The sequence below is a fragment of the Glycine soja genome, chromosome 14 (genome assembly GCF_004193775.1).
Source record: "Glycine soja cultivar W05 chromosome 14, ASM419377v2, whole genome shotgun sequence".
NCBI lineage: Eukaryota > Viridiplantae > Streptophyta > Magnoliopsida > Fabales > Fabaceae > Glycine > Glycine soja.
The window spans coordinates 38245180-38317268 of NC_041015.1; positions in this window are offsets into that span (position 1 = coordinate 38245180).

Genomic DNA, 72089 nt, shown 5'->3' on the forward strand with positions numbered 1-72089 from the left:
TTCACCTTCTCGCTAAGCCAATCAACTGGCTTATCGAGCTTCCGCTAAGCGCAACACTCATGGGCTAAGCGCGAGGAAGACTCTGGAAGAAGATGAGTTGTATAGGTTCGCTAAGCGCACCACTTCATCTCACTAAGCGCACCGCCTCAGTTCATCCGTTAAGCGAGAAAGGCACGCGCTAAGCCGAAATTCACTAATGTGCGCTAAGCGGTCCATAATTGCGCTAAGCGCACAAGCACGAACAAGGTCACCTATTTAAGCCTGAAATCAGATTTTAGAGGGAGAGTTTGGATTGGGATTCAGAGCTTTGCATGCCTAGAGTTTCTAGAGAGAGAAAGGTCCAAGATCCATAGAGTTTTGAGAGATTTTGTTGTGTGAAGATATGCAGAGACCAGAGCTTGAAGCAGGAGCTGGTTTGAGAGCTTGAGATGATTTTGGGAGTGATTGTGAGATCCTAGAGGTGAAGGAGACATCCTCACCACTTGTATTTTTGAAATCTTTCATCTTGTTCTTCTCTTTGTTGTAAAGAAGGCTTCCTGATATGGAAAGCTAAATCCTCTGTTGGATTTTCCCTATTGGTACCTGATGTAAATATATTTTTATCTATTTAATGATGTTTTGTGTGTTCACTGTGCTATCTGCTTTTCACTCCAGTATGCCTTTACCTTGATCACGTAAGACCAACCAATTTGGGTGTGGCCGTGTCCTCCAGAGTTTGAATTGGGGAATTGGCAAGTCATTAAACAACCCGGGATTTCCATGACAAATTCAATGTAATTCAATAGTTCCAACCTTATTGCGGGGCCTAGGCTTTATGGTTTGCTTCCTGTTAGGCATATATTTTTCTTTGATGTTCCCACAATTATAAATAAACAACCCTTTTTCATTTGATGCGTTCCCTCTTGCACTTTTGTCTATTTTCATTCTTTTGCATATTTATTTTTGTTGCAATTAAATGATTTGACGCAAATCCAACAATGAGTCCTGTGAAAGTAGTGATACTGAGGACCCGGATGTTGATTTTGAGCAACTAATGAATCAAGCCAAGAAAGGAGGAGATGAGTATTGAGGGCTTCTTCTAGATTTGAAAAGAATGGTGGAGCGAGAAGAAAGGGAAGTGAAGCCACACCGAGAGGAAACAGAAGTTGTGAACTTAGGTGTTGGTGAAGAAAGAAAGGAAGTCAAGGTCGGCACTTGCATGTCCGCAAACGTCCGAGATGAATTGGTAACTCTGTTGTGAGGCTACCAAGACATCTTTGTTTGGTCCTACCAAGATATGCCCGATTTGAGCTCGGACATCGTACAACACAGACTACCTCTAAATCACAAGTGTTCTTCGGTAAAGCAAAAACTGAGCAGAATGAAGCCCAAGATGTCCCTAAAAATAAAAGAAGTGAAGAAGCAATTCGACGCTGGCTTCTTGGCCATTGCTCGGTACCCGGAATGGGTTGCCAACATCATGCCAGTCCCTAAAAAGGATGGAAAGGTGCGAATATGCGTGAACTATCGAGATCTTAACCTACCCAGTTCAAAGGATAACTTTCCTTTGCTGCACATCAACATCCTTGTAGATAACACAACCAATTTTTCCCTGTTTTCTTTCATGGATGGGTTCTCATGCTATAATCAGATAAAGATGGCACCGGAGGATATGTAAATGATAACCTTCATCACCCTATAGGGAACTTTCTGCTACAAGGTGATGTCCTTTGGGCTCAAGAACGCTGGGGCAACTTACCAGTGGGCTATGGTGGCGTTATTCCATGACATGAGGCATAAAGAGATCGAGGTCTATGTGGATTACATGATCGCCAAATCAAGCACCAAGGAGGAACACCTTGTCAATTTGTGGAAATTATTCAAGTGGCTGCATAAATACTGATTCAGGCTAAATCCCGCAAAGTATACTTTCAAGGTCAAATCCAGAAAGTTGCTCAATTTTGTCATGAGTCCAAAAGGAATAGAGGTAGACCCAGACAAGGGAAAGGCCATCCTCGAAATGCCTGAGCCACGCACCAAGAAGCAGGTCCGAGGTTTCCTGGGAAGATTGAACTACATAGCAAGGCTCATATCACGGCTAACCGCCACTTATGATCCTCTTTTCAAGTTATTACGTAAGAATCAGTCTGTCCAATGGGACGATGATTGTCAAGTGGTGTTCAAAAGGATTAAACGATGCCTCATGAATCCTTCTATGCTTGTGCCATTAGTGCCCAAAAGACCCCTTGTCTTGTACATGATTGTGTTAGATGAGTTAATAGGGTATATGTTGGGACAACACGATGAGTTTGAAAAAAGGGAACAGGCTGTCTATTACTTGAGCAAGAAGTTCACGGCATGCGAGATGAACTACTGTTTGCTAGAGACGACGTGTTGTGCCTTGTCATGGGCAGCTCACCATCTAAGGCAGTACATGCTAAATTACACTACTTGGTTGGTATCCAAAATGGACCACGTTAAGTACATCTTTGAAAAGCCCGTTCTCACTAGACGGATTGCTCGGTGGTAGGTTCTGTTGTCAGAGTTTGATATTGTTTATGCCACTCAAAAGGAAATAAAGAGGAGAGCTTGGCAGATTACCTAGCTCAACAGCCCATAAATGATTAACAACCTATGCGTCCAGAATTCCCTGATGAGGACATCATGACCTTGTTTGAGGTGAAAGTAGAGGATGAAGATAGGGACAAATGGATCGTGTGGTTTGACGGCGCGTCTAATGCACTAGGCCATAGAGTTGGGGCAGTATTGGTTTCTTTGGACGAACAATATATACCTTTCATGGCTTGGTTGGGTTTTGACTGCATAAACAACATAGCTGAGTATGAGGTGTGTGCCCTTGGGATCCAAGCGGTGATCGACTTCAAGGTCAAGTTGCTCAAGGTATACGGGGACTCAGCATTGGTAATTCACCAGTTGAAGGGTGAATGAGAGACCAGAGACCATAAATTGGTGCCTTACTTGGCTTACATCAGGAAGTTGATAGGATTCTTTGATGACATATCTTTTCATCAAATTCCTAGAGAGGAAAATCAGATGGTCAACACCCTTGCCACTCTAGCGTCCATGTTCCAACTAAGCCCGCACAGAGATTTGCTGTACATCGAATTCAGATGTCATGGTAGGCCTGCACATTGTTGTGTAATAGAAGAAGAGAAGGATGGTAAGCCTACACATTGTTGTGTAATAGAAGAAGAGAAGGATGATAAGCCTTGGTACTTCGATATCAAACGATACATTGAAGACAAGGAATACCCGCTTGAGGCCTCTAACAACGACAAAAGGATGTTACAAAGGTTTGCACCCAGTTTCTTCTTGAGTGGGAATATCTTATACAAGAGGAACCATGACATGGTACTACTTCGATGTGTGGATGCAAGAGAGGCTGAGCAAATACTGGTAGAGGTGCATGAGGGATCCTTTGAAACACATGCTAATGGACATGCCATGGCCCGAAAAATTCTAAGAATGGGGTATTATTGGCTCACTATGTGATGTAGCTCCATGTGGAGCTTGTAGGCCTTGGATCTTCTTCATGAATGGAGTCCTTTGCTTCTTGAAGATCATGCCAGCGGAATGGAGAAGGAAGAAAGATGATTGGAGATGCCACTTCAAGGAGAAGATGAGTCAAGAAGAAGCTCACCACCATAGGAAGCCATGGATAAGAGCTTGAAGGTAGGAGAAGATAAGTGGAGAGAGAGGGAGAGAAAGAGCACAAAATTTTGTGCCTCAAAAGAGGTCTGAACTTTGAAGTGTAATTCTCATATGATCAAAGTTGAAAAAATGCACATACATGGCCTCTATTTATAGCCTAAGCGTCACACGAAATTTGAATTTCTATTCAACTTTCACTTGAATTTGAAATTGAATTTGTGGAGCCAAATTTTGGAGCCAAAATTTCACTGATTATGATTAGTGAATTTTAGCTATGGTTCAGCCCACTAATCCAAGATCAAGTCCAAGATTCTCCACTAAGTGTGTTTAGGTGTCATGAGGCATGTAAAGCATGAAGGACATGCACAAAGTGTGACTACATAATGTGGCAATGGGGTGTATCAAGCAAATGCTCACATCCCCCTCTAAAATTTAATTGGATTGGACTTCTCCCAATTCAATTAAATTTATTTTCCAACACGCACATCAAATATTCACTTAATGCATATGAAATTACAAAACTACCCCTAATACAAAAAATAGTCTGGGTGCCCTAAAATCCTACATTTCTAGGGTACCCTACCTACATTGTGGAGCCGTAAATACAAGGCCCAAAAATAATGAAGCCTTAATCTAATATGTACAAAGATAAGTGGGCTCATACTTAGCCCATGGACCCGAAATCTACCGTAAGGCTCATGAGAACCCTAGGGCCTTCTCTTGCATCTCTGGCCCAATCTTCTTGGAGTCTTCTATGCAATGTCCTTGGGGGGTAGGATTGTATCACTATGGAGAGCGATTGTTGCATTCATGTGAGTGTCAGGCCTTTGCTAATAATGTTAATGCTCCACCCATATCGTAAACGTCTTGGCAGCACCTTGGCCATTCTCCATGTGGAGCATAGACGTGATCGGAGTTGTTGAGCCTAAGGCTTCAAACGAACATCGCTTCACCTTAGTCGCCATTGACTTCTTCACCAAATGGGTCGAAGCAGCTTCATACGCTAGCGTGACTAGGAATGTGGTGATTAGATTCATCAAAAAGGAGATAATTTGCCGATATGGGTTGCCTAGGAAAATCATCATCGGTAATGCCACCAATCTGAACAACAAGATGATGAAGGAAATGTGTGAGGATTTCAAAATCCAACACCATAATTCCATGCCTTATAGGCCTAAAATGAATAGGGCAGTTGAGGTTGCCACTAAAAATATCAAGAAGATAGTTTAGAAGATGACCATGTCATACAAGGATTGGCACGAGATGTTCCCCTTTACATTGCATGGTTATCGAACTTTTGTGCGCACATCTACTGGGGCAACCCCTTTCTCTTTAGTGTACGAGATGGAGGTTGTGCTCCCGTTCGAGGTGGAGGTTCCTTATTTGAGAATACTAGCAGAGTTGGGGTTGGAAGAATCAGACTGGGCCTAAGCACACATTGATCAGTTGAATCTTATTAAGGGTAAGAGATTGGCCGCCATGAGCCATGGGCAACTGTATCAAAGCAGAGTGAAGAATGCTTTTGACAAGAGGGTGTGCCCACACAAGTTCAGCGAGGGGGATCTTGTTCTAAAGAAAGTGCCGTAGGCTCAAAAGGACCACAGAGGGAAATGGTCCCGAATTATGAAGGGCCATTTGTCATAAAGAAGGCTTTCTCAAGAGGGGCATTGTTGCTTACAAACATCAATGATGAAGAGTTTCCTTCGCATGTGAACTCCGATATCTTCAAGCGGTATTACGCATGATGCCTGGGGTAGTTAGAAGGCTCAACGTCTGGCTGTCCTCAAGGACTCATTTGAATCTCCAAGTCTTGAAATCTTTTGTAAACCATAATTGCAGCATTAATAAATATGATTAATGATTTGCATCTCTTCGGCCAGTGTTGTGTCCTTTACATTTTATTGTCTTTAAAAACGTACACTCTCATTCTTGCTCACTAATTCCGGAGCCATCTGGCTCGTTCAACAAGGGTGCCATAAGCGTTTAAGTAAAATTGAACTCGATAACACCTGTTTAATTATTACATTTAACATTCGATCATACACATGCATGCATTTGCATCTTATCATCTAGGGACCCTACGAATCGCAAAAAATGAACGAAGAGTCATTTTGGGTGATGGTCAACACCACACCGACTTGGGTAAGCACTAGGGGCCAATGAAAGGTAATACCAGCATCTTGTAGTATTGTTTCACATTTTTTGCATGATGACACTTTCTTTGTCCAAAGCTTAGGGGCAGGTACGAACAGGTGCTAGCCCCATGATCGATTGATCACCACCCCGCGTCCGACTAAAGATGTTAAAGAAGTGCTCCTAGGAGGCAGCCTAGTATCTCTAACTTTGCTATTTAATTTCATGTTTAATACTTGTTCATTTTCTTGAACTATATCCTGAATTCGCCTAAGTTTTTATGCAATTATAGGATTTTAAGAGAGAAAATATAACAATGAATAACACAACTTTGCAAAGAAAAAAAAAAATTATTAGCTCGCTTGGGCGAGCATGTCTGTCGTAAAAACATAAAAAGGGGAGGGGTGAAACCATTTTCACCCTATTCTTCCCCAAAATCAAAGCCTCCACAAAAGCTTAGGGGAACCACCATTAGTAGCAGCCTCAAGCTTCCTTTGTGCTCCTTTTGTGTCATTTTTTTGCATTCCTTTCATCTCACATAAGCAATGGCTCCAAAAAAGCTTCTCTCTAAGAGGGCAAGAAAGGACGCTGCGGGAGAAGGATCCAGTGTGGCTCCACAAGCAGACATAGAATTTGACGGACACCGTTTCCGAAGTGAGGAACATCAACACTGCTTTGAAGCGATCAAGGGTTGGTCTTTCCTCAAAGAGAGACGGGTCCAACTGAGAGAGGGGGAATACACAAAGTTCCATGAAGAAGTTGCTGTAGAAGCAAGCTTCATGATGAATCAAGATTGATTCAAAGAGTTTTGATAATAACAAAGATGATGACAAAAGGCAAAGCTCAGAAGTCAAGAACACTTCATGATAACAAAGATGATGATCTCAAGAATCAAAGAATGAGTTCAAGATTGAATCAAGAACACTTCAAGGTTCAAGAGGAAATTTGATTTCAAGAATCAAGAGTCAAGTTTCAAGATTCAAGTTCCAAGAATCAAGATCAAGATTCGAGACTAAAGATTCAAGAATCAAGAGAAGACTCAATCAAGATAAGTATTAAAAAGTTTTTTCAAAAACTGAGTAGCACATGAATTTTTCTCAAAAACCTTTTACCAAAGAGTTTTTACTCTTTGGTAATCGATTACTAGATTATTGTAATCGATTACCAGTAGCAAAATGTTTTTCAAAAAGCTTTCAACTGAATTTACAACGTTCCAATTGATTTCAAAATGTTGTAATCGATTACAATGATTTGGTAATCGATTACCAGTATGTTTGAACGTTGGAATTCAAATTTAATTATGAAGAGTCACATCCTTTCACAAAAAAGCTTTGTGTAATCGATTACATTGATTTGGTAATCGATTACCAGTAATAGTTTCTGAACAAAATCAAAAGATGTTACTCTTCCAATAGTTTTCAAGTTTTTCTAAAAGTCATAACTTTTCCAAATGGTTTTTAAGTTTTTCTAAAGGTTATAACTCTTCTAATGGTCTCTTGACTAGACTTGAAGAGTCTATAAAAGCAAGGCTTTGATTTGCATAATTGATTCATTCTTTAGACAACAAACTTTTGCCAATTGATTTATGAATCTCTTTGAACTCATTCTTCTTCTTCCTTTGCCAAACGCTTTCTAAAGTTTTATGGTATTCCAAACGTTGAAAACAAAACTTGTGCTATTCATCTTTTTCATTCCATTCTCCCTTTTCCAAAAAGAATTCACCAAGGACTAACCGCCTGAATTCTTTTTTGTCTCTCTTCTCCCTTTTCCAAAAGAGCGAAGGACTAACCACCATAATTCTTTTGTGTCTCCCTTCTCCCTTGTCAAAGAATTCAAAACAACACAGTCTGAGAATTCTTTTGATTCTTCCCTTTCCCATATACAAAAGATTTCAAAGGACTAACCGCATGAGAATTCTTTTGTATCCCCATTCACAAAGTTTCAAAGGTTTAACCGCCTGAGAACTTTGTCTTAACACATTGGAGGGTACATCCTTTGTGGTACAAGTAGAGGGTACATCTACTTGGGTTGTTGACTGAGAACAAGTGAGGGTACATCTCTTATGGATCAGTTCTAGTGGTGGGTACATCCACTAGGTTGTTCAAAGAGAACAAGGGAGGGTACATCCCTTGTGGATCTTTGCTTGAAAAAGGATTTTTACAAGGTTGAAAAGAAGTCTCAAGGACTGCAGGTTGCTTGGGGACTGGATGTAGGCATGGGTTGTTGCCGAACCAGTATAAAAACTCTTGTGCGTTTGTCTCCTTCTTCTATACTCTTTTAATTTCCACTGTGCATTTTAATTCCCGCTTTTACTCTTGGTTAAGTTTCTTTTCTGTTCTTCATTTACTTAACAACATAGTAAAAGCCTTAGAAGAGTAAATTTTTAATTAGTAAAGGTTTAGGAATAATTAATTCAACCCCCCCTTCTTAATTATTCTGAGGCCACTTGATCCAACAGTTGCCAGGAGGCAGTGGACTCAACTCATAGGGCCCATGGCAAAGTATGACCCAGAAGTAGTCATGGAATTCTATGCAAATGCATGGCCCACCGAGGAAGGAGTCAGGGATAAGTGCTCCTGGGTGTGGGGCCAATGGGTCCCCTATGATGAAGATGCCATCAACCAATTCTTGGGGCATCCGTTGGTCCTAGAGGAGGAGCAGGATTGCGAGTTCAGTGAAAGGAGGGTCCAGGCTTCAGGATTTGATCAGGAGGCCATAGGCCAGCTGCTGTGCATTTCGGGATAGGACTTTGCAAGAAGCATGACAGGAAGGCGGGTGCAGATCATGCACACTAGCATGACCACCTTGACACAGATCTAGATGACGCTGCTCCTCAGCAACATCCTTCCAGCGATCATAATTCTGATCTTCCCCTGCCAAAATGTTAGCTGGTCTACGCCATCTTGACCCAGGTCAGTATTCATGTGGCCTAGCTAATCTCAGATACCATTTACCAATTTGTAGGGATCACACCTCCAAGACACCCAGTGGACCCAGAAAAGTCCAACAAAGCACTGGGATTTCCGCCCTTGATCACAGGTCTCTACCAATTCTATGGGGTGTCGGTTACGCCCACAAAGCCCATCCGGCCTCCCATTAACAGGTCCTTCATTGAAAAGTACTGCATGCCAAGGCAGGCACAACAGCCGGGGCAGGACCAGCAGCAGCAGCTAGCCGCAGATGCACCACTGCCACCTCTACAACAGCCACTATCTCTAGAGTCCATCTCTTCTCACATTTAGAGGATGGAACTCTACATGCAACATTTGGGTGATTAGCAGGTGTCGCAACCTACCCTTCGGCGGGAGGGCAAGGCGAGATAGAAAAGCATGTCTTATCATGAAGAAAACACGTGGAGTCGCCACCAACATTTATTCGAGGAAAACGTTAGAAAAGCCAAAAAGATGAAGGTCTGCGAATTTTGAAAATGAGGGTTTGGGAGTTGTGCAAAACATGACTTCAAAATTGTGTATTTTCCCTTTTTGTATGTTTATTATTTTGTTGGGGTCGACAAGGGTGTTGCCCTTGCTCCTACGTATCCTCAGGTGCAATGAGGAATTCAAACCTACGTAGTTCTCTAAGTCTAAAAGTTTGTGTGTTACATTGATTTTATATTTTTTTGAAATATTGATTTTAATTGCGAATAAAAGTCGTTTAAGGCGTTGGACCTTGAAACGACCTCAAGTGATGTTTGATGAAAAATAGAGAGAATCGTTAAGGCATTGGACCTTGAAACGATCTCAACCGATATTTGATGAAATGAAGAAGTTTATAAGTTGGTTTTGTTAGATACGTGGTCTCAATAATTTAAGAGGGGGGTGAATTAAGTTTAAATAATTTCCCCTAACAAATTTTAATTTTCTCTTTAAAAGGAATATGCAGACTTAATATGCAAAAAGAAGTAATGAACAATTTACTTGATGCTTCTTTAAATATGCAAAGTAAAATTAAATTGCAATGGAGTTAAAGAGTTTAGGGAAGAAAGAATTGCAAACTCAGTTTTATACTGGTTTAGCCACACCTTATGCCTACGTCCAGTCCTCCACTTGAGATTTCCACTAACTTGTAAATCCTTTTACAACTTCTGAACCACCCAGGGATACCCTTCCCTTGTGTTCAGAAAACTTTACAAATCAAGAGACTCACTACCTCTTGATTAACCATAGTTTGCTTTGAAGTACAGAAGAGTGTTTTTCTCTCTTTTAGAGAAGAATGATACAATTTGAAGAACTTATAAGAATCCATAATGATTTTGCAAGTGTTTGGCCAAAGGTTTTCTTGTGAGAGGATAAGACAATGAATGTTCTGAAAAACTGAAGAATTTCGAATACAAGTCACATATTTATAGGTCTTTGGCGACCTTTCAAAAAACTTGTAAAGAGTTGTGACTTTTTAGAATTATATTTGAAATTTCCTCCCTGGTAATTGATTACAGATATGTGATAATCGATTACACAGTTAATTTTGAGGAGTTATGCCTTTTCAGTTTGAATTTCAAAATTTTCCGTTACTGGTATAGTGGTAATCGATTACAGCTTTTAAATTTCAAATTCAAACTTTTCTGAAAGCTATTAAAACCATTTTTTCTTCTGGTAATCGATCACAGCCTCTGGTAATCGATTACCAGAGAGAAATACATATTTTTCAAAATGTAATATTTACTTAAAAACTTTATAAGATATTTGAAAGCTTAAGTCTTTTAAGGCCAAACCTTTGCAACCTTTTTAAGAGATTCTTTTAACATATAAAGGTCTATTGTAAATTGTTTCTCTTGATTTCTTAATCTGGACTTGAATCAACGTTGAATAGCTTTAATCTTTTGGCATCATCAAAATCTTCATACAACATAAGCACTTAAATCTCTCCCTTTTTGATGATGACAACAATCTGAAAACAAGATAAACGATATACAATTTGCAATGCGTGCACTCACCCTTACTCCCCCTTAAAATTTCAATTTATTGCCTGGTTTTAGATAAGATCTACCCTTAGTTTCTCTCCCCCTTTGGCAACATCAAAAAGCCAAAAAAGACCAGAGGTAAATAAAAAACCACAAAATAGCTAGAGCAAGCATCACAATCAATAACAATAACTAATCATCCATTGCAAAACAAAATCTAAAATATCCAAAGCCAAACATAAACCAACCAAATGCTAAATATCCAAAGCAAAGCATAAACCAAATGCTAAATATCCAAAGCAAAACACAAAATTAACCAAAGTGCTAAATAACTAAAGCCAAATGCAAGGAAAAAATAGTAAAATGTCTAGAAAATTAGGAACTTATAATAGAAGAAAACGTCTAAGAATCCGTAGGAGGATCAAAACAACGTCGGATGAAGATCATGTCGTCTTTAAGACGCATGATACGGGTGTCCATTGCATTGAAGCGATAGCCGACAAAAGCTTGAAGTGACGACGTTATTTAATAAGGAGGAAGAGGTATCTCGTTGTGGAGGTGGAAAGGGTGTGTGTTCTGTAGAAGCAAATGCCCTTGATGTTTTGATGATGATCATGATGATTTGATGCAAATGATGCAAATGGGCTTTTCAAGTTTAAATTCAAGACAATGATTCAAGATTACAAGCCACAACATGAAGATGATCACTAGTATTTTAGGAAGAGAATTCCTAATTGATATAGCAAAAGGTTTGGCCAAGTAATTTAAGTTAAAAAGTGTTTTTCAAGAGATTTACTCTCTGGTAATCGATTACCAGTGGCCAAAACTGCTTTACAACAGCTACTAAATATTTGAATTCAAATTTTAGACTGTGTAATCGATTACACAATATTGGTAATCGATTACCAGCAGTTAATAAATGTTTTAATTCAAATTTTAAAAGCTGTAATCGATTACACAAATCCTGTAATCGATTACCAGACAAGATTTTCAGAAAAATGTTTCTAAGAGTCACAACTTCTCAAAAGGTTTTTACATGACCACCAATGGTCTATATATATGTGACTTAGAACACGAATTTGCTTAGAGTTTTTCAGAACAACAAGTGTTTATTCTCTCAAAGAGCAAAATCGTTTTATCCTCTTAAGAATTCCTTGGCCAATCTACTTGCAATTCATTAAGGAATCATTTGAGTGTTCAGATTGTAAAATCTATCTCTTTCAAGAGAGATTCATTCTTCTTCTCTTTCTAATTCTCTAAGGGATTAAGAGACTGAGGGTCTCTTGTTCTAAAAGAATTCTAAACACAAAGGAAGGATTGTCCTTGTGTGTTTAGAACTTGTAAAACGATTTTACAAGATAGTGAAACTCTCAAGCGGGTTGCTTGGGGACTGGACGTAGGCACAAGGGTGTGGCCGAACCAGTATAAATCTGAGTTTGCACTTTCTCTTCCCTTAAACTCTTTTATTTATTATTGTTTTATATTTATATTCAGATTGTTCTATTTGAATTAATATTTAAGAAGTTCATTATTAAGGGAATTTGTAACTTGAATAGAAAGTGAAATAGATTTTTAATTGGGGAAATAGTTTGTAATATCTTAATTCAACCCCCCCCCCCCTTCTTAAGATATCTGAGGCTACTTGTCCAACAAGTGGTATCAGAGCCTCATTCTTGTATAAAGTTTAGAAGCTTCAAGAAAAATGGCCTCAGCAAACTCCTTATTTCCAGAAGGAAATTCTATCAATAGACCTCCAATCTTTAATGGAGAGGGTTACCACTACTAGAAAACCCAAATGCAAATTTTTATTGAGGCAATAGACTTAAGTATTTGGGAAGCCATAGAAATAGGGCCATATATACCCACCACAGTAGAAAGAATTACAATAGATGGTAGCACATCAAGTGAAAGCATAACAATAGAAAAACCTAGAGATAGATGGTCTGAAGAGGATAGAAGACGAGTACAATACAATTTAAAAGCCAAAAACATAATAACATCTGCCCTGGGAATGGATGAATATTTCAGGGTTTCAAATTGTAAGAGTGCTAAGGAAATGTGGGACACTCTATAATTAACACATGAAGGAACTACAGATGTTAAAAGATCTAGGATAAACACACTAACCCATGAGTATGAACTGTTTAGGATGAATGCAAATGAAAGCATTCAAGACATGCAAAAGAGATTTACACATATAGTAAATCATCTTGCAGCCTTAGGTAAAGAATTTCAAAATGAGGATCTCATAAACAAAGTGTTAAGATGTTTAAGTAGAGAATGGGAACCTAAAGTAACAACCATTACTGAATCAAGAGATTTATCTAACATGTATCTTGCCACTCTATTTGGAAAGTTACAGGAACACGAGATGGAATTATTGAGATTACGCCAACATGAAGAAAATGACAAGAAAAAGAAAGGAATTGATCTTAAAGCCTCATCTTCAATCCAAGAAGAAAGTGATAAGGAAAATGATCTAGATGAAGATGATGATCTAAGCCTTTTTGTAAAAAGATTCAACAAGTTTCTTAAAGTAAGAGGAAATCAAAGGCGACCCTATTTTAAATCTAAAAGAAGGACATAAACTTCATCCTCTACTCTAAAGTGCTTTGAGTGCAATTAACCTAGACATCTGAGGGTTGATTGTCCCATCTTCAAGAAAAAGATGGAGAAGTCTGAAAAGAAAAATCTTAGTGAAAAGAAATTGAAGAAAGCATACATCACATGGGATGAAAACGATATGGAATCTTCTGAAGATTCAGAAAATGAAGAGATAAACCTCTGCCTTATGGCTAAAAGTTATGAAATTGATGAAGAGGTAACATCTTCAAATAACTTATCTATTTCTTTTGATGAATTGCAAGATGCATTTGCTGATCTGCATAAAGAGTCAATTAAACTTGCAAAGTTAGTTTCATCTTCTAAGAAAACAATTTCAAATTTAGAAAATGAAATTTCAAAATTAAACAAAGAATTAGATCATCTTAGAAATGAAGTCTCAATTTCTAAATCAAATGAAAAAGTTCATATCTCTACTATTTCTGACAAGAAAATGTCAGATTCTTGTAGTTGTTGTTAAAAATATGAAAAAGAAATTAAAGAGTTGAAAAACTCACTTGCAAAATTTTCTTATAGTAAAAATAATTTAGATTTCATATTAGGAAAACAAAGATATGTCTCCAATAAGGCTGGACTAGGATATAAATCTGAAAAACAACAAAAATTTCATAAAAACTTCTCTACTTCCACACAAAAATATAATTCTAGTTCTATCACATGTTTTTACTGTGGAAGAAAAGGACATGACATATCTACTTGCTACTTTAAAAAAAATACAGTAACATTAAAATGATATGGGTCCCAAAAGGATCCTCAGTTTACACTAACACACAAGGACCCAATAAAGTTTGGGTACCTAAGTCAAAAACTTGATTATGTAGGTGTCTTTGAGGAAGGAGTGGTAGATAGATAGCGGATGCTCAAAACATATGACTGGAGATGCATCAAAGTTTACACATATCTCTCCAAAGAAAAGCGGGCATGTAACATATGGTGACAACAACAAAGGTAGAATCCTTGGAGTTGGTAAAATAGGTACAAATTCTTCAAACTCCATTGAAAATGTTCTACTTGTTGAAGGTCTTAAGCACAACCTGCTTAGTGTTAGTCAATTATGTGACAAAGGCTATCTAGTATCATTTGATTCTCAAAAATGTCTTATAGAACATAAGCATGACATTAATATAAAGCATGTAGGACATAGAGTCAACAATGTATACATGATAGACTTAAGCCTAAAACTAGATAACAATCATTGTTTTCTTAGCAAAGATGATGATCCATGGTTATGGCATAAAAGAATTGCTCACATAAACATGGATCACTTAAACAAATTAATTTCAAAAGATTTAGTAGTTGGTTTGCCTAAATTGAAATTTGAAAAAGATAAACTATGTGATGCATGTCAAAAGGGCAAACAAACTAGAGTCTCATTCAAACCTAAAAATATTGTTTCAACCACTCAACCCTTACAATTATTGCATATGGATTTATTTGGTCCTTCTAGAACCATGAGTTTTGGAGGAAATTACTATGCCCTTGTTATAGTTGATGATTTCTCTAGATATACTTGGACATTATTTATTACTCATAAAAGTGATGCATTCCAAGCATTTAGAAAACTTGCTAAAGTTATACAAAACAAGAAAAATCTTAAGATTGCATCCATTAGAAGTGATCATGGGGGTGAGTTTGAAAACAAAGATTTTGAATCATTCTATGAAGAACATGGTATTGAGCACAATTTTTCTGCACCTAGAACCCCTCAACAAAATGGAGTTGTTGAGAGGAAAAATAGGTCATTGGAAGAAATTGCTAGAACTTTATTAAATGATACTTTTCTTCCAAAATATTTTTGGGCTGAAGCGGTTAATACTGCATGTTACATCATGAATAGGAAAACCCCATATGAGTTATATATTGGTAGAAAACCCAACATTTCACATCTACATGTTTTTGGTTGCAAATGCTTTGTGCTTAATAATGGTAAAGATAATCTAGGAAAATTTGATGCAAAATCTTATGAAGTCATCTTTCTTGGATATTCATTACAAAGCAAAGCATATAGGATATATAATAAAAGAACTATGAATATTGAGGAATCCATTCATGTTACCTTTGATGAATCTAATGCTATCTTGTCAAGAAAGAATATGCTAGATGATATTGCAGAATCTTTAGAACAAATCCATATTCATGGACAAGATTCTAAAGGAAAAGGTAAAGGAAGCAATGAAGATCCTCTAGAAGAAGTCAAATCCAATGATGAACTTCCAAAAGAATGGAAAGCTTCAAAAGATCATCCCCTTGACAACATTATTGGTGATATCTCAAAAGGGGTAACAACTAGACATTCTCTTAAAGATTTATGCAATAATATGGCTTTTGTATCTATGATTGAACCTAAAAATATAAAAGAAGCCATAGTAGATGATAACTGGATTATTGCCATGCAAGAAGAACTGAATCAATTTGAAAGAAACAATGTGTGGGAACTTGTAGAGAAACCTAAAAATTATCCCATCATAGTAACAAAATGGGTATTTAGAAATAAGTTAGATGAACATGGAATAATCATTAGAAATAAGGCTAGATTAGTTGCAAAAGGATATAATCAAGAAGAAGGTATATATTATGAGGAAACATATGTTCTAGTTGCTAGATTAGAAGCCATTAGAATGCTCTTAGCATATGCATCCATAATGAATTTTAAGCTTTATCAAATGGATGTTAAAAGTGCTTTTCTGAATGGCTTAATTCAAGAAGAAGTATATGTTGAACAACCACCAGGTTTTGAAATATTAGATAAGCCAAATCATGTTTATAAATTGAAAAAGGCTTTATATGGCTTGAAACAAGCCCCTAGGGCTTGGTACGAGCGTCTAAGTAAGTTCCTTTTAGAAAAGGACTTTTCTAGAGGAAAAGTGGATACTACTCTTTTTATAAAGAGAAAATCACATGATATTTTATTAGTTCAAATTTATGTTGATGACATTATTTTTGGATCCACTAACGAATTGTTGTGCAAGGAATTCTCCCATGACATGCAAAGTGAGTTTGAAATGTCAATGATGGGAGAACTTAACTTCTTTCTTGGATTACAAATTAAACAAACTAAGGATGGTATCTTTGTCAATCAATCCAAGTATTGCAAAGAGTTAATCCACAAATTCGACATGGAAAATGCTAAGCACATGGCTAGACCAATGAGCACTACTTGCTATCTAGATAAAGATGAAACCGGTCAGTCAATAGATGTTAAGCAATATTGAGGTATGATCGGATCACTTCTTTATTTATCTGCTAGTAGGCCTGATATAATGTTTAGTGTGTGTATGTGTGCTAGATTTCAATCAAATCCTAAACAATCACATCTTCATGCTGTTAAAAGAATCATTAGATATTTGGTAGGCACTACAAACATAGGTTTATGGTATCCTAGAAATTCCACATGCACCTTAATTGGATATTCTGATTCAGACTTTGCCGGTTCTAAAACAGATAGAAAGAGCACTAGTGGAACTTGTCAATTCATTGGATCTACTCTAGTTTCTTGGCACAGTAAGAAACAAAATAGTGTTGCTTTATCCACTGCAGAAGCGGAATATATTTCTGCCGGCAGTTGTTGTGCACAAATCTTATGGATGAAGCAACAACTTTCTGATTATGGAATTCTTCTTGACCATATACCTATTAGATGTGATAATACAAGTGCAATTAATCTCTCCAAGAATCCAGTTCAACACTCTAGAACTAAACATATAGAAATTAGACACCATTTTCTTAGAGATCATGTCCTAAAGGGAGATTGTGTATTAGAGTTTGTTGATACTAAGAATCAACTTGCTGATATTTTCACAAAACCTCTCCCCAAAGAAGCATTCTTCTCTATTAGAAGGGAATTAGGCCTCTTAGATGTTAGTGATTTAGAAAAATAAGGATTGATTGATTAATTTACTCTTATGATTGATTGTTTATATGTTACTTTGATTGATTTTGTTTAAATTCTTGTTATTATGATAGAATTTATGTATTCTTGTGTGTTTTATAGTTGAATGATTGAATTAAGTGCATTAGTAGTGATGATTAATCATATTAGATGTATTTAGCATAGACATAGGTATTGTTTTTAAGAAACTAGCCTAGTTTATGCTCTGGTAATCGATTACCATCTAGTGTAATCGATTACACAAGAACAGGCAGCCTATAATCGATTACAACATCATGTAATCGATTACCAGAAGGCTTATTACTCCTATAATCGATTACCAATCCTTGTAATCGATTACAACTCGTCCTTGTCTATAAATACTCACGAAATCAGAGTTGTAGCGCAGCCAAGGCCTCCCTTCACGCCTCCTCCATCTCTAAATCTTCCAACCTTCGTATCTTACTCAAATCTTCACCAAATCACGTCCCGTAAAGCCCAATCTTCCTCTTTTTCACTCCTCTTTCATTTCCACCGATTGAAATCCACTAAAACTTCATCAAATGGCAGAATCATCGAAGAAGAGAAAGGGATCATCCTCCACCGCCGCTGCTGCTGCCCATCGCCGCCACGGACCATCCGAAGCACCCACAGCACCTATTCATCCCTCTTTGTCATCTCCAAGATCATCCACTTTGTTTTCATCCGATGATTAGTGTCTACGGTACCTTTCTCAATTTTCTTCTAGGATCATCTTAGACCCTAAGTACCTAGACATAGATTTCTTGAATGATGAAATGTTTGATTGCTATCAAGTGTTTCAAAATTCTGGCCTTGTTGATTTCATGTCATTAAAATTGCCACATTATCCTGAACTTGTAAAGGTCTTCTACTGCAATTTGAAAATTCAAGATGGCATTATTTCCTCTGAGGTGCATGGTATTCCTATGATCATTGATCAGTCATTGTTCTTTTCTTTAACTCATTTACCCAGTCAAGGTGCACCTTTTGAGGGCACCATTGTTGATGACTGGCAATTTGATTATTCTAGTCATGATGCTCGCCGTATGGTCTGCAATGTATAATTAACTCATTTACCGGTAGATTGCTGGCCGGATCATTAACTTTTGATAATCGCATCATGCACTATATAATTGTTAGAATTTTGCTTCCCCAGTCTTAAAATTTAGCACAAGCCTCTGAGGAGGATTTGATTCTGATGTGGGCTTTCCTTACCGGTCATCAGATCGACTGGGCCCACTTGGTTTGGTACCGAATGCATAAGGCATTATGGGCCAATGCACCTCTCCCTTACCCACAATTGATAACTTTGTTTCTGCGTCATTTTCAAATTCCGCTTGATGATGAACCATTTGTTCAAGTCAAGCTTTCCTTTGCAATTGGTGCTGGTGCAGTGACTTCCTTTGGTTACCGTAAGGATCGGAATGGTCAATGGCTGAAGAAAGATGCACTCCCTCCTCAAGATGAGCATACTCCTTCACCTCCTCCTCAGCGAGATGATTCAGCATTCATGAATGAAGTCCTTACCGAATTACGAGGTCTTCGTTCTTATGTTGGTGAAAGTTTCGACTCATTAGATACACGTTTTGCCGGCATGGATATTCACCTCACACAACTTGAAGAGGATATAGGTTACATTCGTCAGAGTTTCAATCTTCCACCACCACCTCCACCCTCTTAGAATTTAGTTTCTAATTTTATGTCTCTTATAAGACGTGTATTTTGGCTATGCTACTTAGATCATTTTGTTCATTACTTTATTTATCTTGTAGTATTTGGATTTCAGACTTTTGTGCTTTGATATTATGTGGTTTTGGATTTTAAATTGTTTGGATTCTGGTTTGGTCATGTCTTATTTGTGAGTTTGATTGGTTATGCCTTATACTTTGATATTGATCTGTTTCCACTTCATTTTATATCTGGTTTGATTCCCAACTTCTTTGGCTTTTTGATGATGCCAAAGGGGGAGAAAAATGGGGTGTAGAAAGGCTTAGAAAAAGCTTAGAAATCAAGTGATCATCAATTCCAAAACATAGGGGGAGTGAACGCAAATTATATATATATACATTGCTTGCTTGAATCTTGATTTCAGGACCTGTATTGTCATCATCAAAAAGGGGGAGATTGTAGAAGCAAATGCCCTTGATGTTTTGATGATGATTTGATGCAAATGATGCAAATGGGCTTTTCAAGTTTAAATTCAAGACAATGATTCAAGATTACAAGCCACAACATGAAGATGATCACTAGTATTTTAGGAAGAGAATTCCTAATTGATATAGCAAAAGGTTTGGCCAAGTAATTTAAGTTAAAAGTGTTTTTCAAGAGATTTACTCTCTGGTAATCGATTACCAGAGGATGTAATCGATTACCAGTGGCCAAAACTGCTTTACAACAACTACTAAATATTTGAATTCAAATTTTAGACTGTGTAATCGATTACCAGTGGCCAAAACTGCTTTACAACAACTACTAAATATTTGAATTCAAATTTTAGACTGTGTAATCGATTACACAATATTGGTAATCGATTACCAGCAGTTAATAAACGTTTTAATTCAAATTTTAAAAGTTGTAATCGATTAGACAAATCCTGTAATCGATTACCAGACAAGATTTTCAGAAAAATGTTTCTAAGAGTCACAACTTCTCAAAAGGTTTTTACATGACCACCAATGGTCTATATATATGTGACTTAGAACACGAATTTGCTTAGAGTTTTTCAGAACAACAAGTGTTTATTCTCTCAAAGGGAAAAATCGTTTTATCCCCTTAAGAATTCCTTGGCCAATCTACTTGCAATTCATTAAGGAATCATTTGAGTGCTCAGATTGTAAAATCTATCTCTTTCAAGAGAGATTCCTTCTTCTTCTCTTTCTAATTCTCTAAGGGATTAGGAGATCGAGGGTCTCTTGTTGTAAAAGAATTCTAAACACAAAGGAAGGATTGTCCTTGTGTGTTTAGAACTTGTAAAAGGATTTTACAAGATAGTGAAACTCTCAAGCGGGTTGCTTGGGGACTGGACGTAGGCACAAGGGTGTGGCCGAACCAGTATAAATTTGAGTTTGCACTTTCTCTTCCCTTAAACTCTTTTATTTATTATTGTTTTATATTTATATGCAGATTGTTCTATTTGAATTAATATTTAAGAAGTTCATTATTAAGGGAATTTGTAACTTGAATAGAAAGTGAAATAGAATTTTAATTGGGGAAATAGTTTGTAATATCTTAATTCAACCCCCCCCCCCTTCTTAAGATATCTGAGGCCACTTGTCCAACACGTTCATCAGGAATGGGAGGTGGCAGGTCTTGCTTACGCACCCATTGGCCATCCATATCTTTCTGATATCCGAAAGAAGTAACAGCACCAGCACCAATAGCAAAAGATCTTTTAACCTTAACAAAAGGTTCATCCTCTAAAGGAACATTGAAATGGTGAAGAAACAAGGTAACAAGATGGGGATACGAAAGAGGTGCATTGGCTCGTAATGCCTTATGCATTCGGTACCTAACAAGATGGGCCCAATCAATTTGATGACTAGTTTGAAGAGCCTATAACAAGATTAAATCCTCCTCAAAGGCCTGAGCAAGATTGGTGGACCTGGGAAGCAAAACTTGACAAAGGACATAATGCATGATGCGACACTCAAAGGTGAATGACCCTGCAAGCAATCTGTCGGTCATGTGAGCATGGTCATTGCAGACCATTTTATGGGCATCATTCCTAGAATAGACATGCTTCCAGTCATCAACTAGAGTGCCCTCAAAAGGAACACCCTGACTGCTCAGTTTAGTCAGAGAATAAACTAGAGATTTATTAATAACAATAGGGATTTGATGCACCTCAAAAAAAATGACTCCATCCTGAATTTTCAGATTATTGTAAAAGACTCTAACTAATTCAGGATAATATGGAAATTTTAGAGACATAAACTCAACTAATTCAGAAATTTGAAACACTTGATAGCAATCAAAGATTTCATCATCAAAGAATTCGACATCTAAATACATAGGATCGAGAATGACACGATTGGAAAATTAGGAATAATACCTTTGACATTGGTCATCGAAAGAAAACAAAGTTAATGACCTGGGAGATGAAAAGGAAGGAGGATTTGGTCCTGGTGGATCATCAGATGTTCTGTGGCGGCGTTGGCCTGCAGCGGTGGTGGTGGAGGAGGATCCCTTTCTCTTCTTTGAGGATTCGGCCATTTGAGCTTGTTTCTGCAAATTTGGATTGGTGGGATTTGTAGAGAATTCAAAAAGAATAAATTTGAGCTTTGTTTGAAGTGATTTGGACAAGAAATGAGAAAGTTATGGAGATTTGAAGTTTGGAGAGGGAGGGGTGCAGTCAAGGAGAGCGAGGGAGAAAAGGGTTGTGCAAGGAGAGAGAAAAACAAAGTATTTATAGATAGGGATGAGCTGTAATTGATTACAGGAGTATCCTGCAGCTGACCAAGCCCTCTGGTAATTGATTACAGGGAGTGGTAATCGATTACAAGGGTGGTAATCAGTTAGAGAGAGTGGTAAACGATTACCAGACCCTAAAAACAGAATTTTTATAAAATCTAACTATTTTTCACTCACAAGACATACACATTCAGTATAACAATCATCAATAACAATCAACAATCAAAACAAGCACCAAAAAATTCAAACATATACATCAAAGACAATCAAAATTCAAACAAAAACAATCATTAAGGACAATCAAAAGTTTAACATTTATAAGAAAAGAAAATAATAAACAAACAAATTAAATATTTATCTAAGTCATTGATATCTAAGAGTCCTAATTCTCTTCTAATAGCAAAGAAGGTTTCTTCGGGGAGAGGTTTTCTAAAGATATCAGCTAACTGATTCTTTGTGTCAACGAATTCTAGTACACAATCCCCATTTTGAACATGATCTCTCAAGAAATGATGCCTAATCTCAATATGCTTGGTTCTTGAGTGCAGAACAGGATTTTTGGATAGGTTTATTACACTCGTGTTATCACATCGAATGGGAATATGATTAAGAATTAATCCATAGTCAAAAATTTGTTGTTTCATCCAAAGTATCTGTGCACAACATCTACCAACAGAAATATATTCCGCCTCAGCAGTGGATAAAGCAACAATATTTTGTTTCTTACTATGCCATGAAACTAGAACAGAGCCAATATAATGACAGGTTCCACTAGTGCTCTTTCTATCAGTTTTGAAACCGAAAAAATTAGAATCAGAGTATCCTATTAGATTACAAGTGGAATTTTTAGGATACCATAATCCTAGATTAATAGTGCCTAATAGATATCTCACGATTCTCTTAACTGCACTAAGATGAGATTCTTTGGGATTTGCTTGAAATCTTGCACACATACAAACACTAAACATTATATCAGGTCTACTTGCAGATAAATAAAGAAGAGATCCGATCATTCCTCTATGTTTATTAATGTCTATTGATTGACCGGTTTCATCTTTTTCCAGATAGCAAGATGTACTAATTGGAGTAGCCATGTGTTTAGCATTTTCCATCCCAAATCTGTGAATCAGGTCTTCGCAATATTTTGATTGACTGGTAAATATTTGATTCTTTGTTTGCTTGATTTGCAGTCCAAGAGAAAAGTTTAACTCACCCATCATTGACATTTCAAATTCATTTTGCATATTGTTCACATCCTGGTACTACTACTTATTTTTTTTGTGGATGTGAAATCTAACCGGCAAGTGCATCGGGGTTCAAGTAAATAATTAAAACGGAATGAATCGAGTATCAAACTCAGGGAACTTGTTTTAGTTGGAAAAGTGTCATTCAAAATGCAAGTGCTTGTAAAAAGAATTAAGTGTCATGAATTGAAAACAAAGGTATTTTCTATTCTAATCAAAGAAACAGTAAACGTAAGCAATTGAGTGTGAAAGCAAATAAGTAAAAGTGTTGGGTCCTTCTACCGAGATACTTGATGCAATTAGAGTTTTTCTCTATTTAAAATTATTTTTGTGTTCTATACTGAGGACAAAAATACCAAACACCGATGTCTCGTGAGTTTGGACTAATTTAAACTAAACTTCGTTCGCAGATGTCTCTTATTGAACTTAGCTTAATTTAAACAACATTATAATAACAACATAATAAAAACCAAAACCTTGCACTTCCTAGCAATGCAGTTATCTAGCCTTGCTCTATCAAGTTCTAAGGAAAAAGTACATTTTCCAATGCCAAAGTTCCTAACAGCACACACCAATGGGTGATCAAACCACAAGCATGCATACAATAAGCGTAGATAGAAACATTGAACACATGAAAATAACTTCAAATAGCTAATAATAATATTTACATCAAGTATTCAGTAGAGATTCCCAACAAAGGATTTTAGCCCTCCATTACAAGGGAGCAACTTTCACAAATAGGAGAAGGGTTTCAGAGAAAATACCAGATTACAAAGCAATAGGGATTCCTCCTCCACCTCTAAAAACCTAGGACTTACTCTTTAACCTACAATCTACCTAAAAGTTAGGGCCTTTGCTTCCTTGCTCACCTTTTCCTCTGTTCTCTACACACAATTCGCCGTCTATTCAGACCTCCCCACATTCTTCGCAAGTCAGGCTTAAAAAAGGGCTTTCTATCCACGAAGGCACGGCTAGCGCCATTCTTACGCTAAGTGCGAGTAAGTGAGATTTGGCTTAGCGCCAATCTCGCGCTTAGCGCAGAAGAGACAATCATCTCGCTTAGCGAGCTGCATACACACTGGGCGCGTGATGGCGTGGAAGAACTCTCTCTGGCTTATCCTCAATCGCTAAGCCACTGCTATCTCGCTTAGTGGTTTGGTCTCGCTAAGCTCATGGTTCAAGCTTAGCAAGACAACAACTTTTGCACCTTCATAATTTTCTCCTTTTTACCTGAAATTGAGGTGAAATTTACATTAAATTCATTAGGAAGGCTTCTAATGAGCACATATGAAAACTAAGATAGAAATATTTACAATCCTACCAAAAATAACCATAAATTGGGAGATCTATATACATTTTGGAAAACTTTTCTATACAAAAGTTAGTCATAAAAGACGACTAACACATATCTTGAGAGAATTCTTTGCAAAGAGAATCATTAGTTGACCCAAAAATGATATCATCAACAAAGATATGTACTAAGAGTATATCATTCAATTTTATTTTAATAAAAAGGGTAGTATCAACCTTACCTCTTGAAAAACCCTTTTCTAAAAGGAATTTACTCAAACGTTCATACCAAGCCCTAGGGGCTTGTTTTAAACCATATAAAGCCTTTTTTAGTTTAAAAACATGATTAGGCTTTTCTGAGTTTTCAAAGCCAGGAGGTTGATCCACATATACTTCTTGGACAAAACCATTTAAAAAGGCACTTTTCACATCCATTTGGTAAAGTTTAAAGTCCATTATGGATGCAAAGGCTAATAACATTCTAATGGCTTCTAATCTGGCTACTGAAGCATATGTTTCCTCATAATCTATACCTTTTTTCTTGATTATATCCTTTGGCTACTAGTCTAGCCTTATTTCTAATTACTAGTCCATGTTCATCTAATTTGTTTCTGAATACCCATTTTGTTCCTATAATTGGATGATTGCCAGGTTTCTCAACTAATTCCCAAACTTTATTTCTTTCAAACTAATTTAACTCTTCTTGCATAGCTATAATCTAGTGTTCATAAATTATGGCTTCTTTTAAATTTTTGGGTTCAATCAAAGAAACAAAAGCCATATTATTGCAAACATCTTTGAGAGAGTGTCTAGTTGTTACCCCTTTAGATATGTCACTGATGATGTTATCAAGAGGATGGTATATAGAAGTTATTCACTCTCTTGGAAGATCTGCACTTATTTTTGTTTCATCAATTTGAAAGTCTTCATTATTTCCCTTTCCTTTTCCTTCGTGCTCTTCACCATGAATATGCATACCTTCTAACGAATATGAAATATCATCTAGAGCATCCTTTCTTGGCAAAATTAGGTTAGTTTCATCAAAAGCAACATGGGTAGATTCTTCAATAATCATATCTCTTTTGTTATAAATTCTAAATGCTTTACTGTGCAAGGAATAGCCAAGGAATATACCTTCATCAGATTTTGCATCAAACTTACCTAAATGGTCTTTGTTGTTGTTTAGCACAAAACATTTACATCCAAACACATGAAGATGAGAAATGTTTGGTTTTCTTCCGTTATATAATTGATATGGAGTTTTCATTAAGATTGGTCTAATTAAAGCTCTATTCATAATATAGCATGCAGTATTTACAGCTTCAACCCATAAATATTTAGGAAGGATTGTATGATTAAGCAAAGTTCTAGCTATCACTTCTAAAGATCTATTTTTCCTCTCAACTACTCCATTTTGTCGAGGGGTTCTAGGTGCAGAAAAATTATGTTCAATGCCATTTTCATCACAAAATGATTAAAAATCCTTATTTTCAAATCCTCCTCCATGATCACTCCTAATAGATGCATTTTTGAGATTTTTCTTATTTTGAATAATTTTGGAAATTTCTTGAAATCATGTAAAACATCTCTTTTATGAGTAAGAAATAATGTCCATGTAAATCTGGAGAAATCATCAACTCTAACAAGAGTGATCGAGGTCGTACCCGAATCAAATAAACATTAAAAATGCAGTATCTAGGAAGTGATCCTAGGTCATCTCCCAACGAGCAATGGTCAACCAAACGTTCATAACAGATAGTAATAAAATAGTAACGAATTGGGGGGGGGGGGTTGTTTGTTTTTGTAATTTAAACAGCAAGCAAATTTTAATTAGAAAATAACAGAATTAAAACATGTTGTTTCCCCTTGATTCACAAGCAAGTCTCTTATCCTAGGTTACGAGGATTTATCCCTAACCAATTCAACCACTTAATCCAACCCTACATTAAATTACTAAGCGAAAATTAATATAAGGTTGTCATTATGTGATTAAGCAACACATACACCAATTAATCATGAATGAAACTGGTCATTAAGCATGAACATAAATTAAGCGCAGAGGCAATTAATCAAGCACTAAGCATGCATGGATTAATAGCAACAAATACAGAGTAATTGGTGAAGAGGAAAAATTGATCAGTATTTAATAGTAATAACAAAATCTCAAAGAGAGTTGTGCTTGATCCTCAAGAGAAAACAACGCTGGAGACTTAGCCTTCCATTAATCAGCACAAAACGAAATTGTAGATTGAAGCAGAAACGAAATTGTAGAAAACGAATTTTATTCTACGTGAACAGTGTGCATGAACAGTAATAAAAACTAGAATTGCAAAACCCTAAAATTATTCTCCTCTCCAAAAACTCCCTAAACTAAAACCCTGGTGCTGTTATATAGGTCCTCAGCCCCAAAGCTTACAAATCTATTTTCAGTCGAAGCCAACAAACGAAATAAAATAAAATCTGGACAAGATAAGATAAGATTGGATGAAATAAAATCTAAACGAAATAAAATCTAGATGAAATAAAATCTAGATAAGATAAGATTTGATAAAATAAAATTGTCTGCTCTCTTCAAGTCCAAGCCCAATTCCGGATTCAAGCCCAATTGCTTATAATTCTCTTGAAATTAAATTAAAAACACAAAATTAGTCAAGTAGGCCCAAATGATAAAACTGCATAATTAATTTGACAATTAAGGCTAATCAGTAATTAAAATGGTGAATAAAGGGTTAAGAAATAGGAGAAAATAATGACACATCAAATCCCCCCACACTTAGCCTTTTGCACTCCTGGGCAAAATCAAAAAGCAAAGCAAGGAACAAATCCAGAGACATTAAAGAGAAACGAACAAATACAAAAACAATTACATATTTCTCAATGAATCTCAAGGAATGGGCAACATCCAACATGTAGAGAGTTAATGAATCAAGACAGTCATGAAAATCATCCAAGCATCTCAAACATGGCAATATAGTCAATCAGCCCAAGAATGAAAAGTGATAAAGCCTCATAAGATATGCACTCAATCTCTCAAGTGTCTAGGCTACTGTTTACTCTTAGAGCACTCATGAAAACAAACACCACATAGACTTGGCAAGACTCTAAAATTGACAACCACACCACAAACACATGCATATGAGGATCAAAAGGTCTTTTAAGGTTAAGGTTGTAATGGGGCCAAGGACAAGGTAGAGGAAAGTATGGGATAAGTAGCTAAAACCCAAAGGAATAGAGGAACAATGGGGAATAAGTGAGAACTAAGAAAAAGTAGTAAACCCCAAAACCAAAATTAAAAATTAAGCATAAAAGTAAACCCAAAACAAAGTCAACCAAGTCCTCAAACCAATCCAAGTCTTCAAACCAAGACCTCATGTACTCAACTTCATTCTTTTTTTTTCATTTTTTTTTAACATGGACAGTAGCAATTAAAAATAAAGCAACAATTAGGCAATATATGTATATACATGAAGCATGGCAAAAATACATCATCAAGCATGACCAACAAAAACATATCATCCAATGAAACATACCCCCCCTCACTTATTCCCAAAACAATTCCAAAACTCCAAAATTCCTTAAGGGTAGGGTGAGATCATGGTTTTTCACTTAAGGCTTGTAATGAGCTTCAAAACAAACAAAGGGGAACATAGGCTCAAAGGAGCTATCAAAGGAATTAATTCAAGCTAGGCTCATTTGGCTAGAGGCTTATAAGAACAAAATGCCTAAATCATCTCCCAATATGCATGTGAAGCAAGAAGTATCAACAAGAGTCTAGCCAAGGCTATTGTGCAAGCAATCAATGGGGCAAAACACACTGAATAAAATAGATGATGATGGCTCAAATTCTCACCAAGGGTAAATCTATCACTTCCAATTCGAACTTTCAAAACTAACTTGACATGCAGAGAAAAACAAGGATTTCAATTCACATAATGGCAAGAAACTCCTATTTCAAAAACAATTACCCATTATCTGTACATAACCTATAATTCAAAGAGAAACATGCAATGTTGTACATAAAAAATAAAACCAAAATAACAAAATTAACCTAGAAAACCTAAAAAAATTAAACTAGAAAACCCAACAAAATTAATCTAGAATACCCAACAAAATCTACAAAATTAAAGAACAATTTCCTCCCCCCCCCCCCCTTCCACACTTAAACAACACATTGTCCTTAATGTAGCACAATCACAAGATCAAGAGCAATCAAAACAATCAATAAAATTGGACAAGTGCAATTAAAGTATAGAAGGAGACAGAAAAAAAAAAAAAAAACTCCTTAAGTCATGGCGGAAGAGAAGTAGGGTGAAGTAAGGAGGTCTCCTCCACCACTACATCCACCAAGGAGGGATTTGTGAGGAATGGTTTCAACTGGTGTCCATTGACCTTGAAGCTCTTATCTGTGGATTCACTTTTGATCTCAATTGTACCATAAGGAAAAACATTAGTCACCACAAAAGGACCAATCCACTTTGGCATCAACTTATCACTCATGAGTCTGAGCCTAGAGTTATACAATAAAACTTTCTGTCCAACCACGAAGTCCTTCTTAGCTATCAAGCTGTCATGGAACTTCTTGGTCTTCTCCTTGTAGAATTTGGAATTCTCATAGGCTTCTAAACGGATCTCATCTAGCTCATTTAGTTGCAACTTCCTTTCCTCTCCAGCCTGATCAATAGAGAAGTTGCAGGTCTTTACAGCCCAGAGGCTTTGTGCTCTATCTCTACAGGAAGATGGCATGCCTTGCCAAAGATAACCCGATACAGAGACATTCCTATGGGTGCTTTGTAGGTAGTCCTATGCTCCCAAAGAGCATCATCCAGCCTGGTGCTCCAATCCTTTCTGTTCGGCTGCACAATCTTCTCTAAGATCCTTTTTATCTCCCTGTTTGAAATCTCAGCCATCCCATTAGTTTGGGGGTGGTAAGGTGTGAAAATTCTGTGCACGACCCCATACTTTTTGAGCAAGGCATACATGGATCTGTTACAAAAATGGGTGCCTTGATCACTAACGATAGCTCTAGGGACTCCAAACCTACAAAACATATTAGATCTAACAAAATCCACAACAACCTTAGCATCATTAGTTCTGATGGGTTTGGCTTCCACCCATTTTGAAACATAATCAATAGCAAGGAGAATATAAACAAAACCAAAAGAGACAGGGAAAGGCCCCATAGAATCTATACCCCAGACATCAAACACCTCACAGAATAACATGGGTTGTTGAAGCATTTTTTGTCTCCATGAAAGTGACCCGCCTGCTTTCTGACAAGGCTCACAAGTGCTACAGATTCTCCACGCATCCTTGAAGATGGTGGGCCAATAGAAACCGTAGTCAAGCACCTTGCGAGCTGTCCTCTGTATGCCAAGATGACCACCTGGTGCGGAAGAATGATAGAATTGTAGGACTGAGTCAATCTCATGGTCTAGAATGCATCTCCTAATAACCTGGTCATTGCACAACTTGCACAAATAGGGGCCATCCCAAATATAATGCTTAGCATCGCTCTTAATTTTATCATTTTGAGCTTTAGATGCTAAAGGAGGAAAAACAGAAGCAACCAAATAATTCACAATATTAGCAAACCAAGGAGTTGGGAAGGAATTAGAAATGCTATATAGAATGTACAAATGGTCATCCAGAAAATCATCCCGAATGGGTGAGTCCTTAGAGGCACGCTCAATCCTACTCAGGTGGTTAGCCACGAGGTTTTGTGCACCACTCTGATCACGGATTTCCAAATCAAACTCTTGGAGCCAAAGCATCCACCTGATCAATCTAGGCTTTGATTCAGCCTTCTTCAACAGGTACTTCAGAGCTGCATGGTCAATATAAGCAATAACATGAGTACCAAGTAAATATGAATGAAATTTCTCAAGAGCAAAAACTATCGCTAATAGCTCCTTCTCTGTGGTAGTGTAATTTGCTTGAGCAGCATCCAAAGTTCTGGAAGCGTAGTAGATCACCCGAGGCAGCTTATCAATCTTTTGAGCAAGGACAACCCCCAATGCGTAATTGGATGCATCGCACATTAGCTCAAATGGGCTGTCCAATCAGGTGCCTGAATGATAGGGGTGGTAGTCACCGCACGCTTGAGGCAATCAAAAGCCTCTTTGCATCGGTCATCAAAATCAAACTTCACCTCCCTTTGCAGCAGATTGGATAGTGGAAGGGCCACTTTGTTAAAATCCTTGATAAAACGCCTATAAAACCCTGCATGACCAAGAAAAGAACGAACCTCTCGCATGCAAGAGGGGTAAGGCAATTGTGAAATAACATCTATTTTTGTAGGGTCTACCTCTATGCCCCTACTAGAAATGATATGCCCTAAAACTATACCTTCTTCTACCATGAAGTGACATTTTTCAAAATTCAGCACAGGGTTAGTTTCAATGCATCTACTAAGAACTCTATCCAGACTATCTAAACATGTATCAAAAGAGGATCCATAAACAGTAAAATCATCGATAAACACCTCTATGCAACTCTCTAAAAAGTCACTGAAAATGCTAAGCATACACCGCTGGAAGGTGCCAGGGGCGTTGTATAGGCCAAAGGGCATACTCCTATAGGCAAAAGTGCCAAAGGGACAAGTAAATATGGTCTTTTCTTGATCCTTAGGAGCAATATGAATTTGTAAATAACCAAAAAAACCATCAAGAAAATAGTAATGAGACTTACCTGCCAAGCGCTCAAGCATTTGATCAAGGAATGGTAGGGGAAAATTATCTTTTCTGGTTACCTGGTTCAGCCTCCTATAATCAATGCAGACTCGACAGTTGTTTTGCACTCTTGTGGGGATAAACTCATCCCTTTCATTCTTATCTACTGTGAGGCATGTCTTCTTAGGAACCACTTGGACTGGACTCACCCACTGGCTATTAGAATTGGGGTAGATGATTCCAGCTTGTAAGAGTTTGGTCACTTCCTTTTTCACCACATCTAGAATGACGGGGTTAAGTCGTCGCTGTGGCTACCTCACTGGCTTAGCTCCATCCTCTAAAAGTATCCTATGCATGCAAGTAGATGGGCTAATACCAGGAATGTCTGCTAAAGTCCATCCAATGGCCTTCTTGTGCTTCTTGAGCACTAGCAATAACTTCTCCTCTTGCTCAGTATCAAGGGAGGCAGAGATGATCACTGGAAATTTTCCCTTGTCCTCCAAGTAAGCATACTTGAGGGTTGCTGGTAAGGGCTTCAACTGTGGTGTGGGTGGTGGCTGAACAGTGGGAGGAACCAGGGTAGGAGAAGAAGAAGGTTCCTCAGCCTGTACCTCTAAAAAATCAACATCAAGAGGTACAACACCCAGAAAATTAGAACCAGACTCAAATTCAAATTCACTCTCGGCATAAAAATCAGATACATGATCAAATTCAAACTCAAATTCAGATTCAATGCATAAGGAATGACAAGTATGCAGATCAGATAAAAATGGATGTTTCCTACCATGAAGAACAGAATCAAAATCAAACATATAATCATCAACAATCTGATCAATTATCTCAGCACGAAAAATAGAATGATCCTCAGATGGATGTTTCATGGCATCAAGAATGTTAAAATGATCAACAATATCACCAAATTCCATAGACAATGTGCCAGCATAAACATCTATCTTGGTTTGGGTTGTTTTCATAAATGGCCTGCCTAAAATAATTGGAACTGAACCGTGGGAAAATCCCTCTTCCATATTAAGAACGTTAAAATCAACAGGAAAAATAAGTTCACCAACCCGAACCAGCACATCCTCTATGAAACTTGCGGGGTAAGCAACACTTCTATTTGCCAAATGAATCACCACATCTGTAGATTGCAAAGGTCCAAGTGATAAAGAATTGAAAATGGACAGAGGCATGACACTAACTGATGCTCCAAGATCTAGCATGGCATTCTCAAATTTACTGTTCCCAATAATGCAAGGTATACAGAAAGTACCTAGGTCCTTACATTTCTTAGGAATGTGAGGAACAGATTTACCTATCAATGTTGACACATTTCTGCCCATGCTAATCCTTTCATTGCCTTTGAGCTTCCTTTTGTGGGGGCACAACTCCTTTAGAAACTTGGCATATCTTGGAATCTGCTTGATGGCATCTAGCAGAGGTATGTTCACCTCTACTTTCCTGAAGGTCTCCAAAATCTCCTTTTTTGCTTCTTTCTTTTTTTTGTTTGGAATTGCTCTAGGTGGGAATGGAAGAGGGATAAGAGGCTACGGTAAGTCAGAATTACTAGAAAAAGGTCCACCTGCATGAAAATTTTTGTTAGGAAGCTTTCTCTTTTGTGCAACTATCTCATCCTCTTTTTTAGGTGTAGAATGAAGCTTGACAGGTTCAGGTGCAGGTGCTGCTACTGGTGGAGGCACTTGAATTTGGTTGCCAGACCTCAAGGTGATGGCACTCACATTTTTCGGATTCTGCACAGTTTGTGAAGACAATTTGTCAAAATTTTGGGACTGAGTAACCATCTTCCCCATCTGATTTGTCAAACTCTGAATGGAGGCTCTTATCTCTTGCTGAAATTGCATATTCTGGATGGTCATTTGCCTTACTAACTCTTCTAAGGAATGCTGAGGAGGAGCCTCAGTTGCTTGTTGTCTTTGTTGTGACTGCTACTGTTCCTGCTGCTGTATTGGAGGAGGAACATATGGCTTGCTTGGACTAGCAGCATTCTGGAAAGGAGGGACAGGTTGTTGTTGTTGTGGAGGACTTGCCTATCTCAAATTTGGATGATTTCTCCAACCTGGATTGTATCTGTTGCTTGAAAGATCATAATTATTTTGCTGTTGTTGGTTTTGTTGCTGAGGGGGTCTATTATAAATGTTTGCAGCATAAGCTTCAGGTTGCTCATTGACTCCAGATTGCTGCAAAGAAGGACAAAGATCTGTATGGTGATCTGCAGAAGAACATAGACCACAGACTCTTGCAACAGGTGCAGATTTCTGATTCATGGCAAGCTGAGTTACTAGGTTGACCAAGGCATCAAGTTTTCCCTCAAGCTTTTTATTTTGACTAGATGAAGATGAATCTGTGGCCACCTCATGGACTCCTCTAAGGACAATAACATCATTTCTTGCACTGAATTGTTGGGAGTCGGAAGCCATCTTCTCAATCAAATTCCTAGCCTCAACAGGGGTCATATCACCAAGAGCTCCACCATTGGTACCATCAATCATACTCCTCTCCATGTTGCTAAGTCCCTCATAGAAATATTTAAGAAGGAGTTGCCCAGAAATATGATGGTAAGGGCAGCTTGCACATAATTTCTTGAATCTTTCCCAGTACTCATACAAGCTCTCTCCACTAAGTTGACTGATGCCTGAAATGTCTTTTCAGATGGCAGTGGTCCTAGATGCAGGGAAGAATTTCTCCAAGAACACCCTCTTAAGGTCATCCCAGCTGAAAATGGACCTGGGAGCAAGGTAGTAGAGCCAATCTTTTGCCACTCCCTCCAGAGAATGAGGAAAAGCCTTTAGAAAGATATGATCTTCTTGGACATCAGGGGGCTTCATGGTGGAACAAACAATATGGAACTCCTTAAGATGCTTATGAGGATCTTCACCTGCAAGACCATGAAACTTGGGTAGCAAATGTGTTAGTCCAATCTTGAGAACATATGGAACACCCTCATCAGGATATTGAATGCACAAGCTTTCATAAGTGAAATCAGGTGCAGCCATCTACCTAAGAGTCCTTTCACGAGGTGGAGGTTGAGCCATGTTCTCAGTATGAAAATTAGTAGTTGAATGCTCAAAATCAGAATATTCAGAATCACCAACAACAGAATACTCAGAATGCTCACAATGCACGAAATGCACAGAATGATCAGGATGCACACTATGCCTAACTAATTTATGAAAGGTTTTATCTATTTCAGGATCAAAGGTTTGAAAATCACCTGGATTGGCCCTAGTCATGCACTATATGCAGCAAATAATGTGTTCTCAAACAAGCACCAGGGCAAGGTTAAAACTACAACTATAGTCAAATGATATCCAAATGAGCTGAAATTTTGTGAGCAACACCCTAAAATCATGAAAAGATAGCACAAAAAATTTCAAACAAAAATTCAATGTCTAACTATGGAAACTACTTAAGCAAAGTTTAGAAAAATAGGACAATAATACTTGAAAAATAAAAAAAACTTAGTAAACAACTGATTTTTCAAGTTTTGGAGACCTCAACTAGCTAAAGTGGGTTGCCACAGTATGTGTAATTTTTTTCTACCCCAAATGCATATATAATAATAGTCATTCTAATACCCGGAGCAAAAGTTATGGCCGTTTTAAGTTTTGCTAAAAAATAAGTTTCCAAATTTTTTGTCTCTCAAATTCAACCACAACAAGTGCTCCTGGTATTTTTCACACAAAATATGGATCAAAAGAAACTACCACACAAAAAATCAGCCGAAAATAACAACTCTAACTATCAAAACAAAAATCGCTAATTAAATTGTAAAATCAGTCGCTAATTCCCAATCGCTAATCACTGTTCACAGCAAAACACAAACTGAATCAGTCGCTAAATAGTCGCTAAAAACATTCGCTAAATAGGGGACGCAACTGAAATGCAAAACAGAACGCTACACAAAATAAAACAACTAAATACTATTATGAACCTTTGGCCCACTGCTCCCTGGCAACGGCGCCAAATTTGATCGAGGTCGTACCCGAATCAAATACACATTAAAAATGTAGTATCTAAGAAGTGATCCTAGGTCGTCTCCCAACGAGCAATGGTCAACCAAACGTTCATAACAGATAGTAATAAAATAGTAACGAATTGGGGGGGGGGGGTTGTTTGTTTTTGTAATTTAAACACCAAGCAAATTTTAATTAGAAAATAACAGAATTAAAACATGTTGTTTCCCCTTGATTCACAAGCAAGTCTCTTATCCTAGGTTACGAGGATTTATCCCTAACCAGTTCAACTACTTAATCCAACCCTAAATTAAATTACTAAGCAAAAATTAACATAAGGCTGTCATTATGTGATTAAGCAACACATACACCAATTAATCATGAACGAAACTGATCATTAAGCATGAACGTAAATTAAGCATAGAGGCAATTAATCAAGCACTAAGCATGCATAGATTAATAGCAACAAATACAGAGTAATTGGTGAAGAGGAAAAATCGATCAGTATTTAATAGTAATAACAAAAATTCAAAGAGAGCTGTGCTTGATCCTCAAGAGAAAACAACGCTGGAGACTTAGCCTTCCATTAATCAACACAAAACGAAATTGTAGATTGAAGTAGAAAAGAAATTGCAGAAAACGAATTTTATTCTACATGAACAGTGTGCATGAACAGTAATAAAAACTGGAATTGCAAAACCCTAAAATTATTCTCCTCTCCAAAAACTCCCTAAACTAAAACCCTGGTGCTGTTATATAGGTCCTCAGCCCCAAAACTTACAAATCTATTTTCAGTCGAAGCCCATAAACGAAATAAAATAAAATCTGGACAATATAAGATAAGATTGGATGAAATAAAATCTGGACGAAATAAAATTTGGATAAGATAAGATTTGATAAATAAACTTGTCTACTCTCTTCAAGTCCAAGCCCAATTCCAGATTCAAGCCTAATTGCTTATAATTCTCCTGAAATTAAATTAAAAACACAAAATTAGTCAAGTAGGCCCAAATGATAAAACTGCATAATTAATTTGACAATTAAGGTTAATCATTTTGACAATTAAGGCTAATCAGTAATTAAAATGGTGACAAAAAGGGTTAAGAAATAGGAGAAAATCATGACACATCAAAGAGCATAGTAGTTTCCTTCAAAACTCAGTTCTAGAGGGGCCAAAAAGATCCATATGCAAAAGTTGTAAGGGTTGAGTTGTAGACACAATATTCTTTGATTTGAAAGAAACCCTTACTTGTTTTCCTTTTTGACAAGCATCACATAATCTATCTTTTTCAAATTTAAGTTTTGGTAAACTAATAACTAAATCTTTAGAAATTAGTTTATTTAAATGTTCCATGTTTATATGGGCAATTCTTCTATGCCATAACCAAGGATCATCATCTTTACTAAGAAAACATTGATCATGATTTGGTGTTTTATCTAAATTTATCATGTAAACATTATTTGATCTATAGCCTATATGCTTTATATTTCTATCATGTTTGTTTTCAATAACACAATTATGAGAGTCAAATGATACTAGATAGCCTTAATCACATAATTGACTAACACTTAGTAAAATGTGCTTAAGACCATCAATAAGTAGAACATTTTCAATAGAGGCAGATGAATTTGTACCTATTTTTCTGACTCCAACGATTCTACCTTTATTGCTGTCATCATAAGTCACATGTCCACTATTCTTGGGAGAAATATGAGTGAACTTTGATGCATCTCCCGTCATGTGTTTAGAGCATCCGTTATCTATGTACCAACTCTTCTTCAAAGAAACCTATATGATCATGTTTATGACTTAGGTACCCAAACTTTCTTGGGTCCTTGAGTGTCAATTTTGATAAAAGATCCTTTTGGAACCCATATCATTTTAATATTATTACTAATTTTCCTAAAATAGCATGTAGATGCACCATGTCCTTTCTTTCCACAGTAAAAACAAGTTAAGAAAGGAGAACTATTCTTTTAAGTGGATGCAAATAAATTTTTACAAAGTTTTTGTTGTTTATCAGGTTTATATCCTAATCCAGCCTTATCAAACACACATCTTCGCTTTCCTAATATAATATCTAAATTATTTTTGCCAATAATAAATTTGGCAAGAGAATTTTTTAGATCCTTGATTTCTTCTATAAACTTGCTACAACAATTACAAGAATTAGATATTTCTTTACTATCATGTATTACTTTTATGGTGGAAGATTGATTTGTGTCAATTGGTTTTAAAGTTTTGACTTCAGTTCTAAGATTTTATAATTCTTCATTTAATTTTAAAACTTCATTTTCTAAGTTTGAAATATTTTTCTTATAAAATGAAACTAGTTTTGCAAGTTTTACAGAATCTTTATGTAAATCAGTGAATGCATCTTGCAGTTCATCAAAGGAAATAGATAAGTTATTGTTAGAAGATGTTACCTCTTCATCGCTTTCATAATTTTTGGCCATCAGACTTAGATTCACAACTTCATTTTCTGAGTCATCGGATGACTCCATATCATTGTCTTCCCAAGTGATGTAAGCCTTCTTTGCTTTCTTATCTTTGAAGGTTTTCTTTTTAGATCTTTCTATTCTTTTCTTGAAACTCGGACAATCGACTCTCAGATGTCCTGGTTGATTACATTCATAACATTTTGGAAGAGAGGATGAATCTTCTCCTCTTTTCTTTGGTTTGAAATTTGATCTTCTTTGATTTCCTTTGTTTCTTAGAAATATATTGAACCTCTTTACGAAGAAACTGAAATCATCATCTTCCTTTATTTCATGCAAATCTTCTTTATCACTTCCTTCTTGAATTGAAGATAGAGCTTTAAGTGCGACTCCTTTCTTTTTCTTATCATTCTCCTCATGTTGATTCAATCTCATTAGTTCCATTTCGTGTTCCTAAAGCTTTCCAAACAAAGTTGCAAGAGACATGTTAGTAAGATCTCTTGATTCTGTAATAGTCATTACCTTTGGTTGTCATTCCCTGCTTAAACATCTTAGAACTTTATTAATAAGATCCTCATTAGGAAATGTCTTTCCTAATGATGCAAGATGATTTACTATGTTTGTGAATCTCTTTTGCATATCTTGTATAGTTTCATTTTGATTCATTCTAAATAATTTATATTCATGGGTTAGGGTATTTATTCTAGACCTTTCTACATCTGTTGTTCCTTCATGGGTTACTTATAAGGTATCCCACATTTCTTTTGCATTCTTGCAATTTGATACTCTAAAATATTCATCCATTCCTAATGCAGATGTAATTATATTGTTGGGTTTTAAATTATATTGTACCAATTTATTTTCCTCTTCATCCCATTGTTCCCTAGGTTTTTCTATGGTTGCATTTCCTGCTACCATAGTAGGGATGTAACGACCAATTTCAATGGCTTCCTAGATGTTTAAATATATAGCCTCTATGAAAATTTGCATAAGGGTTTTCCAGTAATGATAACCCACACCATTGAATATAGGAGGCCTATTTATAGAGTTCCCTTCGAGAAATAAAAAGTTTGATGAGGCCATGACTATTCTTGAAGTTTCTAAACCTTGTACAAGAATTAATCTCTGATACCACTTGTTAGACAAGTGATCTCGATAACTTAAGAGGGGGGGTGAATTAAGTTTAAATAATTTCCCCTAACAAATTTTAATTCTCTCTTTAAAAGGAATATGCAGACTTAATATGCAAAAAGAAGTAATGAAAAATTTACTTGATGCTTCTTTAAATATGCAAAGTAAAATTAAATTGCAATAGAGTGAAAGAGTTTAGGGAAGAGAGAATTGCAAACTCAGTTTTATACTGGTTTGGCCACGCCCTGTGCCTATGTCCAGTCCTCAAGTAATCCACTTGAGATTTCCACTAACTTGTAAATCCCTTTACAACTTCTGAACAACCCAGGGATACCCTTCTAAATCAGTTATAGTTTGTTTGATGGTATCTACTACTCGGATAATCGTAGTAATTCTAGAGCTAATACGTGCAACAAACCCCGACTTTTGGAAGGGATGCATTTATTAGATAAAAGGTCAACACAGGCTCTGCCTGTTGCTTTGGTGATTCATGATAACTCGTCGGATCGCACGGCCTTTGGTGACCTTTCAAAAAACTTGTGAAGAGTTGTGACTTTTCAGAATTATATTTGAAATTTCCTCACTGGTAATCGATTACAGATATGTGATAATCAATTACACAGTTAATTTTGAGGAGTCTAGCATTTGCTCGTATCCGTCCCTAAGTCTCTGAAAGCAGGAAATGGCACCACGCAGTAAAACATGACTACGCTACCACTTACCTTGGTTTATCTTTGTCTTCAATTCGTCGCGGTATTGACCATCACCCGAAATAAATCCTTTCCTGTCCTTCGATTCACAGGATAAAAAATATGCATGTGCATGTGTATGCATGAGAAGTTCAAGCGCAATAACCTAAACAAACGTCTATTATGTTTGATTTTACTTAAGCGCTTGCGACACCCCTATAGATCGAGTGAAATGGCTCGAACCATAAAAATAATACGCATCTTAAAGCAATAGCAGACACAACGCGAGATTTGAAAAGTGAATCATCAATCTGATGTTCATTAGATGTTGGGACCAAAGTTTACAAAGGACAGGAAACTCTAGGGGGAACCACAGAGTACAATCATGCAGTGACTCTCCTAATTGCCCCAAGTGTTAAGCGTAGTATCGCTTGACGACATCGACATTCACAGGTGAAGGTAACTCCTCATCATCCATGTTGGCGAGCACCAGGGCTCCTCCGGAGAAGGCCTTCTTTACAATGAATGGCCCTATATAGTTTGGAGCCCACTTTCCCCTATTGTCCCTTAAGGCTTGAGATACTTTCATCAGCACAAGGTCTCCCTCGTTTAATTTGCACGGGCGTACCTTTTTGTCAAAAGCATTCTTCACCCGCCTCTGGTACAGGCGCCCGTTGCTCATAGCTTCCAGACGCTTGCCTTCTATAAGATTGAGTTGATCAAAGCGTGCTTGGGCCCACTACGATTCTTTCAACCCGGACTCTGCTAGAATCCTCAAAGAAGGGACTTCCACCTCAAATGGTAGCATGGCTTCCATTCTATACACCAATGAAAATGGCGTTGCCCCAGTTGATGTGCGTACCGAGGTTCGATAACCATGCAGCACGAAAGGGAGCATTTCGTGCCAATCCTTATATGACGCGGTCATCTTCTGAATAATCTTCTTGATATTCTTGTTGGCCGCCTTTACTACCCTATTCATCTTGGGCCTGTAAGGTGTGGAATTATGGTGCTGGATCTTGAAGTCCTCTCACATTTCCTTCATCATTTTGTTATTCAGATTGGTAGCATTGTCCATGATAATCTTCCTTGGCAACCCATACTGGATCTTGAAGGCGACTTCGACCCACTTGATAAAGTAGTCGATCGTAACCAAGATGAAGCGATGCTCGTTCGAAGCTTTGGTCTCAATGGCCCTGATCACATCTATTCCCTACATGGAGAAGGGCCACGGAGCTGCCAAAACATTTAAAGGCATGGGGGGAGCGTTGACATTTTCCGTGAATGTCAGGCATTTGTGGCATTTCCTAACATGGATGCAGCAGTCGTTCTCCATGGTTAGCCAATAATACCCCACCCTCAGAATCTTCCGTGCCATAGCATGCTTGTTGGCATGTGTTCCAAAGGAACCCTCGTGGACTTCCACTAGCATGTGTTCTGCCTCCTTGGCGTATAGAATGCTTCCACTCAAGAAGAAACCAGCTGCCAACCTTCTTAATGTTCTCTTGTCATTGTCGGAAGCCTCCTATGGATATTTGTTAGTCGTCTTATATGACTAACTTTTGTATAAAAAACATTTTCCAAAACTTGTATAGTTCCCCCAATTTATGGTTATTTTGTAGTGATTTGTAAATAAATCTTGTTTTATGGTTAAAGCTGTCTCTAGAATATTTCCATTGGATTTAATGATGAAATATGTGAAATTTTAGTTGAAAAAGAGGCTAAGTCATGAGTGCTAAAAGTGAAAGTTGAGCTTAGCTCATCAGTGGGCTAAGCACGCATCCAGCGCAAAGCGCAGCTTCAGCACGCTTAGCGAGATCAGTGCGCTAAGCGCAACAATTGTCTTCAGCCAGGCTCAGCGCACGACTGGCACTAAGCTCAAATCCACTTACTCGCGCTAAGCGCAACATTGCGGGTTCAGAGCCTATTTAAAGCCTGTTTTGTGCAGAATTAGGGTACACCCTGAAGACAAAATTTTAACAACACTTTTGCAGAGAATTCCACCACAGTGCCTATTTCGGGAAAAGAGCTCTGGAGGCAGCAAAGGAGCAGCTTTTGCAGAGATACCTAGGTTTTGTAATCTCATTATTGTTAGGGTTTTTCTGTAATGGCTGGCTAAACACCCTTGTTAGGGAATTCTAAAGAACAATTGATGTAATTACTTTCATATCTAATTGATTGTGTTTCTTGTGTTTAATGCCTCTTTCAGTGCTTAAACTATGTATGCTTTTGGTCTGATTAACCATTTGTGTGCCTGGTTAGGTGACTTTTGCATTGGGAAATGTATTGTTGCCTTAGAACTTGAATGAAGTAGAATTGAAACTTAGTCTTAAATGAGGGATCTATGGATTAAGTTTTGGTTTTAAATATGTTGTTACAATAATTCTATTTGGTCTAAGTCTAGTCCAACAAGAGGGATCTGAGGATGAAGCTTAGTTTAAGTTAGTCTAAACCTAGGAGGGCTATTTAAATTAAGCCTAGTTCAACAAGAGGGATTTGACGACAAGGCTTGGGTTGATTCAGCCTGACTAGGGATCAATGTTTAGTAATTTAGGCTACAACATAGAACACAAAAGCATGATTAATTAGAGAAACATCTTTATATACATCAGCTGGTTTGTTAGAAAGACCCAACACCTTTACCTACTGCTATCAATCTTACTTACTTGCATTTTTAGTGTTTTTAGCCTAGACTTAGTTTAATTCCATTCTAAATCATCAATTATCAATGTTTCTTTCAACAATGCCTAATTTCTGAATTTAACCCTGTCTAAGACTAGTTCCCTGAGTTCGATAATCGGATTCATCCGTTTTCATTTTAAATACTTGACGATCCGGTGCGCTTTCCGGCAAATCGAATTTCCCTTGAACATATTTGTATAAAGAAAAAAGTGGACCAAAAAGTAACTTTAGGGGAAATCCAACAAAGTATTTATGGCGCCGTTGCCGAGGAACTAGATTCAAGAAGAGTTTAGTTCAGTTTTACGGCATTGCTTTATATTTTTCTCTTTGCTTCTTTTATTCTTTTGTTTATATTTTAGTTATCGCATATTCAATGTTCTTTTGAACCGGATAATTTCTGTTATGTTTTCTTATATGCAAAGAAGATCTACTGTAGGTGATTTGATTCCCATTGACTTGGAGATTAACACCACCTGTAGAAGGCGTAATTCAGAGAGAATCAATTTTTTTTTTTGTAGGATTAGAAGCAGCAGCAACTCCAGAAGAAGAACCTCAATCTTCCGAGGCATCTTCTAGTTTTCCTATTCAGGGCATTCTTATACAGAACCTGTTGAAGACCCAATCACGGCTGAAGAACCAAGAAGAGTAACCCTGGAGGATCATTCAAGTTCTACTGTGCCACAATTTTTCACTAGTATTGCGCAACCAGAAGTTCAAGCTCATACAATTACATATCCTCCTTCTTTGATACAGCTGATTCAAAATAATTTGTTTTATGTTCTACCCAATGAAGACCCTTATGCTCACTTCGCCACCTATATACAAATATGCAATACCATTAGGTTGGCAGGTGTACTTGCGGATGCAATTAGGTTGAGTCTGTTCTCATTTTCTTTATCTGAGGAAGCTAAGAGATGGTTCCATTCTTTTAAAGGAAATAGTCTGAAGTCATGGGATGAAGTAGTAGAAAAGTTCTTAAAGAAGTACTTCCCTGAATCGAAGACTGCAGAAGGCAAAGCTGCCATCTCTTTCTTCCACCAATTTCCAGATGAATCATTGAGTGAGGCACTTGAAAGATTCAGAGGTTTATTACGGAAGACTCCCACTCACGGTTTTTCAAAACCTATACAGCTCAACATATTTATATATGGGTTGAGACCACAATCTGAGCAGCTCTTGGATGCTTCAGCTGGGGGTAAGATCAAAATGAAGACCCCCGACGAAGAAATAGACTTAATTGAAAGCATGGCTGCTAGTGACATTGCCATTTTGAGAGACCGAGCCCACATTCCTACCAAGAAGAGTTTATTGGAGCTAACCTCATAGGACGCTCTGTTGGCACAAAACAATTTGTTGTCCAAGCAACTAGAGACATTAACAGAAACACTCAGTAAGTTGCTAACTCAGCTTCATTATGCATAAACTTCACATTCTTTTATTTTGCAGGTTGCAAGATTTACAATTTGTGGTGGAGCTCATGAATATGGATGTTGTATCCCTAATGAAGAGCAAATTGCACATGAAGTCAATTATATGGGGAGTCATCCCAGAGGCAATTTCAATACAAGTGGATTTCCAAGATTTCAGAATAACCAGCAGTATCAACAGCAGAGATAGTGGCAAAATCACTCTAGTTAACAATTCAATAGAGACCAGGGTGGTTCATCTACAAGGCCACAACAACATATGCTAAGTCTCTATGACTGAACCACGAAGCTGGAAGAGACTCTAGCTCAATTCATGCAAGTGTCAATGTCTAACCAAAAGAGCACTGAGTCTGCAATTAAGAATTTGGAAGTCTAGGTGGGCCAGCTTGCAAAGCAGTTAGCTGAAAGATCATCCAACAACTTTACAACAAACACAGAGAAAAATCCTAAAGAAGAGTGTAAAGTTGTGATGACTAGAAGTAGAATGGCGATCCAAGTGGAGGAAAGTAGAGCTGATCAGATGGTGGAGGGATTTAAACAACAACTGGCTGATGAACTGGCACCGAAACCGGTTGATGATTTAGTTGAACTTGAAGAAATTGTTGAGGAAGCAGAAGCTGATGAAGAAGGAGAGACACCAATAAGAGACTGCCAAGAAAAAAATAAAGAAGAAGGAAGAAAAAGAAAAAGAAAAAGAAGAAGAAGAAATAAAAAAATAAGAAAAAGAAAAAAAGTTGAAAATGAAAAACAAAAAGAGAAGGTTGTTGAGACTAAGAAGAAGAAGGGCAAGAGTGAGGCTAACATAGAAAAGAAGAAAGAGGCTACTCCTATTGAATGCAAGGAGGTACCTTATCTGTTGGTACCCTCCCGAAAAGATAAAGAGCGACATTTGGCTAGATTTCTTGATATCTTCAAGAAACTGCAAATTACCTTGCCTTTTGGAGAAGCACTTCAGCAAATGCCCTTCTATGCCAAATTTTTGAAGGATATGTTAACCAAGAAGAACCGGTACATCCATAGTGATAGAATTGTTGTGGAAGGTAACTGTAGTGTTGTTATTCAACGCATTCTTTCACCCAAGCATAAAGATCCGGGAGTTGTCACAATACCGTGTTCTATTGGTGAGGTCGTCGTAGGCAGAGCTCTCATAGACTTGGGAGCCAGTATCAATTTAATGCCTCTTTTCATGTGCCGACGACTTGGAGAGATAGAGATAATGCCCACACGCATGACCCTCTAGTTAGCTGACCGCTCCATCACGAGGCCATATGGAGTGATTGAGGATGTGTTAATTCAGGTCAAGTAGCTTGTTTTTCCTACAGATTTTGTGGTTATGGATATAGAGGAGGATCTTGACATTCCCATAATATTGGGCCGCCTTTTTATGTCCATGACCAACTGCATAGTAGATATGGGAAAAGGCAAGCTAGAATTGGGTGTGAAGGATCATAAAGTCTCATTCGACTTATTTGTAGAAATGAATCATGCAAATGATAAAGCTCGCCTTGATCTGGACAAGGTAGAACAAGAAATAGAAATAGCAGCTACAGCCATGGAATTGCATTCTCCTTTGGAAAAAGCATTGATTAATCATGTAGAATGTCTTACTAAAGAAGAGGAACATGAAGTGTAGACTTGTATTAAAGAATTGGATGGTGTAGGAGAAAATTCTGAGGGACATTTTGCATTTAAGGAATTGAAGAATGGTGGAATAATAGAAAAACCAAAAGTAGAATTGAAGACCTTACCTGCACATTTGAAGTATGTGTTTTTGAAGGACAATGACTCAAAGCCAGTGATTATTAGTAGTCTGTTGAAGAAAATAGAAGAAGATCAGCTGGTGCAGATTTTGAAGAGACACAAAGCTGCCATTGGATGGCACATATTTGACTTTTAAGGAATTAGTCCATCTTATTGCATGCACAAAATCAATATGGAAGCTGAGTACAAACCGGTGAGATAGCCTCAAAGAAAACTTAACCCAATCATGAAAGAAGAAGTGCGTAAGGAGGTGCTTAAGTTGCTGGAAGCAGGCCTTATTTACCCAATTTTGGATAGTGCATGGGTTAGCCTTGTCCAGGTTGTCCCCAAGAAAGGAGGTATGACAATCATTAAGAATGACAAATATGAGTTGATATCCACAAGGACTGTCATCGGGTGGAGAATGTGCATTGACTATCGGAAGCTGAATGATGCCACCCAAAAGGACCATTATCCACTTCCTTTCATGGACCAGATGCTTGAAAGACTTGTAGGGAAATCCTATTATTGTTTTCTGGATGGATATTCTGGCTATAATCAAATTGTTGTAGATCCCAAAGATCAAGAGAAGACTGCTTTCACCTGCCTTTTTGGTGTCTTCGTATATCGGCGCATGCCTTTTGGTTTGTGCAATGCCCCAGCTACATTCCAGCGGTGTATGATGGCTATTTTTTCTGATATGGTGGAAAAATGCATTGAAGTTTTCATGGACGGTTTCTCTATTTTTGGGCCATCTTTTGAAGGGTGCTTATCAAATCTTGAAAGAGTATTACAGAGATGTGAAGAGTCCAATCTAGTTCTCAATTGGAAGAAATGTCATTTCATGGTTCAAGAAGGAATAGTGCTGAGGCATAAGATTTCAGTAAGGGGAATAGAGGTGGACAAGGCAAAGATTGATGTGATTGAGAAACTTCCTCCTCCCATGAATGTCAAGGGTGTGAGAAGCTTCTTAGGACATGCAGGGTTCTACAGGCGATTCATAAAAGATTTCTAAAAAGTTGGCAAACCACTTAGCAACCTGTTGAATAAAGATGTTGCTTTTGTGTTTAATGAAGAGTGTATGGACGCATTTAATGATTTGAAAACCAAATTTGTGTCTGCTCCAGTAATTACAGCACCAAATTGGGGACAAGAATTTGAGCTGATGTGCGATGCAAGTGATTACGCCATAGGTGTAGTGCTTGGACAGAGGAAAGGAAAACATTTTCATGCTATATACTATGCCAGCAAAGTTTTAAATGATGCACAGGTGAACTATGCTATCATAGAAAAAGAAATGCGGGCAATTGTTTATGCACTTGAAAAGTTCAGATCTTATCTGGTAGGCTCAAAAGTTATCATCTACACTGATCACGCAGCTATTAAATATTTGCTCAACAAGGCTAATTCCACGCCCAAATTGATAAGATGGATCTTGCTGTTACAAGAATTTGATTTGGTGATTCGGGATAAAAAGGGATCGGAAGATGTTGTAGCAGACCATTTGTCTAGACTGGTGAATGAGGAAGTCACATAGAAAGAAGCTAAAGTTAGAGATGAATTCCCTGATAAATCTTTATTTGTGGTGAGTGAGTGACCTTGGTTTGCCGATATGGCCAACTTCAAAGATGTCGGGATCATCCCAAAAGACTTAAATTGGCAGCAGAGGAAGAAATTTCTACATGATGCTCGATTCTATATTTTTGATGATCCACACTTGTTCGAGATAGGAGCTGAAAATCTTCTAAGAAGATGTGTGACACAAGAAGAAGCCAAGCGTATATTATGGCATTGCCATAACTCTCCATTCAATGGCCATTATGGTGGAGATAAGACGGCGGCCAAGGTTTTGCAATCCGGATTCTTTTGTGATGCAATCCTACCCCGCAAGGGCATTGGATAGAAGACTCCAAGCAGATTGGGCCAGAGATCCAAGGGAAGGCCCTAGGGTTCTCATGATCCTTAGGGTAGATTTCGAGCCCATGGGCTAAGTATGAGCCCGCTTATCTTTGTAAATATTAGAATAGGTTTTTCCTTCGTTTGGGCCTTGTATTTTGGCCATTCTAGTATTATAGGGTTTTTGCCTTGTATTTCGAGGTATTTTGAGTAGTCTTTGTAGTATGGAATTTTTTGTATTTTCATGTATTTTGTTATGGGGGTAAGCTTAGCTATTATAGGGAGTGTGTAGCTAAGCTCTAGCATCTCATCTCAAGGAGGTGAGCTTAGCTATTAGAGATGTGTGTAGCTAACCTCTAGCTTCTTTAGGAATCTTCTTAAGGAAGCTTCTCAAGGAGGTGAGCTTAGTTATGAGAGGGGTGTGTGTAGCTAAGCTCTAGCTTCTCAAGGAAGTTTTCTCAAGAAAGCTTCTCAAGGAAGCTACCTAGTCTATAAATAGAAGCATGTGTAACACTTGTTGTAACTTTGATGAATGAGAGTCTTGTGAGACACAACTCAAAGTTCAACTTCTCTCCTTCTTTTATTCCTTCAATTTCGTGCTCCCCCCTTCTCTCTTTCTTTTCCTCCATTAAAGCATCCTCTTCAAGCTTCTTATCCAAGGCAATTCTTGGTGGTGAAGCTCCTTCTTCCTTGGCTTATTCCCTAGTGGATGGTGCCTCCCCTCTCCTCTTCTCCTTTTCCTTCCGCTGCATCTCCATGGTGTAAAATCACCATTGAAGGACCTCATTGAAGCTCAAAGATCCAGCCTCCATAGAAGCTCCACAAGCAAGCTTCCATCAAGTGGCAATCAGAGCACAAGAGCTTCAAGTAGGTGCTCCTTAAACCTCCATTAATTTTTTGCTTTACCTTCTCTTCCATTGTTTTTTCTTCATTTTTTCTCCATGTATCTCCTCAAATGTCTTGTTCTAAATGTTGTTAACATGATTCTTTAGAGTTTTCACCGATTAAACTTGCTATAGAAGCTAGACTTTATTTTCTATAATTTCTTGTTCTTGTTCTTGAACCATGAATTGTGTTGAGTTTAGGTTCCTTTGAGTTTTGTCTTGTTATTTTTTGTGGCTGAAACCTAAACCATAAAATTCTTACAAAAATATTAAAGTAGAATAAAACCTCAAAAATCTAGAGTGACTTGTTCACCTATTGTAGTTTTGTCATAGAAGTCATGTCTAGTCATGAAACTTGTCACATAAGATTTCTTATGTTGTGCTGAATTTTATTTTCTTGTTTCCTTGTCTAACTCATTTGTTCATGATTGTATGAAATTCTTTCAGCCTATTATTTGATTTGAGTCAAATCTTTCATGTTAATTAGTCTTTAACATGTTCATGCAAAATTCTTAGAGAGTCTTTGATTGTGAACCTTTTCTTGAACTTTTAGGTTTCCTTTTGATTGTGTCTATTGTGAATTTGAGTTTTGGTGATTGAATTGCTGGCTGAAATGTTGATCCTAAGTGAATATTGAACTCCTTAAACTGTGGTAAACAATCCTAGTGAGTTCAACATACATAGGAAGGTTGAAAGTAAGCCCAAGGCAATCAATATACCATGCTTAAAAAAAACAATCGCTGGTGCTGGCAGCTTGGACATACAAACTTGTAAAAATTACTGAGAATTGGTTTCTTCGAATTTTGAGCTGAAATTTTTACTGAATTTTCTAGACATCTGGAAAAAAGTTAGAAAAAAAGAAACAAGTGATTTGGATAAAATTAAAAAATAATAAAAATCACACAAGTTGGCAGAAAAATCAATATCCAGAAAAAAAAGTGAAAGGGAAGTGTGCTTGTTGTTTTGGCTCAAAATTTATTCTATAATTGGTACCTATGTTATGCCAATCTTAGCTCCAAAATTTCAATTGAAAATTACTGTGAAAACAAGTGCCAAAGATAGAGGTTTGTTGAGTCTTTTTTTTATATAGTTTTTTTACTCTACTCTAGAGCCATTCTAAGTTTCTCTTTGAGTCCTAGCTTGCTTCTATGTCCTTTTTCATTGCTTTAATTGTTGAGTAATCCTTGAAAAATTGTCTTGTTAAAACTCCATTGGTTTAGCTTTCATTTCATTTTTTTTGGTCTTTGGTTATTGCTTGTCTCTTTGTTTCCTTGTTTGTGAGTTGCCATATAGGGAATTGGAAAGGAGGATTGGTGCCATCCCTTGAAGAATTTGTGTCAAGAAGCAAGGGGCCAACCACCTTAAGAGCTATTGGACTACGAAGCACTCCAAATTGAGTGAATCACCAAAGAGATAACAACCACCAAAATTGAGGACGTTTTGTAATTTTTTAATTTGCAATTTACTTACCTTTATTGCTTTCAAGTTTTGTAACAAAAAGGTCTTTCATTGGAAGTGTGTTGGGAGCCTCCAATAGGTTACCAAACTTCCATTTGTGTGTATTAATTTTAGGCAATATTTCCTTAGGATAGTGAGTGTTTTGTTGGGAACCTTGATGTGGTCATCCAAACACTCTTAGGATTCACTTAGATTACTTTTCTTGCTTACTTTCGTAGCTTATTTCCTTTACCTTCTATTGTAAAACCACCTAGATAGCTTTCCTTTTACCAATTAGGTTTTTACCTTATCTTTCACACCTCTTTTAGTGTTTATTTTGGCTAGTTTCAACCATAGTTTCTTTTACTTTTTGTTTTCAAACCTCCAACAAGAAAGAACCACGACTTAGGAACCAACATGAGTCATCATTCATCTAGTGTTAATGGCAAGGGTACTAGTCATAAAGGCCCTTTATCTAGAATCTTAGATGAGTTGAGTTCCCTCAGGTTATGGAAAGAAAAACAAGAGAGAAAAGAAAAAGGAAAAAAAAGAGTGGAAGAAATAAGTCAAGATGAAAGAAAGAAAATAAGAGAGGAAGAAAAAAGAAAAATAATGAAAGAAATGAAAAGAGAAAAACATGCCTCCTATAGTAGTCATAACTCTTGCAAGACCCTAAGTGAAGAACTTCGTGACTATTACGAAGGAAGGCATAGGTCACATCTTAGACCTCACTCCCATAGAATAGAAAAGGAAAGAAAACCTCAAGAGGCTAGCATTAACCTCCCATACTTCCATGGGAAGGACAATGTAGAGGCTAACTTAGATTGGGAAATAAGGGTAGAGCAACAACTTAAAAAAAGTCTACTTCAAAATCTTATGGCTCTCACTCTTATCCAAAGAAAGACCAAGGTCAAGGCATCTTAGGGGTGACACCTTCTAAGCCCAAAGATGATAAGGGGAAGACAATAGAAAAGCAAGCCCCTAAGGCTAGTATGCAAGAGAAAACTAGCTCTATAAAGTGCTTTAAATGTCTTGGAAGAGGACACATTACTTCTCAATGCCCCACCACAAAAACCATGATTATGAGGGGCCAAGACATTTATTGTAGCCAAGATGAGGCTACTACTTCACCTTCCTCTAGTGAAAGTGAAGAAGCAAAAGGGGAAGAATCTAGTGAAGAAATCTACCCCCTAGAAGAAGGACAACCATTAGTGGTTAAAGAAAAGTACAAGGAGGTAAGTGTCTCCTCCAAGAGTTTAGCTAAGAAGGAAACTCATTTTACAATAAAGACAAACATTAAAGAAACTTTCCGTCTTAGACAACCTCCACATTTTCTCTTTTGTAAAAAGACACTTGTTAGCACTACCACACCTCTTGGGCTTGAGGTTATTCCTCAAGTAAAGGAGTTGTTGGATGAAGGTTTGGTTCGTAAGAGCTTAAATCCTTGTGCTTTGTTGGTGCCTAAAATAGGTATTATTAGGCACCAAATCCCTACAATAAGTGATATGATGAATTTGTTGAGTGTTGCAACCCTCTTTTGTAAAATCAGTCATGCACCCAACGTCTTCATGATTCGTGTACATAGGGACTCATTAGGTAGGTTTGTTCTTATTTTTTGTTTCAATACAAACTTAGGTGCTCATATGGGACACCTTAGGTTTGTCATATTTTTTTGTAGGAATAATCAACATAAAAATACAGAAAAAGGTACGCTTTATTGCATTACTTTCCTTAATTTTTTAAATAGTGATCAAGGGGTTCCCAAGGACCCTAAGAGAATAAAGATCATTCTTGATTGGCCCACTCCACCAAGTATAAGGGAAATCTAGGGCTGCCATGACTTAACAAACTTTTATAAAAGGTTTGTCCCATAATTTTCTATACTTGTAGCACTACTCATTGAGTTGGTGAGGAACCATGTTCCTTCATGGGAAGATGCCCAGGAAATGGATTTTCAGACCTTACCTTACTTCAACATACCAAACACCACTAATACATATGTTTTTGTTATTTTTACAGGTGTTGAGGGAAGGAGCCCAAAGTATGAAGAACCTCAGGATTTGAGGTCAAATCCTTTCCAAGGTGAAGGGGATGATGCAATCCTACCCCGCAAGGGCATTGGATAGAAGACTCCAAGCAGATTGGGCCAAAGATCTAAGGGAAGGCCCTAGGGTTCTCATGATCCTTAGGGTAGATTTCGAGCCCATGGGCTAAGTATGAGCCCGCTTATCTTTGTAAATATTAGAATAGGTTTTTCCTTTGTTTGGGCCTTGAATTTTGGCCATTCTAGTATTATAGGGTTTTTGCCTTGTATTTCGAGGTATTTTGAGTAGTCTTTGTAGTAGGGAATTTTTTGTATTTTCATGTATTTTGTTATGTGGGTGAGCTTAGCTATTATAGGGGGTCTGTAGCTAAGCTCTAGCTTCTCATCTCAAGGAGGTGAGCTTAGCTATTAGAGATGTGTGTGTAGCTAAGCTCTATCTTCTTTAGGAATCTTCTTAAGGAAGCTTCTCAAGGAGGTGAGCTTAGTTATGAGAGGGGTGTGTGTAGCTAAGCTTTAGCTTCTCAAGGAAGTTTTCTCAAAGAAGCTTCTCAAGGAATTTTTCTCAAGAAAGCTTCTCAAGGAAGCTACCTAGTCTATAAATAGAAGCATGTGTAACACTTGTTGTAACTTTGATGAATGAGAGTCTTGTGAGACACAACTCAAAGTTCAACTTCTCTCCCTCTTTTATTCCTTCAATTTTGTGCTCCCCCCTTCTCTCTTTCTTTTCCTCCATTAAAGCATCCTCTTCAAGCTTCTTATCCAAGGCAATTCTTAGTGGTGAAGCTCCTTCTTCCTTGGCTTATTCCCTAGTGGATGGTGCCTCCCCTCTCCTCTTCTCCTTTTCCTTCCGTTGCATCTCCATGGTGTAAAATCACCATTGAAGGACCTCATTGAAGCTCAAAGATCCAGCCTCTATAGAAGCTCCACAAGAAAGCTTCCATCATTTTGGCCCACACTCTTTAAAGATGCTCACTAGCATGTGCTACACTATGATCAATGTCGAAGGATGGGAGGTATATCAAGAAGAAATGAAATGCCTTTACAAAATATCATGGAGGTTGAGGTATTTGATTGCTGGGGGATTTATTTTGTAGGTACCTTTCCTTTGTCTTTTGGAAATGAATATATACTAGTGGTTGTTGACTATGTTTCTAAGTGGGTTGAAGCAGTGGCTTCCCCGCATAATGATGCTAAGACTGTGGTGAAGTTTCTGAAGAAGAATATTTTCTTAAGATTTGGGGTGCCTAGAATTCTGATTAGTGATGGAGGTACACACTTCTGCAATAATCAGTTACAAAAGGTTTTGAAACAATATAATGTAACACACAAAGTAACATCCCCTTATCACCCTCAGACCAATGGGCAAGCAGAAGTATCAAACAGGGAGTTGAAAATTTTTTTGGAGAAGACTGTAGCTTCTACTAGAAGGGACTGGTCCATCAAATTAGATGATGCTTTATGGGCATACAGAACAGCATTCAAGACTCCAATAGGATTATCCCCATTTCAGATGGTGTACGACAAGTCTTGTCATTTACCAGTGGAGATGGAATATAAAGCATAGTGGGCCTTGAAATTTTTGAACTTTGATGAAGCCGCATGATGCAAGCTCCATTGGAGCTTGTAGGCCTAGGATCTTCTTCATCAATGGATTCCTTTGCTTCTTGGAAGATAAATGGCAGCGGAATGGAGAAGGAAGAGAGAGAGGAGACGCCACTTCAAAGAGAAGATGAGTCTAGAAGAAGCTCACCACCATAGGAGGCCATGGATAAGAGCTTGGAGGAAGAAGGAGATGAATGAAGGGAGAGGGAGAGAAGAGCACGAAATTTTGTGCTCAAAAGGAGCTCTGAAATCTGAAGTTAATATTCAAATGATCAAAGTTGAAAAAAATGCACACACATGACCTCTATTTATAGCCTAAGTGTCACACAAAATTGGAGGGAAATTCAAATTTCACTTGAATTTGAAATTGAATTTGTGGAGCCAAACTTTGGAGCCAAAATTTCACTAATTATGATTAGTGAATTTTAGTTATGGTTCAGCCCACTAATCCAAGATCAATTCCAAGATTCTCCACTAAGTGTGCTTAGGTGTCATGAGGCATGAAAAGCATGAAGGACATGCACAAAGTGTGACTATATGATGTGGCAATGGGGTGTAGTAAGCAAATGCTCACCTCCCCCTCTAAAATTTAATTGGATTGGGCTTCTACCAATTCAATTAAATTTATTTCCAACCACACACATCAAATATCCACTTAGTGCATGTGAAATTACAAAACTACCCCTAATACAAAAACTAGTCTAGGTGCCCTAAAATACAAGGGCTGAAAAATCCTATATTTCTAGGGTACCCTACCTACATTATGGAGCCCTAAATACAAGGCCCAAAAATAATGAAACCTTAATCTAATATTTACAAAGATAAGCGGGCTCGTACTTAGCCCATGGGCCCGAAATCTACCCTAAGGCTCATAAGAACCCTAGGGCCTTCTCTTGCATCTCTGGCCCAATCTACTTGGAGTTTTTCTATCCAATGCCCTTGCGGAGTAGGATTGCATCATTCCCTCCCCCTTGAAAAGGATTTGACCTCAAATCCTGAGGTTCTTGATACTCTGGGCTCCTTCCCTTAACACCTGTAAAAAGAACAAAAACATATGTATTAGTGGTGTTTAGTATGTTGAAGTAAGGTAAGGTCTGAAAACTCATTTCTTGGGCATCTTCCCATGAAGGAACATGGTTCCTCACCAACTCAATGAGTGGTGCTACAAGTATAGAAAAATATGGGGCAAACCTTTTGTAAAATTTTGTTAAGTCTTGGAAGCCCCAAATTTTTCTTACACTTGGTGGAGCGGGCCACTCAGGAATGACCTTTATTCTCTTAGGGTTCATGGGAACCCTTTGATCACAATTTAAAAAATTAAGAAAAGTAAAGCAATAGAACATACCTTTTTCTGTATTTTCATGTTGATTATTCCTACCAAAAAGTATGACAAACCTAAGGTGTCCCATATGAGTGCCTAAGTTTGTATTGAAACTAAAAATAAGAACAAACCTACCTAATGAGTCCCTATGTACACAAATCATGAAGATGTTGGGTGCATAAGTAATTTTACAAAAGAGTGTTGCACCACCCAAAGCATTCATCACACCACCTATTTTAGGGATTTGGTGCCTAATAATACCTATTTTGGGCACCAACAAAGCACAAGGATTTAATCTCTTGCGAACCAAACCCTCATCCAACAACTCCTTTACTTGAGGAATAAACTCAAGCCTAAGAGATGTGGCAATGCTAACAAGTGTCTTTTTACAAAGGAGAAAATGTGGAGGTTGTCTAAGAAGGGAAATTTCTTTAATATTTGTCTTTATTTCAAAATGTCTTTCCTTCTTAGCTAACCTCTTGGAGGAGACACTTACCTCCTTACACTCCTCCTTAACCATTAAAGGTTGTCCTTCTTCTTGGGGGTAGATCTCTTCACTAGATTCTTCCCCTTTTGCTTCTTCACTTTTACTAGAGGAAGGTGAAGTAGTAGCCTCATCTTGGCTACTATAAATGTCTTGGCCCCTCATAATCATGGTTTTCTTGGTGGGGCATTGAGAAGTAATGTGTCCTCTTCCAAGACATTTAAAGCACTTCATGGAGCTAGTCTTCTCTTGCATACTAGCCTTAAGGGGTTGCTTTTCTATTGTCTTCCCCTTATCATCTTTGGGCTTAGAAGGTCTCACCCCTAAGATTCCTTGACCTTGGTCTTTCTTTGGATAAGAGTGAGAGCCATAAGATTTTGAAGTAGACTTCCTTTTAAGTTGTTGCTCTACCCTTATTTCCCAATCTAAATTGGCCTCTACATTGTCCTTCCCATGGAAGTATGGGAGTTTAATGTTAACCTCTTGAGGCTTTCTTTCATTTTCTCTCCTATGGGAGTGAGGTCTAAGATGTGACCTATGCCTTCCTTCATAATAGTCACGAAGTTCTTCACTTAGGCTCTTGCAAGAGTTATGACTACTATAGGAGACATGTTTTTCTCTTTTCATTTCTTTCATTATTTTTCTTCTTTCTTCCTCTCTTATTTTCTTTCTTTCATCTTGACTTATTTCTTCCACTCTTTTTTTACCTTTTTCTTTTCTCTCTTGTTTTTCTTTCCACAACTTAAGGGATCTCAACTCATCTAATATCTTATACAAGGGGTCCTTAGGAGTAGAACCCTCACCATTAACACTAGATGAAGAATGAAGACTCATGTTGGTTCCTAAGTTATGGTTCTTTCTTGTTGGGGGTTTGAAAACAAAAGGTAAAATAAACTATGGTTGAAACTAGCCAAAATAAACACTAAAAGAGGTGTGAAAGATAAGGTAAAAACTAATTAGTAAAAGGCAAGCTATCTAGGCAGTTTGACAATGGAGGGTAAAGGAAATAAGCTATGAAAATAAGCAAGAAATTAAAGTGCAAGAAATGCAAACTAGGCGGATCCTAAGAGTGTTTGGATGACCTCATTTAAGGTTCCCAACAAAACACTCACTATCCTAAGGGGAAATTGCCTAAAATTATTACACACAAATGGAAGTAGGGTGACCTAGCGGAGGCTCCCAACTTACTTCCAATGAAAGGCCTTTTTGTTACAAAATTTGAAAGCAAAGCAAATTGCCAATTACAAAATTACAAAGAAAAAAGTCCTCAATTGTGGTGGCTATTCTCTCTTTAGTGTTTCACTCAATTTGGAGTGCTTCTTAGTCCAATAGCTCTTAAGGTGGTTGGCCCCTTGCTTCTTGACTCAAATTCTTCAAGATATGGCACCAATCCTCCTTTCCAATTCCCTATATGGCAACTCACAAGCAAGGAAACAAAGAGACAAGCAATAACCAAAGACAAAAAAAAATGAAATGAAAGCTAAACCAATAGAGTTTTAACAAGACAAATTTCCAAGGATTATTCAACAATTAAAGCAATGAAAAGCACAAAAAGCAAGCTAGGACTCAAAGAGAAACCTAGAATGGCTCTAGAGTAGAGTAGAAAAACTCTAAAAAAAAAGACTCAAGAAACCTCTAGTTTTGGCACTTGTTTTCACAATAATGTTCAATTGAAATTTCAGAACTAGGATTGGTATAAAATATGCACCAATTATAGAACAAATTTTGAGCCAAAACAACAAGCACACTTTCCTTTCACTTTTCTTTTTTTTTTCCTGGACACTGATTTTTCTGCCAACTTGTGAGATTTTTATTATTTTTTTCTTTAATCCAAATCGCTTGATTCTTTTTTTATAATTTTGGTCCAGATGTCTAGAAAATTCAGTAAAAGTTTCAGCTCAAAAAACGTAGTTACCAATTCCCAGTAATTTATACAAGTTCGTATGTTCAAGCTGCCAGCACCAGCGATTTCAGCCTAGAAATCAAGAGTAGTGTTTATGTTGCTTAAGGCTTGGATAGTTACAATTTGTGTTTGCTTATGCTCAATTATCTTGAATAACACAATTAAAGAGAGCTTAAGACTTATTTTGATTCACAAATCCAGCCACAACTCAGCACCACAACTCAACTTCATCATAGGCATCATGTAGGAAACTTAGAAAGCAAAAAAAAAAGTTCAAGAACAAGACTACTTCTAGGAATTGATTTAGAACATGTTATGAACTAAATAACATGCATGAATTAGACTCAAAATTCAAAAGATAGGCTAAGAATGACAAGAATACATGAACAAATGTATCTAGAATTCAATCAACAAAATAAAATTCAACACAAACTTAGAACATAATGTGACAATTACTATGACTAAACATGACTCTAAGACAACATGGATTAAGTGATTTACACTTAGATTTTTGTGTTTTTTTTTTCTAATCAATATTTGGGAACAAAATTTAGATCTAAAGGTTCAGAACAAGAATATTATGAATGAAAATTGATAGAACCTAAAATCAACACAAAAACAAGATTCAAGAGTAGATCTACAAAATTTGAACCATAGAAATGCAAGAACAAGTGTAGATCTAAGATTTAATCGGTTTATTTTTTTTTGAATCTACTCTAAACAGCACCAAACCACAAGACAATGGAGGATATACATGGAGAATAAGATGAAGAACAAGGAATTAAAGAGAATTCACCGAACAAAAAGATAGAGGAAGCAAAAGAACATCACCTAGATGAAGATGCTCTTGATACCACATGATGCAAGCTCCATTGGAGCTTGTAGGCCTAGGATCTTCTTCATCAATGGATTCCTTTGCTTCTTGGAAGATAAATGGCAGCGGAATGGAGAAGGAAGAGAGAGAGGAGACGCCACTTCAAAGAGAAGATGAGTCTAGAAGAAGCTCACCACCATAGGAGGCCATGGATAAGAGCTTGGAGGAAGAACGAGATGAATGAAGGGAGAGGGAGAGAAGAGCACGAAATTTTGTGCTCAAAAGGGGCTCTGAAATCTGAAGTTAATATTCAAATGATCAAAGTTGAAAAAAATGCACACACATGACCTCTATTTATAGCCTAAGTGTCACACAAAATTGGAGGGAAATTCAAATTTCACTTGAATTTGAAATTGAATTTGTGGAGCCAAACTTTGGAGCCAAAATTTCACTAATTATGATTAGTGAATTTTAGTTATGGTTCAGCCCACTAATCCAAGATCAATTCCAAGATTCTCCACTAAGTGTGCTTAGGTGTCATGAGGCATGAAAAGCATGAAGGACATGCACAAAGTGTGACTATATGATGTGGCAATGGGGTGTAGTAAGCAAATGCTCACCTCCCCCTCTAAAATTTAATTGGATTGGGCTTCTACCAATTCAATTAAATTTATTTCCAACCACACACATCAAATATCCACTTAGTGCATGTGAAATTACAAAACTACCCCTAATACAAAAACTAGTCTAGGTGCCCTAAAATACAAGGGCTGAAAAATCCTATAATTCTAGGGTACCCTACCTACATTATGGAGCCCTAAATATAAGGCCCAAAAATAATGAAACCTTAATCTAATATTTACAAAGATAAGCGGGCTCGTACTTAGCCCATGGGCCCGAAATCTACCCTAAGGCTCATAAGAACCCTAGGGCCTTCTCTTGCATCTCTGGCCCAATCTACTTGGAGTTTTTCTATCCAATGCCCTTGCGGAGTAGGATTGCATCACCGCATCTAGAGAAGAAAGGAGATTGCAGCTCTTGGAGTTGGAAGAGATGAGATTGATCGCTTATGAATCTTCAAAGCTGTATAAAGAAAGGGTAAAAAAGTATCATGACAAAAAGTTGCTCAAAAAAGACTTTCAGCCAGGACAACAGGTGTTGGTTTTCAATTCAAGACTTAAATTGTTCCCTAGAAAACTTAAATCAAAGTGGTTTGGACCATTTACCATAAAAAATGTTCAACCATATGGAGCAGTGGAGCTTTGTGATCCTTAATCTAAAGATCCTGACAGGACATGGGTAGTGAACGGACAAAGGTTGAAGCAATATCATGGTGGAGCTATGGAAAGATTGAACATTGTTCTATGCTTGGATCCTGGATAACAGGATGATGCGTCAAGCTAGTGACGTTAAAAGAGCGCTTACTAGGAAGCAACCCAACTTTTCTTTCCCTTTTCTATTTTTCATTCTTATCTCTTGCATGTAATTAGGATACCTTGCTTGTGATTGTGATTAATTTCAACTTGTTTAGTAATAAACAAGGGATTTTAAGCTTGTGTAAAGAGATAGACAGAAAAAGACTTGGAAAATTTTTGCAATTGTCTATCTGCTAAGCGCAAACCTTGCGCTAAGCGCTCAGTCTTCACGCGCTAAGCCGAGCTTGCTCGCGCTAAGTGCATAGACCCCTGATTGATTGGAATAATAGTTCAGCTAAGCGCACATCATTGTGCTAAGCCCCACATCTTCAGGGTAATTGAACTTTAACTAGTGGGCTTAGCATGGATGATGCGCTAAGCGCCACTTCTTCTCTGGAAAAATTTTATTGTAGCAGCGCTAAGCGCACTATCCTGCGCTAAGCCCCAGATCCATTTTGTAACTTGAGTTTTTAAGTTGGGCTTAGTGGGCTAGGAAGCGCTAAGCGTCAATCTCTTATGGGTTTTTGAATTCTTGGAAGTGCGCTTAGCGTGCCTATTGCGCTAAGCCTGAACTCCTATCTGTAAGTTGAAGCTTGATGGTATTCTAAGCCTCACATCTCAGGCTAAGCGCATATTGCAGAAAATTTTGTGTTGTAGAAAGCACTAAGCGCAACCTGCTGCGCTAAGCCCCAGATGCTCACTAGACTTTACAACTTCAAGTTGGGCTTAGCGCGAGGCTAGGCTAAGCACTTGGGTTTTAAACTCAAATGTCATGTGGGCATGCTAAGCGTAACTGTGCGCATAGTGGGCCATACGAATTTCAGTTTTTAAAAATCAAAGGCAAAGGCACTTTGGGTGCTACCTTTGCACCTAAACCTCTACACCTTCCTAGCCTTGAGCAATTGTGTAATTTATGCTACGTGCGTGTACTGTTTCTCTACATCTTCTTTGCTTCATTTCAAGAACAACTCAAGTAAATGGCTACATTCCCATTTTTATTTTTCATTCTTCAAACCTTAGGATAGATGACTTCTTGTTTTCTTAGTTGTATGTTGTTAGGTTAAGGTTACTAGCTTTAGGGTTAGTCAATGTAGGATTTTAGGTAATTTAGAAGCCCATTAGGGGTAATGTAGCCGAAAGGGGTGAAGACCCTAGTGGTTATGTTTGGAAATCGTGATGAACGCGCTAAGCGCACCTGCTGCACTTAGCATGCTCATCGCAATTGTTAAAATTTTGGATTTCCAGATGAACGCGCTAAGCGGACCATGTTGCGCTAAGCGCGTTCATCCCTACTGATGAAAGCAAGTGATGATCCCGCTAAGCGCGTCTGTGAACTAAGCGGGACTAGTGTTCAGACATTAAGATTTTGAGAAATTTTGTTTAGCGTTAAGCCTGACCTGTCAGGCTAAGCGCCACTTTGCTTCTATAAGTTTTCCTTTGAATGAGGCTAAGCCCTTGTTGTGTGTTGATCTAAGCGCCCTGCTGCTCTAAGCTCAACTCCCTCACTGTCTTTTAAGTTTTTGTAGTTAGGCTAAGCGCGCCCTATGCGTTAAGCCTGAGTGTCATTTTGGTGAGGCTGAGCAAAGTGCGCCATGCTGCGCTAAGCTCCAACTCTCTTTGGTTTTGAAAATTGTAGACTTAGGCTAAGCTCAACTGCTGCACTAAGCTTAATCTGCAGAAAAAATACTTTATGTGTCTTCAGGCTAAGCGCCAGTCCGCTGCGCTTAGCGCCTGAGTAAAATTTCACAAGGCGTGCTAAGCTCAGCCTGCTGCGCTAAGCGCCCAGTCAAATTTTCAATTTTATTTTTATGTTTTTGTTGAAAATAACCTGTGCTAATCTCTTTTGTTTTGTCTTATATTTTGCAAATGGAATCTAAGAAAAGGAAGGCTCCTTCTACACCTACCCAGGCCAGATATGACAGATCCAGATTCATATCTCAAGAAGCTTGGGAGAGATATACAGATATTGTGGTGCCTAAGAAACTACTATCGGAGAGGAATGTAGTAGTTTACTTCACTGAGTTTGACGAGTTCAAGGAGGAACTCGAGAGAAGACACTAGGATGAGAAGTTAACTGATTTTGTACACAACAATATAGACATTGCTATTGTGAAGGAATTTTACGCGAACCTCTATGACCCTGTGGATAAATCACCGAAGCAGGTGAAGGGGAGAGGTCATCTAGTGAAATTTGATGAGGATACTCTGAACACATTCCTGAAGACCCCTGTAGTTCTCGAAAAGGGGGAAAATTTGTGTTCTTATTCTAGGTTTGCACTCCTGAGGCCTGATCCTCAGGAGTTGGCTGCTAAGCTCTGCATCCCAGGGAGGGGATTCGAGCTAAATGCTGATAGGAAGCCGTTGAAGATACTGAGGAAGAACATGACCACCTTAGCTCAAACATGGAGTGTTCTTTCCTTCTCTAACCTGATTCCTACCTCCCACACATCTAATGTCACCTTAGATAGAGCTAAATTAATTTATGGCATCATTATGAAGATGGATATGAATTTGGGGTACTTCATCTCCCACCAGATCTCTCTGATTGCACAACATGATACATCCAGACTTGGATTCCCTACCTTGATCACAGCTCTATGTAAGGCCAAAGGAGTCCAATCAGATTCTAGATCCCTGGAGAACTTGAGCCCTACCATTAACTTGGCATACATCAAGAAGAAATGTTGGAATCTTGATTATCCAACAGTGACATTTAGAGAGCCAAGGAAGGCCAGGGGTAAGAGATCAGAGGTAGCAGCTCCTTCTTCTTTCACAGCTCCAGTACCTCCCATTCCGACACCAGTTATTCCTCCTACATCTACACAGATGCCACTTCTAGCTCCTTTATTTGTAGGACTTTCAGATTTTTCATTTACACCATAGATGCTTCATTCCATGCTCCAGAGCTTACATAGGGGGCAATCCATTATCATGCAGAGCCTTTAGAGCTTGGGCTTGCCATCCATCATGAGCATGGATGAGTTTGATGCATAGGTGGCCTGGCCAGGAGCCCAGCCTTCTCTTTCTGGAGGGGGTGGGGCCTCTGCAACCCAAAAGCTTGAGCCAGAGGAGCCAACAGCAGCAGCAGCAGAGGGGGAGGATGAGCTCACCCCTCTTAAGCCCTTTTGTTTTGATGCAGGTGTACACATGGCTCAGGAGGAGGAGACTTCCACAGACCAAATCCTAGAGCCATCCCCAACACCCATAACTAATGATGCCATACCATCTGCACCAGCATCTGAGTTAGAGCAGCCTATCTCTCAGGATTCACCAGTTGCTCAAGTGTTGGATCTTAATGAGCATGCACAGGAGCAACCACAGGAGCAGGACATTTAAATTTTTGCATTTTGAACATTTTAGTTTATTTTTAGTTATTTTATGATTTATGTTCAGTCATTTTAATTTCAGTTTTTATGTTTCAGTTCTTTAAATTTCAGTACTTTGAGTTGTTTGCTTGTACAAAAAGCGTGTTTGAATGGTGAATTGGTTGAAAATGATATGCAGTGGATTGTTTTGAATGAAATGAGTGTTTGAGAATGATTTGAATGAGCAATTATATGATTTAAGTGGATTGGAATGACTAGATTATTGTTTTGATCAAGCTTATAGCCATTAGAAGAGAATGAGCAAGTGATTGGAATTATGACTGAAAATGTTTGTCAGTTTGCCAGATTGATTATGAAGGAATGCATTAACCGTATCCCGGTGAGAGTGTGATCCTTAAATTTTGAGAGAAACGACTATCATTTAGTACTGATTTTTGCGTGAATCTCTGAATTATGGACTGAATGCATGAAATTGAGGATGATGAAGGCCATGTTTGATTGTGATAGCCCCTTAGCCAAAAAGCTGACCACGCGCTTGAATGATTTATCCTTTGCACCCAGTTTGAGCATAATGAATTATTGATTGATTGAACCCTGAGCCTGTACAGTGTTATCTCCTGCTACCTTGACTTAGGTTGTAGGAGAGGATCATCCACAAGAAGCGTGGTTCAAAGAAAATTTGTTCCAAATTTGGGAGAGTAATTATCAAGGTAAATTTGTTCCAAATTTGGGGGAGGCACTGGGTAAGAATTGAAATGGTCAAAGTAAATAGCATACACACATTATTGTTGTACATACACATAATGTCTCTGTATATATTGTGTTAAAAAAAACCATGAAATTAATAAGTGTGTATGTTGCAAAATAATGAAATGAAGTTGAGTGCCTAAATAAAAGGCAAGTATGGGGAGTGAATGAATGAAAAAGTGAAGGTTTATCTATGGATGAATGCTCTCCTAGAACCTAAGCTTTTGAATCCTAGAAAAACCATGATTTTGTTGGCAGCCTAACCCCATTACAAGCCTAGAAAGTCCTTCGGATTCATTTTGTGTGTTCATTGTTGTATGATATGAGATGAATTGCAAAGGTTGGGACTTGTGTTAGTTGTTTATGATGGAATGAGCCTAAACACTTGAGCTTGAGTGAAACAATGACTATGAGGTTGTGGTTGATGATCCTTCCTTGATTTCTGCCATCCTTACTAGCCTATTTCAGTTGTGACTCTAATGTGTATGTTCCTATCTTTGAAAAGCCACATGTTTGTGAAAAGCAATTGATTGAAGCAGTCCATGATATTCAATTCATATGGTTGAATTTCTCTATGAAGCAAACACCATTTTGAGTGATCACTGTAGTTTGTCACTTAAGGACAAGTGAACTATTCTTTCTTTGCTTAAGGACATGCAAAACTGTAAATTTGGGGGAGTTTGTTAGTCGTCTTATACGACTAACTTTTGTATAGAAAACATTTTCCAAAACTTGTATAGTTCCCCCAATTTATGGTTATTTTGTAGTGATTTTGTAAATAAATCTTGTTTTATTGTTAAAGCTGTCTCTAGAATATTTCCATTGGATTTAATGATAAAATATGTGAAATTTCAGGTGAAAAAGAGGCTAAGTCATGAAGTGCTAAAAGTGACAGTTGAGCTTAGTTCATTAGTGGGCTAAGCGTGCATCCATCGCTAAGTGCAGCTTCAGGGCACTTAGAGCAACAGAAGAATCTGGCAGAGCATCAATATCAAGGCCACGCACTAAGCGCAAGATTAATGCGCTAAGTGCAGCAGTTGTCTTCAGCCTGGCTCAGTGCACGACTGGCGCTAAGCTCAAATCCACTTACTCGCGCTAAGCGCGAGGGAGGCGCTAAGCGCAATGTCACGGGTTCAAAGCCTATTTAAAGCCTGTTTTGTGTATAATTAAGGTACACCCTGAAGACAAAATTTTAACAAGACTTTTGCAGAGAATTCTAGCGCTCACCACAGTGCCTATTTCGAGAAAAGAGCTCTGGAGGCAGCAAAAATAGCAGCTTTTGTAGAGATACCTAGGTTTTGTAATCTCATTATTGTTAGGGTTTTTCTGTAATGGTTGGCTAAACACCCTTGTTGGGGATTTCTAAAGAACAACTGATGTAATTACTTTAATATCTAATTGATTGTGTTTCTTGTATTTAATGCTTCTTTCAGTACTTAAATTTTGTATGCTCTTGGTCCGATCAACCATTTGTGTGCCTGGTTAGGTGACTTTAGCATTGGGAAATGTATTGTTGCCTTAGAACTTGAATGAAGCAAAATTGAAACTTAGTCTTAAATGAGGGATCTGCGGATTAAGTTTTGGTTTTAAATATGTTGTTACAATAATGTTGTTTGGTCTAAGTCTAGTCCAACAAGAGGGATCTGAGGACAAAGCTTAGGCTAAATTAGTCTAAACTTTCGTAAGCTATTTAAGCTGAGTCTAGTCCAACAAGAGAGATTGGAGGACGAAGCTTAGTTTAAGTTAGTCTAAACCTAGAAGGGTTGTCTAAATTAAGCCTAGTCCAACAAGAGGGATCTGAGGACGAACCTTGGGTTGATTCAGTCTGACTAGGGATCAAGGTTTAGTAATTTAGGCTACATCATAGAACACAAAAGCGCGATTAATTAGAGAAACATCTTTATATACATCAGCTGGTTTGTTAGAAAGACCCAACACCTATACCTAGTGCTGTCAATCTTACTTACTTGCATTTTTACTGTTTTTATGCTAGACTTAGTTTAATTCCATTCTAAATCATCAATTATCAATGTTTCTTTCAACAATGCCTTATTTCTGAATTTAACCCTGTCTAAGTCTAAGTCCCTGAGTTCGATACTCGGATTCATCCGTTTTAATTTTAAATACTTGACGATCCGGTGTGCTTTCCAGTAAACCGGATTTCCCTTGAACATATTTGTATAAAGAAAAAAGTGGACCAAAAAGTAACTACAGGGGAAATCCAACAAAACTCCTTGTCTTCGATGTATCGCTTGATATCGAAGTACCAAGGTTTACCATATTGTTCTCCTTCTATCAAGCAGTAGTGCACAGGCTTGACTCGACATCTAAATTCGATGTATGGCAAGTCCCCATGCGGGGTTAGTTGGAACATGGATGCCAGAGTAGCGAGCACATCGGCCATTTGATTCTCCTCTCTGGGAACATGGTGGAAAGAGACATCATCGAAGAACTCCGCCAACTTCTTGATGTAAGTATGATAGGGTATCAGCTTATGATCCCTAGTCTCCCATTCTCCCCTCACTAGGTTGAGTCTCCATACACATTGAGAAACTTGACGTTGAAGTCAATTGCCGCTTGGATCCCGAGGGTGCATGTCTCATATTCGGCCATGTTGTTTGTACAATCGAAACCCAACCTGGCCATGAAGGGAATGCATTGATTGTCGGGAGAGATCAGAGCCGCCCCAACCTCGTGGCCTAACGCATTGGACGCACCGTCGAACCACACGATCCACTTATCCTTATCCTTATCCTCTGACTTATCTTCGAACAAGGCCTTAATGTCTTCATCCGGAAACTCCGGATGCATGGTCTGGTAATCATTGAGAGGTTGCTGAGCCAAATAGTCTACCAAGGCACTTCCATTTATCACCTTTTGGGTGACATAGACAATGTCAAACTTAGATAACAAAACTTGCCACCGAGTGATCCGCCCCATAAGAGCGGGCTTCTCGAAAATGTACTTGACTGGGTTCATCTTGGATACCAACCAAGTAGTATGGCTCAACATATACTACCTTAGACGATGGGATGCCCATACCAAAGCGCAACACGCTCTTTCCAGCAGAGAGTAGTTCATCTCCCAGGCTGTGAACTTTTTGCTCAAGTAATAGACAACCCATTCTCTTTTTCCAGAATCGTCGTGCTGCCCCAGCATGCATCCCATAGACCCATCCAACACTATTATGTACAGGATAAGAGGCCTCTCGGGTACCGACAGCATAAGCACAGGAGGATTCATAAGGCATTGTTTGATCTTTCCAAATGCCTCTTGACAGTCATCGTTCTAGCGAACGGACTGGTTCTTGTGCAAGAGTTCAAACACCCCAAGAAAACCTCGGATTTTTTTCTCGGTGCGTGGCTCAGGCATCTTGAGGATGGCCTTTACCTTTTCCGGGTCCACCTCTATCCCTTTCTGACTTACGATGAAACCCAACAATTTTCCCGACTTGACCCCGAACGTGCACTTGGCGGGGTTCAATCTCAACTGGTATTTCCGTAGTTTCTGAAATAACTTCCGCAAGTTGACGAGAAGTTCTTTCTTAGTCTTGGACTTGGCAATCATGTCGCCCACGTAGACTTCAATCTCTTTGTGCATCACGTCATGGAACAATGCTACTGTAACCCGCTGATAGGTTGCTCCGGTGTTCTTGAGCCCAAAGGACCTCACCTTATAGCAGAACGTTCCCCACAAGGTGACGAACATAGTTTTTTCCCTGTTCATGAAGGAAAACAATGCGAAGTTGGCTGTGTTATCCATAAGGACATCGATGTGTGGCAAGGGGAAGTTATCCTTGGGACTGGCTCAGTTTAGGTCCTGATAGTCCACACACATTCATACCTTTCTGTCTTTCTTAGGGACTGGCACAATGTTGGCCACCCATTTCGGGTATCGAACCACTGCCAAGAAGCCAGCGTCAAACTGCTTTTTCACTTCCTCCTTAATTTTTAGGGACATCTTTGGCTTCATCCTCTGCAACTTTTGCTTGGCCGGGGAACACTCGGGTTTCAGAGGTAAACGATGTTACACAATGTCGGGGTTCAAACCAGGCATATCTTGGTATGACCAAGTGAAGATGTCTTGGTAGTTCCGCAGCAAGACTACCAATTCATCTCAGAATGGTGTGGTCATGCCCGTACCCACTTTTACCTCTTTCTTCTCATTACCAACACCTAAGTTTACGACTTTCATTTCTTCTAGATGTGGCTTCATCTCTCAGTCTTCTTGAGCGACCATCCTTTCTAGCTCATGGGGGGAATTCCATACCTTCATCTTCTTCAACCTCAAGCCGATTCGCTTCTCGTTCAAAATTGATGGCAGGGTCCTCGGTATTAGTACCTTCAAGGACTCGTCATCGGATCTGTATCGTTTAAACGCAATAGAAATAAACATGCAGATGAATGAGAATGGATGAAGGCGCAAGAACAGATGAAGGAAAGATCTTTATATTATATTCTTTAATAGAAAAAGACGTAACGCCCTAACAAGGAGAGAACCCTAAAGCCATGGCCCAGCTGTAGGGTCAAAACTAAAGCATTACATTGTGCCCGCCATGGAAACTTTGGTTCATTCCATGACTTGCCAGTTTCCCAATTGAAAATCATAAAGGCATGGCCGCACCAAGTCTGAATGTTCTTGAGGGGCCTCGTCGTATATCACGGTGACTTACTCTTCCTGTCTCAAGCCCGAGCTCATGAAGCTTTTACTGATATAGCAAGGAAGGACCTCCCTTGCCTATGGCCTTAGTTGCGGGCCCGCGCCCTTGCCCCTTCTTTCTATGTTGCTTAATCTCACATTAGTCCGCATGGGCTTATAGCCTAGCCCAAATTTTCCGAAGTTTTCCTTGATGACCACTAAGCTGGCCATGCCATCACTATTCTTTCCCAAGCCCATTCCGGGCTCATCGCTACGCCCTAACATCACACGAGCCACCATCATTGTTGCGCCAGACATGCGGGGCCGCATCGGGAGGGATTCTATGGAAGCGTTGCTTACCACCTCAAAGGATTGGAAAGCCATTTACAAGGACTCTTCCGCGACCTCCACATATGGCATAGAAGAGGGGCAGCTTACCATAACATCTTCCTCCCCCAAAACAATGACCAAGTGCCCCCCCACCATGAATTTCAACTTTTGGTAGAGCGTTGAGGGGACGACTCCCACCAAGTGAATCCATGGTCGGCCCAACAAGCAACAGTAGGCTGGGTTAATATCCATCACTTGAAAGGTAACCCGACAGGTGTGGGGTCCTATCTGAATTGGGAGATCAATCTCTCCTCTTACTTCCCGATGACTGTCGTCAAAAGCCCGGACCACCATGGAGCTTGGTTTCAGGTGGGAGGCATTGAAAGGCAGCTTCTCCAAGGTGCTTTTGGGCATTACGTTTAGCCTAGAGCCATTGTCAATAAGCCCTTTGGCCATGATGTGATCCATGCATTTGACAGATACATGCAAATCCCTATTATGTCCTCGTCCCTCGACGGGAATCTCTTCCTCGGCGAAGGTAAGGTAGTTATTGGCGATGATATTGTTGACAATCCCCTTTGGGCCACATGGGCTTCTTGGGACTTTCCTTGTCTACTGACTGCATGCAGACATGTTGCTCTTCCTCGTCCTCATTGCCGATCTCGAGAAATTAGCGGGCTAAGCACAATTCCAGTCAGTAGAGAAATTACACTCAATATGAAATGTCGTGCTCAGTGCCAAAAGTTGAATTTTGCTTAGCAAGATAAGCTTGCTAAGCAAGATCTACAGATTATAAATACATTCTTCAACAAGAAAAACACAAATTTCACCTATCTTTCTCTCTCTCTCTAAACTTCGTCCAAAAACCCTAGAAACTCCTCTTCCACTATCCACGACCACCGGTGGCCACCACAAGCCGTCGTTGTGTTCCGCTAGATCATCGCATGGAGAGGAACACTTCAATCAGAGTGGAATCCTCAAAATCCACCTCAAGGATTAGGTAGAAAAACAAGCTTTCAACCCTTTTCTTTCGTAGTTTCTCTGAGGTAACCTTAACGTCTATGCCTTTCCCCTAGTTAGTTTAAGCTTCTCTTAGTATCTCATATTTTTTGCATACCTTAATAGGATGTTTTTAGACTTCACTTGAAAACCCTTAAAACTGAGATGTTGCAAAAGTTACCTTTTTATAAAATTGATGTTGTTTTCGTGACCTTCATTGAACCCCAGCCACATTGGCGTAATCAGAATTTCAAAATGACGTCTCCTTGAAGTAGAAACCAAAAACACCATTTTCGTCCCTTTTAAAACTGAATGGGTATTTGACCCAAATGTTAATATCAACCTTGCCCTTGAAATATATACTAAATTGTCTTTGATATGGTATATAGGACTCTGCATTTGGACCAACGAAAATGAATGCGAGAGACCTCCGAACAATGTAGAAAGGAGTCGACGGAGAGATAACGATAGGTGAGGGGAGTTTATTTTGGTTTACTGCTTTGACACCGAAGTTGGGGTCAGCGAACCCAACTATAGTGATGTATGTTTGTCCTTGTTGCATGCTAGTTTTCAAGAGAAAATTGTGTTTTTGACTAATGGGATGCAGTTTAATTGTTAATGATGATTGGAATTGTGAATGATACTGTTGTTGTATGAGACTTGTGTTGTTTGAAGACTTAGAGAGTGTCAATCCGAAGCATAAAAATTTATATGTATATATATGTGGAATATGATTACTGATTACGTTGATAACATAGAGATGATATAATGTTGATGTTTATGATAATAATGAGATGATGTTGATGTTTATGATAATAATGATATGAGATGATGTTGATGTTTATGATAATGATGATATGAAATGAGATCATGTTGATGATGATAATGACATTGAGATGAGATCATGTTGATGTTGATGATGTCATTATGATGATGTATGTTGTGTATGTAGATGGGGGTGCAATGACCAAGTTGGATGTCCCTGGTGGGGGAAATAAAGTGGTTAAAGAGTTTTAAGCATCTCTGGTGGGAGATGACTTAGAATCTTTAATTATCCATGGTCAGTGCATTGATGGTGCCCATGTGTCATACTGTATATTGCATGGAAATAGTATAAACTTTGTCAGTAAGTACTTGTAGTTTTTCCTGAGGGAAAATACTTGTACTTGGGAGCATGTCACACGGTTTGGAATTTGTTTTGTGTAATTAGTTTAATTAGGTAGATTATGATGCAATCCTACACCCCAAAAGGTATTGGATAGAAGACTCTAAGAGGATTGGGCTAGAGCTGCTGAAGAAGGCCCTAGGGTTCTCAAGAACTTCAGGGTAGATTTTTGAACCCATTGGCCAAGGTTGGGTCCACTTTTCTTTATAAATTTTAGAATAGGTTTTCCTTCTTTTGTGCCTTGTATTTTGGCCATTTTAGTTAAAGGCACCCTACCCTACAACTTAATGGTACCCTAGTAGTATAGGGTTTTAGCCTTGTATTTAAGGGCATTTTGAGTAGTCTTTGTAGTAGGGACTTTTTTTGTATATTCAAGTATTTTTTTGGGGGGGGTGAGCTTAGCTATTGGAGGGGTGTAACTGATGCAATCCTACCCCCCAAGGGCATTGGATAGAAGACTCCAAGAAGATTGGGCCAAAGATGCAAGAGAAGGCCCTAGGGTTCTCATGAGCCTTAGGGTAGATTTCAGGCCCATGGACTAAGTATGAGCCCACTTATCTTTGTACATATTAGATTAAGGTTTCATTAATTTTGGGTCTTGTATTTAGGGCTCCATAATGTAGGTAAGGTACCCTAGAAATATAGGATTTTTCAGCCCATGTATTTTAGGGCACCTAGACTAGTTTTTGTATTACGGGTAGTTTTGTAATTTAACATGCACTAATTGAATATTTGATGTGTGTGGTTGGAAATAAATTTAATTGGATTGATAGAAGCCCAATCCAATTAAATTTTAGAGAGGGAGGTGAGCATTTGCTTACTACACCCCATTGCCACATCATATAGTCACACTCTGTGCATGTCCTTCATGCTTTACATACCTCATGACACCTAAGCACACTTAGTAGAGAATCTTGGAATTGATCTTGGATTAGTGGGCTGAACCATAACTAAAATTCACTAATCATAATTAGTGAAATTTTGGCTCTAAAGTTTGGCTCCACAAATTCAAGTAAAATTTGAATTGAAATTCAAATTTCCCTCCAATTTTGTGTGACACTTAGGCTATATATAGAGGTCATGTGTGTGCATTTTTTGAAACTTTGATCATTTGTGAATTAAACTTCAAAGTTCAGACTTCTTTAGAGGCACTAAATTTCGTGCTCTTCTCTTCCTCTCCCTTCATTCATCTCATTCTTCCTCCAAGCTCTTATCCATGGCTTCCTATGGTGGTGAGCTTCTTCTAGACTCATCTTCTCCTTGAAGTGGCATCTCCTCTCTCTCTTCCTTCTCCATTCCGCTGTCATTCATCTTCAAAGAAGCAAAGGAATCCATTGATGGAGAAGATCCTAGGCCTACAAGCTCCATTGGAGCTTACATCATGTGGTATCAAGAGCATCTTCATCTAGGTGATGTTCTTTTGCTTCCTCTATCTTTTTGTTCGGTGAATTCTCTTTAATTCCTTGTTCTTCATCTTATTCTCCATGTATATCCTCCATTGTCTTGTGGTTTGGTTTTGTTTAGAGTAGATTCAAAAAAATAAACCGATTAAATCTTAGATCTACACTTGTTCTTGCATTTCTATGGTTCAAACTTTATAGATCTACTCTTAAATCATGTTTTTGTGTTGATTTTAGGTTCTATCATTTTTCATTCATAATATTCTTGTGCTGAAACTTAGATCTAAATTTTATTCCAAAGCATTGATTAGAAAAAAAATACAAAAATCTAAGTGTAAATCACTTAATCCATGTTGTCTTAGAGTCATGTTTAGTCATAGTAATTGTCACATTATGTTCTAAGTTTGTGTTGAATTTTTATTTTGTTGACTGAATGCTAGATACATTTGTTCATGTATTATTGTAATTCTTAGCCTATCTTTTGAATTTTGAGTCTAATTCATGCATGTTATTTAGTTCATAACATGTTCTAAATCAATTCCTAGAAGTAGTCTTGTTGTTGAACTCTTTTTTTTGTTTTCTAAGTTTCCTACATGATGCCTATGAGGAAGTTGAGTTGTGGTGCTGAGTTGTGGCTGGATTTGTGAATCAAATAAGTCTTAAGCTCTATTGAATTGTGTTATTCAAGATAATTGAGCATAAGAAAACACAAATTGTAACTATCCAAGCCTTAAGCAACATAAACACTACTCTTGATTTCTAGGTTGAAATCGCTGGTGTTGTCAACTTGAACAT